Here is a 71720-nt window from a genome sequence, read left to right on the forward strand (position 1 = left end):
AAATTGACAAAAGCTTCCGAAAGCCGAAAAGTGAACCGGTGAAACACAGTGAGGAGAAAAAAACTACCATGCACAAAAGAAGAGGGATGGTGTATCGACGAGTTGAGGCGTTGCAACACCTTCAGCTAGAAGCGCTTTCTAGGCGAACAGTCAAAGAGCGGAGGGGAAGCAGCCTGGTCTCCAAGCATCACGACGAAGCATGGGCCCAGAGTCCATTGGAGAGGAGGCAAAGGTTGGTGGTGGGAAAGAGGGACGCCAGTGAGGGTGGGGAGGCAAAGGCGGCAGAGAAGGGAGCGCCAGCGAGGGAGCGGGCAGGGGAGGGAGAGCAAGAGCAAGCCATTCCTGTAGGTTGGTTTTGTTGTAGCCAAAAACTTGCTGCCTTAAAGCACAAGATGAATGGCAATTTATCGTGAGAAGTTTGACATGATTATATAAAAAATAACTAGCTGTTGTTTCTTGATTTCTATTGTGGTACAGCCATACAGGGCGTATAATCAAAAAGACTGAAATCTAAGTCTAACATGCCAAGATGTTCACTCTCTGAAACTGACCTAGAAAAAAGAACACATCAACCTTCCAAATACCCAAGTGATTTGCAATTCACTGAAACAATTTTATCAGGCTGTTGAATCAACCAAGCAGTGAACAGGAAATGCGCAAGAAATAAAGCAAAGAATAGGAGATAACTACCAGATTTAGTTAACTACAGAAAAGAAAGAAGTTGCGAAAACGTAACAGCCTCTTCTTTTTGGAAAGGCTTTTTTCAGCGAAAAATAAGCTTGCACGAGTTATGATAACTGAGAATATATAAAACAATTGAAGATTCCAAACTTTAAGTCACTGCTCGGCCCTAACATCCTTTTTTTTCTGATGGCAACCTTTTTACATTGCTTCGTACACCGATATTTAGAAAAGTCAATGATTGGAGTACCTCAACACAAGGTACAAAGCCTATATGGATAGTAAATCACTGGAACAAAATTCCAAGCTCAATGCGTAGTGCATAAGATGTCATAGACACTAAAACCATGAAAAATGAATAACCTAAATGAAGGGTTCCCTGTTCTTTGATCAGTTGAAACCTGAGTTCACGCGTTGCTCAGTCGATGGCTTGTACACCTGCACAGTATTTTTCAGACAAATCCACAAAGATTATATATTAAAGGAAGTGAAGTTTCCGAGAAACAGTAATGTTAAGGGAAAATAACGCAAAGAGTATTATGTTCTCAGGTCTCAACTCGTCTCAACTTTCAGTTCGCAAGCGGAGTATATATTCTTTGGTTCCAACTAACTTTCCGTTCATAATCAACTATTTCACGATACTTCAGTATGAAATACTGCTTAATTAACCCGCTCTAATGCACAGGCACATTGCTGGTCAAGCATATTGATGAAAAGGTACATAAAATGATGCAATTAGCCAATTGTGCAACATAGGCCAAAACCAATTAAGTTTATCCAACACTAAAGTGCCACAAACCCACACTCTTTCTGTACATTTCAAGTTCGTACTATGGTAATGCCACTGCAATTAATGTACAGATATGCAACTAAAGCATTTACCAACCAGAAATAGACTAACTAAAAGCTTGGGATAACTACCATGCTGAAGATGCCCAGACAGCATGGCTTTAAGAGGATTAGGGCATTAGAGGGGGATGATAGGCTATAGACTGGGACGAGAGAACTTTAGACTGGGAAAGACATCAATTTTTTCTTGCTTGATTCATAATGGATACATGATGTCCCATTTATAGGGATTGGTTGACTTGCTCCTAAGAAACCATCTCTATGGAAACTTGTTTCTAATACATTGAATATATTTATAGAGCAGTAAACTCAACTAACAAGGAAACTGATCATTCTATCTCTAATTTCCAACTGAAACTACTTTGGCAGGCAGCACGAGAGCAGGCAAATCGTGCTACAGTACCAAACAATGCTGCCTGCATCAAGCTGTCCCAGTCATTTGAACTTGATCTGAAAAGCTTGTAAAGGTTTTCAGCTGGGCCGACGTTAGAGGATTAGATGTTGACGAGAGCAGTGGTGCAGTTGCTACTCAAGTCGACAATCCTGGTGCAACAGTCCCTGCAGTGGAAGTTATGATAGATCACAACGACACTAATGGCTTTATGGTACCTGAACTCTCTTCCATATGGCTTCTTCACATTTGAACTTTACTAATCTGTTAGCAATTCCCTGCACGAAATTTGAATAAGATTGGTGTTACTTAATTACCCATAGTAAACAATTGAAACATAGTACCACATGATGACACAATTAGAAGATGTTGACGTCATAGTAAAACTTACTGTTCTGGAATTCTTGAAGACAATTAGCACTGCATCATCATCAATGAGATGCTCCCAAACACCATCTGAAGCAAATACCAGCAATTGGTCATTTGGTTTCAGTGTCAAACATAAACTGATGTTTCAGCGGATCAGTGCTAGCCGCTAAGAGCTGGCCTCTTCAATGCAATAGGGGGGACAATAAGAAGTGTTCCGTGCAGCACTCCGGCTTCATGAAGTAAACATACCAATGGATCTCGAGACCTTATAATGGAAAAATAAAAAATTAGCCGTGTTTTACTTATCTTTGCTCAGCTACCTTCTAATTAAGAATCATAAGTTTTCCTAGGACAATGGAATACTGAAAGATATAGCATAAGCTAATTACACAACAATGTCCACTCCAAGTTCATTAGTTCTCCAGAGACATCAAGTAGCTGATAATCAGAAAATAAGCACAAATAGCTTGTGCATAGGTTTTGAGCCCAATATGCTATGCCAAGTTAGAACATGAGAATGGTTGCACTATATCACTGCAAATTATGAAATGAAAAGACTAAACGTTGTCATTTCAATATTCATTCTTGAATATTGAAAACATATTCTGCATTCCCACCCAGTTTAGCTCTTAATGACGGTGTGAACAGGCTTTCTATTCTGTTTTTAGTTTTATTTTCGGACACACTGGCATCATATTGGTTGTATGTATAACAATTTAACTAAATAAAGGGAGCTGAACAATCGAGAAAAGGGAGCAGTCTATCTGACTGGCTACTAAAAATCAATTAGAAAATATAATTTAGTTCTCAAGTCTAAACTGTAATACAGTTTCATTACAATGCTGCTTTGCCATATCTAAGCGTCCAAACGAACTTTCCAAAATTCTTATGCAAACACACCAACAAGAAACTAAAAGCTGCAAGATTTATGGGCAAGCGGAAGCTTTGCCCCATAAGTGCTAACTTAGATGCATGAAACCAAACTGAATGGGTTACTAATCACTCTCTTACCTGAATTATTCAGTGTTCTCCTAAACAGCCATGCAGTCCGACTAGTCGGCGTGTAGACGCTAGTCGATGGCCAGCCGCATACTTTAGGGCATAAACGGCTGGTTACACGGTCTGGCCATTTAAATAGTCAAAAATGGTCATACATGGCAATTTAAGCCCACATGTCAGCTTCGTCTGGTTTTACTTAGGGGGTTTTCCATAGCACTGGACGATGATATTTTTCTGGTTTTATTCTAGGCAGGGAAACTGAGGGAGGTCGGATGATAAAATTACCTCTTTATAATAGTAGTTAGTAGATAGAGAAATCAGCGGCTAGTCTTGCCTGACCAGTGGTCAATGCGCAAATACCAGTGTCGATGGGTCCTTCGATCACTGGGTCTGTTGTCTGCTATGCCAACACATGCTGGAGTGCCCTCTGCCTAGTGTAGCAAGGTCACCCACCAAACATCATGCCCAGCAGGGTATGCGTGCAACCTGACTTACAGATTTTATGAAGCCTGATTATTTTGTTGCATGATTACAAAATACTTAGTGATAATAAAACGGCTAATACTACTGCAGTTCCTTATGTATGTTGTAACCACAGGTGTGGGACTGCAGGTAGTGCAGGGCTGCAAGCAGCACACAAGCGGAATAGCAAATAACTAATTGACAGCAACCAGAACAAACAATTTGGATTATTAAAAGTCAGAGTGCAACCAATCGAACACAATATTTGCAGAAAAAAAAAGGCAACTGTATTTATTCCCAAGGTCATTACAAAAGGCAAGTTGAAATCTCATTTGGAGGAAGTGAAGTGCATAATTGAAGCTCTTGGACTGATTAAAAGTTCCATAGGTTAGATATAAAGCTAGGTCTCAGATGGTACGAAAGGAAAACAAGTAGTGAACGAATGAACATGTGCATGGCACAAGCAAGAGTTTAGATATCCTATGAGAATTTCATTTATTGACCTCTTGAGTTAAACTCAAAAGAAATGCTAGCATATGGTTCTTGTATGAATAGTGTCCTGGATCGGCCCTAATTATAGGTTCTTTACTGTGTTGATTCTAAAAGCGCATGCTTCATTTCAATTATTATAATATCAATAAGTCCATATATAACTTGCATATAACTGGGTGTCTTACATACTGATAGATAGATGGTATTACGATTCTGAAAAGTGAAAAATGTGGTCAAAGTCAATCATCTATATTGTGGGTCCTAGTGTGTTCAATTTGCACATGACAATTATCAATTAAACAATAATGCATCAAGCAAAACTTCTCAAACTTTTTAAAGAAAATAGCAGCACAAAGTTTGCATCAGTCAAGTAAAAGGGACTGTCATATAAGTATTGCCAATAGAAGTGTAACAGTTCTGCAAATGATATTAATCTAAACAGTACAGTTGAACTACTAACAAGGATCATATTGGTTGTATGTATAGACGAGACCACGGAATACCAATGTAGAATCAGTTCAAATGATAACAGAATAAAGTTAATGTTTTAATAACAGTCTTAACATTAGATGGGGGGGAATAATTCCCTTACCTTTTGGTCTGTGTTACCCGGACACCCGTGTCCAAATTTTTTCGCCGAGTCGGACACTTGCGTATCCGTGTCGGATTCCAAGTGGTATTTGGCGTGTCCCAAATTTTTTTGCCGAATCGGACGCCCCGACATAAGTCGGACTCCGACACCCGCACCCGTGTCCATGACCTTGTATTTTTATTTAATTATCATCTCAGCATAGATCATCAACTATACACTGGGCTCTCAAGTTGATTTAGTTGTTAACCATTGTTAACATTTTCTCAAGCTATAGTGCGCTACACCAACAAAACAACTACTTACCTAGAAAAAGATTCAGCCTATTTCAGTTACTCATTAGCATGAACACCAAACGTGACTGGAGTATAGAACAAAAAATTTGCTGTAGCCTTTGATAAAATCAAAACAAATCAATTAAGGGTTGATTTAGACAAGGAAATCTAAACAAATAAAAACTTAATAAGAGAAGAGAACACACTTTACCAGATATAAGGCCCAAGTGAACTCTGTGGCCGCCCCATGATGGCTCTCGAAGCAGGTTGATGACCATGTATACTTTACAACTTATAAACCTTCGGACTGCCTACTGCTACTGTTGGACTGTCCTCCATGGTAACAGGTTGATAACCATGAGCGGCATGTTTGCTAGATGCATAAGCCATACTGCCATACAACCAAAAGTGAGGTGAGCGTCCACATATTCTCCCTAGTTCCTCTTCATGCTTGGATGATACCTGTCACAAAAAGCAGTCGGTGCCCTGTGGCTCCTTGATTACACATCATTCAGCACTGGAAGCAGCTTCTTTCTGGCACCACGGTGTAGCTACTCCACTAACCAATGCATTGTACGAACAATCATCTTGTGGCAAAACTCTTGAGGACATTTGAGCAGGAATTTCTATAGCCTTATCCAACGAATCTATCTCACAACACCCTGAAATTAGCGTATTGTAGGAAACACTATCAGGAACAATGCCTGAGCTCACCATCTCATCAAAAAGCTTGGAGGCTTCTTTGCTGTTGCCAGATTTGCAATAGGCAAACATTAGAGTGGTGTAAGTAATCTTATTAGGAGCTATATCCCTGGAACACATTTCCTTAAAGTACATCACAGCTTCATCAATTTTTCCTATTTTGCAAAAACCATTAATCATGACTGTGTAGCCAATTACTCCTAACTCAATGTTCTTTTCCATACATTGTGCAAAAATGGTCTTGGCCTCTTCAACAAGACCAGCATGACACATCCAATGCATAAGACTGCAGTAAGTTACAGCAGTTGGTTGTATGCCATTAGAGTTCATAGTGTCAAGAACACCAATTGCATCGGAAATGTTACCATTCCTACCATGACCACCAATAAGAGCATTATAGATGACAACATTTGGTTTTAACCCATTTTTTGTCAACTCAACAAAATATTCATCTGCCTTCTGAATATCCTTTGCTTTACAATAACCATCTATTATGGTACCATATGTCACAATATCTGGCTTAAGGCCCTCACTTTTCATCTGATCCAACAGATGAAGGACCTCTTCCATTTTACCCAGATTGCAATAAGCATGTAGGAAAGTATTAAATGTGAAATGATCAGGCTTAAACCCGCTTTTGATCATGTCATCACGTAGTTGAATCGCTTCCTCCACTTTACTTTCTTTGCAGCAACCTTGAATCATTATGTTATATGTGATGCTATCCAATTTAACCCCTTTATTCACCATGGCCCTTAGAACCTTAGTAGCTTCTTTCATATTGTTTCCTTCGCAAAGCCCATGAATCAATGCATTGGATGTTGCAATATTGACAGCTAAACCTTTGCCCAACACTTTGAACAAAATTCCAGCCGCTTCTTGGTGTTTCCCTCTTTTACAAAGCTCCTGGGTGCAAGCTGTCATCAGAGCATCATTTGGTTTCATACCTCTTGCAACCATTTCTGTTATAAGCCTTACCACCGAGTCCAGTCTTCCAGTTCTTTGAAGAAGCCATGAAACCACTGTATTAAACAAGCCACAATGAGCTGTCATCCCAGCTGACAACATCTCATCCAATATCTGCTCAGCACGCTCCATATCCCCTTCCTTGCATAGAGCATTCACAATCAAGTGGTAAGTCACGGCTGTCGGCTTCATCACCTTTGAGACCATTTCATCAAACAGCCTAAGTGCCTCTGAGCAATGCCCCTTCCTACAATGCCAACCAATCATCTCATTGTAAATAATCTCATTGGCAGTGATCCCAAAACCTTCCATCTCCTGCAATACTGAACCGACCTTCCCAAACTGATCGCTCCTGGCAAGACCATTGATCAAGATGCCAAAAGTGACCACGCTTGGTCTCACCCTGCCTTCGACCATCCTCCCCTTCAACTGGAAGGCCTCTTCCACCCTCCCACTCTTGCACAGTGCATCCATCAACACATTGTAAGTCACTACTGTCGGGTGCAGCTCAGCTCGCCGTAATGCTGCAAACATCTCAAAAGCAGCATCCACCTTGCCAGCCCTGCAGAGTGCCTTAATCAACGACGTGTATGTGTACTCGTCTGGGGCGACGTTCTTGCCATTGTGCATTTCGTCAAACACCTTGCGGGCAGCGTCCAGTTGGCCAGCGCGGCCCAGGGCCTCGACAAGGATATTGCAGGTTTTGATGGACGGGGAGGCGCCACGTGAGGAGAGCACGCGGAAGGCGTCGGTGGCACGCGACAGGGATCCAGGTGCGGTGGAGTTGAGGCAGGCGTGGACGAGGAGGTCCGATGCGGGCTTGGATGCGGTGTCCGCGACAGCCGCCACGGCGACGGGGAGAGGGTGTGCGCGGAGGAGCCGCGAGAGGAGGCGGCGCGCAGAGGGGAGCGCGGAGCGATCGGCGACGAGCGAGGCGAGGAGGAGCGCGGAGACGCGCAGGGAGAGGAGGTCGTCGTCATCGCCGTGGCCGCGGCAGGAGGTGGAGGCGGCGGGGCCGTTATAGGAGAGTACATGATGGAGGAGGCGGAGGGCGGAGGCGGCAGGGAGTGGGGCCGGGAGGGACGAGAGGGCGGATGCGAGACCGTGCCTGCCGAGGCGGCGGAGAAGGGCGGCGAGATCGCGCGTTGCATCGGGGGAGGGCGCCGCGGCAAGCGCGCCGTCGATCTCCACGGCAGCTGCGACGGCATCGGTGCCGGAGGAAAGGTGTCGGTGGCGGTGGCGGTGGCGGTGGCGGTGGCGGCGGAGGAGGAGGAGGTGGAGGAGGCGTGGTGGTGGTGGTTTCATGGCGGATGTGTGATGCGGACGGTGGGGGCGAGGGCCTTGAGAAATTAAGGTAGTGTTTGTTTGGAGAGCGAGGTGGGATGGGATGATTCCATTCATATATTTAGGGATGGAATGGGATGGTCCGGAATCAGATGTTTGTTTGGTGGGTGGGATGTAACGAGTCCATTTTAGATTTCGGGTCCAATGTCAGTGACCCGTCCCAAGTGGGATGGCTGCGTTCAGCTTTTTTTTCGGAACGGATCCGTCCTGAATCTTTGAAAAATATTCTCTGATTCAGAACCATCCCATCCCACTGAACTCCAACCAAACAGCTCAAAAACGGGATGGAACCGCTCCGTCCCACCCCGTCCCACGAACCAAACACTGCCTAAGGGGAGGTCGAATGGAGGGTGGCGATTGGCCACGCGGGATGATGGACGGCGCAGATTGGGTCGGCGGGTGGGAGGCTGGGAGGAGGGACGCGTCGGAGGCTAGTAAGATCATCACAACTATATTTCTTTCCTGATTCCTAATCCTATTTCTATTAATTTTACTTTTACTTTATTATTAATAATTTCTCATTGAGCGGATTCGTAAAAGAAAAAAAAAACCTCATGATGAAATGAATGGAAATGGGATTCTTTCGTGACGAAAATCGCGAATGAAAACCATTAGAACGCTAAAAGAAATAGGAATCCCTCAAAAAAAAAATCGCAGAGATTCAATTAGAGATGACCTAAGGGCATGGTGGCTTCGGAATCGGTGGTGACTCGAGATGAATCCGAATTAGGTTTAGGCTTGCTCATCAAGAATTCAAGAGGGTTAATTGGCCAGTTTATACTACTACCTCTATTTTTTTTATTTATCTAGCACATTGATCACAGTCTTTAATACATATGTTCTAATATTAATTTTATAATTATTTACTAGTGAAATTTGTTAAAATATAACAACATGAAATTATTTTTCATGTCAATCCACTCATATCATTTGCTTATGTCGAATCCTAACAAATTTGTATGTATTAATAGTCAAAGTTTTTGAAATTCGATTACACATATTCTAAAATAATATCTATTTTAGAACGGATGTAGTAAGTAGTTTAAATAATGTGCCAAAACCTAAAAGCCAAATACCTTGATCGAACGTCCAATGTTGGAATGATGTTGGGAAGAAAAACCAAAGGTAGAGAAGAAGTCAAGCTCTTTGACTATAAACAGCTTAAGTTATGTGTTCGCAGACATCGAAGCATAATTGACTTATCTAAAAGGGAAGCGAGAGGATAAGGAATATGAGGGTGTGTCGTCGAAACGTTGAGTATTTGTATCTTTTATGGTTATATTTAATTTTACATTTATCTTTGTAGATCAAATCCTTGTTGCACGAAACACTAGCTACATTGCACCCATACCCTTACCCTTCTTTTTATAAATTGCTAAAATCCTACTTTTCATTCTTACTACTGTTATTTTATTTCTACATTTATTTTATTTTCTCTATTCAATCAATACAATATTTCACTTGTACGATGATACGGTTTAGGAGATTTTTTTAGGTTAGGATCCGCACGATATTTTGGTACAAACCTTTATGTACTTATGAGATCGATAATTTAAACCTAAGGTTACTCTAGAGAAAATCATTGCCACTTCTTTTAATGACATTGGAGAAGGATTCCTACCGGACATCAGCGCCACCAACCTATGGCAGCTATAAATACAGAAGGTTTTGACCCCTAGAGCATTCGATCTCGAGTTCAGAGCCACCTTTCGTCAAAAACTCGGCACACTGCCTTCAAGAAGTTATCTAGTTTTCTAGATGTTGTAATCCCGGCGAGCTCCTATCGTCGGCGATCGCTTCCACTCACGCAAGAACACAACACGAACACAGAGTTTTGGTGCTGCAAGAACTGGCAGCTTTTCTCCATGTATTAGCTGAACATATAAAGGAATACTGAAGCAAATCGTGGCATCTAACTGCCCTACATGCGCGGCATGTCGCTCCATCGGTCGTGCCATCCCACGTCCAGCATCCACACCGCGCAGCTCCTGATGACGCGCTCCGCATGCTATCCATGCGTTGAGCCCTGAAGACTCGCTCAGCCATTGACACATCAGCTGGCTTATTCAAACACAAGCTAAGACACTTAAACGTGCAGGATTATAAGCAACATTCTCCTCCTAATCCTGACGTAGAGACTTGAGGTTGACGATGCCAATACGATCACGCAGCTCTTGGAACAAGACGTGACCCAATGACTTCGTCAGAATGTCCGCAAGCTGATCCCTGGTAGAAATCTGCTCGAGGATGATCTTCCCGCCATCCACGCACTCCCTGATGTAGTGAAATTTTGTATCTATATGCTTGCTTCTGTCGTGATGGACGAGGTTCTTGCTGAGATCAATGGCGGACTTATTGTCCACCCTGAGCAATGGTGCTCCAGGCTCCGAGCCGATGAGGTCCCTCAGTAACCGAGCCAACCATACTCCTTGACACGCACCTGCTGCCGCGGCAATGTACTCCGCCTCGCACGAGGAGAGCGCCACCACCCTCTGCTTGCTCGATTGCCAGGTGATGGGGCTCTGACCGAGGCAGTACAGCACACCGCTGGTGCTCCTCCGATCATCTACGTCACCGGCATGATCGCTGTCGCTGTAGCCGATCAGCCGATGGTCTCCTTTCTTCCTCCTACTGTAGAACACGCCATGATCAAGTGTACCAGCCACGTACCGGAGGAGATGCTTCACCGCCGCAAGGTGATCCTTGTGTGGCTTCTCCAGAAAATGGCTCACATATCCCACCGTGTATGCGATGTCTGGTCGCGTGTTCACCAGGTACCGGAGTCCTCCCACGATGCTATGATACTCCGTCGCGTCCACCAGGGGGCTCTCGCTCGTCTTGCTCAGCTTCAACCGGGACTCCATGGGCACGGTACAGACATTGCAGCCTGCCATGCCGCTCCGCTCAACTAGCTTTGCAGCATAGGCGGCCTTCCCAATGCTGATCCCGTCCTTCATCTGCCGCACCTCAAGGCCAAGGTAGTAAGACAGCAATCCTAGATCGCTCATCTTGAACAGCTTCATCATTTCAGCCTTGAACTTGCTGATGCTGTTGCGTCCCGTGATGATCAGATCGTCGACGTACACCCCGACGACGAGCCGCGCCTCTCCCTTGCCGCGAACGTACACACCATGCTCCACCGTGCTCTTCTGGAAACCAAGCGACAGAAGACTACCGTCGAGCTTGGCATTCCAGGCCCTGGGCGCTTGACGTAGACCGTAGAGGGCTTTCCAGAGCCGCAGCACCTTGTGCTCGGCGCCGTCGACGATGAAGCCAGCGGGTTGGGAGACATACACCTCCTCCTGCAAGTCCCCGTTCAGGAACGCGCTCTTCACGTCCATGTGATGGACCTCCCATCCTTCATGCGCCGCCACGGCCAGTAGCAGTCGAACAGACTCCAGGCGCGCCACCGGAGCAAAGACTTCCTCGAAGTCGATCCCTGGGAGCTGGATGTACCCCTTCGCCACCAAGCGCGCCTTGTGCTTCACAATCACGCCGTGCTCATCCCGCTTGACCTTGAACACCCACTTCAAGCCTATGGGCTTGTGGCCCGTGGGGAGGTCAACGAGGCTCCATGTCTTGTTCTCTTCGATCGACCTCATCTCGTCCTCCATCGCGCGCCGCCAGCACTGATGTTGTTCAGACTCCTTGAACGACGTCGGCTCCTCCGCCGTGGTGAACAACAGCTCTCCGCCGTCGAGCACCCGCGTTGCGAGCCCAGGCGGGGTGCCTGGTCCCAGCACGTTGTCGAGCGTGCGAAAACGCACCGGAGCGTCGTTGTCGTGATCCGCGTCCAGTGCGTCATGTGCGTCGGTCGGCGGTGACGCGTACTCGATGGGCTCAGGTGACGCGTGCGTCGTGACAGGTACGGGCGTCGCGGGTGTCGTGGGCGCGATGACCATTGATGACGTCGTGGCCGTGGGCGGGGAGTTCACGCCTGTGGGGCTCCCCCCCCACCGGCTCACCCCCCATGACCATGTCTTCGATGTACGCCGGGAACTCGACGGTGAACGTGTCGGCGACGCCGTCATCCTCTCCTCCAAAGCCAGCACCCCAGTCCCACTGGGTCACCTCGTCGAACACGGCGTCGCGCGTCACATGCACGCGACCATCCACTGGGTTGAACACCTGGTAGGCCTTCGATCCCGCTTCGTAGCCGATGAAGATCATCGGCGTGCTCCGATCCTCCAACTTCTTCAGATGTGGCTTCATGTTCCGCACATGTGCAATGCAACCAAATGTGCGCAAGAAGCTTACCGCCGGCCGCTCTCCATGCCAAGCCTCGTAAGGCGTCTTCCCGTCGAGGCTGTGCGTGGGCGATCTGTTGAGGATGAACACCGCCGTCGTGACAGCCTCGCCCCAGAACGTTCCTGGGAGGCCCTTCGCCTTCATCATGCTTCTTGCCATGCCAACGATGGTCTGATTGCGCCGCTCGACGACCCCGTTCTGCTGCGGCGAGTAGGGGGCCGTGAGCTGCCGCTGAACGCCTTCTTCTATGCAGTACGCCCCAAACTCCACTGAGGTGAACTCCCCACCTCGATCTGTGCGCAGCACCTTGAGCCTGCGCTCGGACTCCACTTCTGCCGCCGCCTTGAACCGCCGGATCGCCGCCGGTGCCTGGTCCTTGCTCGCGAGAAGATAGAGCCACATGAAGCGGCTCAGGTCATCTACCAGCAGCAAGAAATAGCGGTTGCCATTTGGTGTCGTCGGCGCGATGGGCCCGCAGATGTCGCCGTGCACCAGGTCGAGGACACCCGCCGCCCTGCGCCGCGCTTGCGCCGGGAACGCGTTCCGCCGCTGCTTCCCGGCCAGACAGTTATCGCACACCTGATCAACGTGGTCAATGTGCGGCAGGGCGTGTACCATGTTGCCGTTCGAGAGCTTGCGCAGTGCCTGGAAGCTGATGTGCCCGAAGCGCTGGTGCCACCTCCACGCCTCGTCGACACACCGCGTCGTCAAGCACACAGGACGCGCGATGTGGAGGCGGATGGTGTACAGGCGGTTGGAGGAGCGCCGCACCCGAGCAAGAAAACGCCTCTGCTCGTCACGGATCCGCATCACCCCGTGCTCGATGTGGATGTCGTAGCCGTTCTCGTCCAGCTGGCCGATGCTGATGAGATTGGTGTCGAGGCGCGGGATGTAGTAGACGTCGGTGAGTTGCCGGTGCTCGCCGGTCTTGCAGGCGAAGAGCACCGTTCCACGCCCTTCGATGTTGACCAGTGACCCATCGCCGAACCTCACCGTGCCATAGATGCTGTCGTCGATCTCGGAGAAGACGGCGCGCGAGCTAGTCATGTGGTTGGTCGCCCCCGTGTCGAGGTACCAGAGGGCGTCATTGACAGCCCCCTCCTCGTTCAGTTGTGCGAACGCCCGTGCCTCCACGAGGTGGACCAGGGTTCCCTCCTGCGACGTCGAGATCGCCGACAGCGGAGCGTTGAATTCGTCGACCGACGACCTGGGTTGGTTCTGGATCGAGCTCACCCTCGCCATCAACAGAGTGGGCTCGTCCTCTTCAGCTTGGGCAGTGTGTGCCACCCCGTTCTTGGGCTTCGAGTGGCAATCACGTGCCCAGTGTCCCGTCTTCCCGCATCGGCGACACTCGTCCTTGCCGACATCTCGGCCTACTCCAGAGCTCGACCCGTCGCCGCTGGGTGCACCGTGACGCAGCCGCCTCCGGCGATTGCCGGACTTGGCCCCGGCAGAGGATCCCTCACCCTTCTAGCGTTCCCGCGAAAGCGCAAGCCACTGCTCCTCCGTGAGGTACAGTTTGCCGTCCGCTCGCACCGGTGGAGGCTCGTCGTCCTCTGCCTCGCGCTCGTCTGCCGCGCGGAGTCTCCCACCGACGTCCTCCAGCGTGATCTTTGACAGGTCGGCGGTGACCTCGATGGCGACGGCGACCGTGGAGAGGCGCTTGGGGACGATGTGGAGCAGCTTCTCGACGACCTTGCTCTCCTCGATGATCTCGTCGACGGTACTCAGCGCAGCGACGAGGTTGGAGAGACGGATGACGAAGTCGTCGACGGACTCGCCCTGCTTGAAGCGGATCCCCTCGAACTCCCGTCGTAGGCGCTGCGCCTTCAACTTCCGCACCGACTCGCTGCCGATGCGCATGGATTTCACCGCCTCCCACGCCTCCACCGCAGTGTTCTTCACAGCCAGAGACGCCACCATCTCTGGCGGAACCGCGCTGGTGATCGCGTCCAGCGCCAGGCGATCCTCCTGCAGGCAGACGGTGCCAGGCTCGATGGCATCCCACAGGTTCCTCGCCTGCATCTTGATCTTCATGACCAAGGCCCACTCGGTGTAATTCGTCTTCGTGAGGAGCGGCCAGTTGGCCGATCCGCCGATCTCCCGTACGACGCGCACCACCTCCCTCTTGCCGCTGCCACTAGCACCGTCCTTGCCATTCTTGGCGGACTTGCTGGGAGAGCCAGGAGGAGTCGTGTTGCCGGCACCCACCATGAGAGCAGCGTGGATCGCCGAGTCTCGATTCCAGCGACAGCGCCTTGCCGCGATCGCAACCAGGTCCTCTCCACCGGCTCTGAATACCAAATGTTGTAATCCCGGCGAGCTCCTGTCGCCGGCGATCGCTTCCACTCACGCAAGAACACAACACGAACATAGAGTTTTGGTGCCGCAAGAACTGGCAGCTTTTCTCCATGTATTAGCTGAACATATAAAGGAATACTGAAGCAAATCGTGGCATCTAACTGCCCTACATGCGCGGCATGTCGCTCCATCGGCCGTGCCATCCCACGTCCAGCATCCACACCGCGCAGCTCCTGATGACGCGCTCCGCATGCTATCCATGTGTTGAGCCTTGAAGACTCGCTCAGCCATTGACACATCGGCTGGCTTATTCAAACACAAGCTAAGACACTTAAACGTGCAGGATTATAAGCAACACTAGATTAGTTTATGCTAGTCTAGTTGGATAATTAGCCTAGTAATAAGTGCAGAATTAGATCCCTCTAATTAGAGTATGTTCTAAGCACGTTCTAGACTCAAGGTCTAATTACGCCAAGGTTCCAGAGCTCTTGCTTGACTGCTATGGAGGTGTGTAAACCATGGTTTTGTATCAATTACCCTTTATCTAGTTCAGGGTTAGATGATATGGCTAGTAGATGTAATCATGTTGATTAGATTTATTATGCCGAACTATTTTGATACTTAAGGTGTAATAAACTTAAAGTTGTGATTAGGTTTATTATATTTGCTGAAAGCTCAACGCCCATTATGTAACAGGCTGTGTGGGGAAAAGTTTAGACAAAATAGACGATAACAGAATAACTGAATGAAGGAATAGGTTTAAAAAAGCTATCTGACTACACTCATGTATTAGGATAAATGCTCACTTTGTTCCGCATGTTCACTTAACTCATCACGCACTCATTATTTGTTCTCTATATGCAATTAATTGCCATGTAGGTTTAATTTATTATGATTAATATAATTGGTGGATCCAAAGGGTAGTCCCTAGACTACCCTGAATTTTGGCCCAAAAAATCATAACTATGTAGCCAAGCCCATTACAAATGAGAAGAAAACAAACGAGAAGACCACGGCCGAGTCCAAGTCCAATTAAGCCTTCTCTAACCCTCATCCCTCTGGGCTCTAGCGGCGGCAGGTTGGCGTGTGCAGCGGGTGGTGACTAGCGTGGGCGGCAGCCCTGCTGCAAGACTGCAGGTAAGCATAAGCGGATCCAAACAATGGTGTATGATTGAGATTTGAGGTTTGTGTCATTGTACTTTTAGTAAATTTATACTTGTATATTAGATTAAAATTTTTTAAGTGTCCAACAGGCACACCCAATGATGAAATCCTGGCTCCGTCATTGATTACATAATGTTTTAGGATAATTCAACTGTTGTTCCTTGTGGAATCGATAAACCTTGGAATATTCAAGGTGAAAAGCTACAATTGTCTCGTGTGCTTCTTCAAGATGGTTGCTATGATGGAGGTGGTGGAACTGCAAGAGGGGAATGCTTCCTTCAATTCAAGGATAATAATACTGTCTAGACAGAGTAGGTGTTCATTTTTTACTTTAGGGCAACCCAAGCCCACAAGAGGAGGGAAGGTCTGAATTATGGTGGCTCATCCAAGTACACCCTAAATGATGTTTTAAAGCCTACATGTTTAAGTACCTTAGCAGACTAGTGCACTCTGTACGAGTCTGCGTCTTGACGGTCGACTCTCTTTCGCCATGTGAGAATATCCTTAAGATATATCGATTAGATGAGCATTTGTCATCCAGATAATCAAGATTCGATTCTCACCTCCCAAGCGTGGATGTTAAGGTGAATGTCTATGCCCTAGTCAAAGCTCTTTTATAATCTCTTCACCAGGTCACGCAACATAAGAGGTTGGGGTACCCGCATACATACTCGAGCGTGTGCACATCATTCCAGAAAGGAGATTTCTTACGAGTTGCTGTAGTGTTAGGATGATGCAAAATTGTACGGAGCTTTTACATGGGTAAACCATTCTAAATTTGTAATACTTTACGTGTAACACATACATTCCAGAAAGGAGATTTCTCACGATTTGCTGTAGTGTTAGGATGATGCACGATTGTACGTAGCTTTTACATGGGTAAACCATTCTAAATTTGTAATACTGACATTATATATTCATGCAGACACGCGTGAACCGGCATTTGACAAACTTAAACAAAAGAAACTAGTTTCCCTGGCAAAGGGACTGAAAAGGACATCTAAGCCTAAACAACCACAACTTACCTTCCAACCAAGCCCTTCGACCCCGCGCCCAACCCAAGGGGTAATCCAGATACAAATGAAAGAGTAAAGCACGTTATCTTCATTCCACTACCAATTATATGCCATAACCTAGACTACTGAAATTCGAATCCTCAAGAACTTTCCAATTTTGCTCGCCTCCTCGATGCAGTGGTTAGTATTGTATGGAAATGAGTGGAAAACGGAATCCTTAGCAGCATTTCATCTTCTCCACCAACTCAATGCAGCGGTACAGTACCAGTTGAACAGGATTTAACGAGCACATGATCTGACCTGCAATCTCACTACCATCCTTCTCGTTTTCTGACTGAATTCCTGCGACGATTGGTCTTAGTGGGATCAGCCACTCTGAGTGCACCTTCCGCAACGTTTCTTCCCGGAACAATTTTCCGAAATTCGATCCTGACCAAAATAGGAAGGAAAAAAAAGTGGATCAAACAAACAATTTAGACATGTTCCATGATTCATTCTGCCATATCCAAACTTTAATCCATTTATTAGGTGCCCCCAAACCCGGCATCCTTACGTTCTGTGGGTTTACAAGAATGGAAAAACTTGAAAGGATTTCTTATTGATTACACGCCCTATATGGGACTGGTACTGCATACATGTCCACGTAGTGGCTGGATTTTTAATGTCATTGCTCTTTTGGAAAGGTATCAATATGCATGAAGGACATGTATGTGTAAGAATGAAAAATAGGAACAAGAATTACAAACTTGCATGCATTAACAATTTTGCCAACAAAGTTCGTAGTGTTTGTCACAACTTAGAATGTATAATATGAAACCAGAATGCTTAATTAAGAATCACAGAATAAAATTTTACATTGAAGAAAGAAATATTCATGGACCTGGAAAATTTCAAGCATACAATAAATGGGAATTAAATAATTGCTACATGAGCAGTACTCAATGCAATATAGGCATAGCATGAATTTTGAAAGAACAAAAGTCATATCATGGTTGTCACAAATTATCAATATTCGAAGATAAATGGTAAACATTAAATTTTTGGACGTTACCTCTTGAATCTATTATCAGAATCAATCTGAGCAAGTTCAGAGCTGATAATACCTGCATTCGAATGGGGAGAGGTGAAATACAATAGCAGATTATTTTATAGGCGTAAACCATGCAATGCTGTAAAACGCAGTTAGTAGGTCATATAAGTACAAATGTATAATAACAGAGCATTTTAGATATGGAACAGTGAACCCAGTAATCAAAGATTGGTAAACATATAGCACTGGAACACTACCTTGTTTGACCACATGCAAGGAAACAGGATATCATGGCTACATACATGGTCTTACCAAGCAGGCATCATGGCTGTGACAAATACGTAAAGAATAAAACTGCTGTGACAAATACGTAAAGAATAAAACTGCAGAACCAGCAGTACAACAAGGCTCAATTCTGCAGATCACATGCATGCTTTCTTTTGTGCACTTCTCTATTTTTGGGACAAAATGCAACGGCAGTGTCGCATGCTTGCATTCTTGTCCACTATGGACTAGGTCAATTTGGTCCTTGCAGCCTTCAAATAGCATGTTTTAACTCAGTTGTGCACCTAGGGGTGTGCTACACAATGTCTTAATTCAAGATTAAAATAGCGTGGCATACATCCCAATGCACTATGAATGGTCTAGAATAAGGGATGCATATGCACTTCACATTTGCTTTGCTCCACATTTCACCAGCAGACAAAGTTTAGATAAAAGCTTCCTAAATATTTGAGTTTGCCCAATCATGACACTAAGCAAAGCTGTTGATTTGAACCCCCAACTACTCAACTATGAGCAATCAAGGCCCCCAACTAATTGTATCTGCAAAAGCTTCAGGGCTAGTTTGGATGAGTGGGATCAGGTCCCATCCCTTTAGATTGGGAGGGGAAATGACTTATTTCCCTATTGAAGGGATTTTTCTAACTCTTTTCTTTATAAAGAAGCAATCTGTCATGGGTCAGAATCTGGCCCATGGCCCAACTGGACCACAAGGTTACTTGCCCGTTAAGTAGAATAGGGAGTTTCCAGATTCCAGATTGTAAGGATTGGATCCAATCTACTAGGATCCAATCTATTAGTTACTTACGGGTCAAGTTATCATCTCTATATAAAGAGAGGCAGTCTATCAATAAAGGGCAAGCAGGAATTAAGGGGTAACACTCTAAAGCTCTCACGCCTCCTAGCTCTTGTCACCGGCCATCTCTCTCTCACCCCAATTCTCCCCCAAATCCCTCCAATGAATTAGTACCCATCAAACAATCACTATTTTAAGCAAAAATAAATCACCAAAAGCAAATGTACCTGTTCACTGTGATCAGGAAGGCAAGGAGGACCACCTTCTGGAGGCCTCATAATCAGCTCGACAAAGTCAAGAGCATGAGAAGCCCAAGGTGGCAACTCCCCATGATCTTGCAATCCATCAGATTCAGCACGATCCTTGTCATCTCGACGACTCTCTCTCAAAACTTCCTCCCTCACTAGATCTAAGAGAATTGCAGTCTGAGCAGTAAACACAAGTCATAATTTTATGGGGTTAAAAAGGAAGGTAAAACTTTTAACAGCAATGTTTCCACCATTCCAAGCACATTGTCCATCAGAACAGATTAATATCAAGGTAAATAAGGAATTGAGGTCCATAATATTGTCATAATTTTTTGGCCTACAATAGATTATGAGATTCTGAGTGTGTTTGGTTGAAGGCCCCCATGTGCCAAGCCAAAATTTGGCCTAGTGCAGCTATTTTGGCCTCCATTTGGTCCTACCCAGACAAATTTGGCAGTGCCCATCTACAGTAAACAGCGAAGCCGGGCCATTTCTAGGCGGCCGATTCGCACTCCCGCGATTTGGCTTGGCCGCATGGGCAGCCTTAGCTGACGTGTCAACTAGTGAATTGATGCACTAAATGCATTGCTTTTTGGATTATCAACTTTCTAATGACAATATTTGCTAAACTGTACATCCGATTACAAATCCGTTCAAACCATTGTACTCCTTGTAATTAAATCTACAAATCAAGACCCATGTTGGATATGTTTTGATGCTAAAAAAAAAAAAAGTTGTGATATATAGAGCCTACATGCCATGCTCACCGCTTAGACAGAAAATTGGCAAGACTACAATCCAAACACCATATAATACCTCAATTTTGGCACTATACTAACTTTGGCTTGGCCACAAACCAAACACAATGTTTTAAACCAAATTTTGGCACTACCCCAACTTTGGTCGTGGACAAAATTTGCTCAGGCTTTATGGGGTATGCAACCAAACACCCCCATAAAGAATCTATCACTTGAACTTAGTGTCAAAGGATATGAATTGTGCTCTCACCAAGGAAGGGGACATGCTATTATTTACGAGAGCTCGTAAGATATCAAATCTCTGAGATGATGGCACCATTGAAATAACCTGATATAATTAGAGTTACAGTTAAATGCAAATATTCAAAAAGAAGGAAATGAAGCAATGCCAGAGTACATAACATAAAATGTAGAGATACCATTCAAAATCAAGCTGTCATCATGTTTCCCATATGATTTTTCATGTCCATTAAATCACAACACTACATCTTGCATGTTGCAAAAATATGCACCGAAAGTGGAGAAAAATTTAAAAAAGAACAACAATGTCTTCTCTACGCACACAAAATTAGAATTCAAGGTACTTGCCATTTTCAAAGCAGCAAAAGCTTTTTTCCGCATCAATGCCTCTGGGGCAGCCATCATGACGCTTTCAACGGCCTATAAATGTCCTTAAAAATGTTAATACAGTAGATTTGAACAAATTTCCTACATTTCTAAGTAAAGATAGAACAATACCTTGAGTGTTGCAAAAATACGAGGAGCATATGACGTGAAATCTACATGATCATTGGTTTCTTCAATATGATTTCCATCAGCTAGAGTCAGCAACAAGTTTATACAGTGGGATTTGATTATCCATGGGTAACTAATTGGGGATAGGACATATTTAAGCATGTTAATTGCTTCCCATTTCTTCATATGGTTGTCCTGAACTTTCTTCAGTGCTAATTCCAACTCTGCTCCAGAATGCTCTGACATGTCATCATACATATATGTCCACACAGCTGTAAAACAGGTGAAGCATGTAATCAAGCAGCATCTAAACAATACACATGATCAAAAGAAATTGCTATCATCACACCTGAGAGCATTGCACCATCCATAGCAAAGATAAAAAGCTCCACAAAATCATCATCTTCATCTACATCACTTTGCAAACAAATGCATCAGTTAGAAATAAAGCAAACTGGATGCAATCCATTGAGCAAAAAAGAAAACTGGAGAATAATTGGATGAGTTAGACACCTTTGGAAAGCTTATCAATGGCCGCTGTGACACCATTACCAGTTAGAAGACCGAGATATGTGAATCCACAAAATTTAAGAAATCGGGAATGCTGTTGAACAACCGAACCACAAGCAGAGACAATATCATGCTGCTTGCTTCGCGATATAAGAGCCTGCAAAAAAGAGGGCACCACATTGAACCATTATAGAACATATTAGGAAAAAAAGAAAGAAATAATACCAGAGTGAATTGTAAAGCAAAGTAAATCCCAGAAGAACTTCAATTTCGGTACTCACTATATTCTGAAGTGAGTATAGGCCAAGAATAGCACAGAGATCTTCTTTGTTCTTGTCAAACTTGGGTAAACAAACAACAATGCAGAATCAATCAGAACAAGTAAGTCATGAACAAGGTGATTAAAGAACATTCAAGATTCAACAGCTAATAAAAGTTTTTTAAATCAACAAACCATTGCTTTGCACATTTCATGAATGGCATTTCCAATTCCAAGTGCTGCATTGAAGAGATCAACAGCAGCCTTTCCATGCTCCTCATCACATTCTGATACAGTAGCATGCACAACTTTAAGGACAGCAGGAAGCACCACCATTACTTGCTCGATATGTCGCCTCTGAATTAAAGTAAGCACTGGCCCAAAGAACAACTAGTTATGAAGAAATCAGATGCATATTTATGAACATGGATACTAATATTTTAGATAACAGGTGTGCAACATATCTCTAGAATGTATGTCTAATGTATACAGGCCATATTGTAGGATCAAATACTCAACTTTTTTTGTGGAATTTAGTGAGGTGGATATTAAACAAAAGTCTCAGGCAAGACCCTGTTATCCACAAGCACAACAATTACCAAATAATGAACACAGAAATGACCGTAGAAGCATTCGTAAAACAATAGTGTACATACCTTCAGCAAGCCCATTGAGTAGAAGAACAAAGTAGGCTGAGCCATTTAATAATTCCATTGGCGTATCTAATGCCTATTTCAACCCAAATACAATTGGTTAAGGAAAAGAGATCACTTAACTAAAAGCATATGAGTAACAAGCAAGTTGGGATAGACTAGAGATAAAACCCAACAAAAGCCACCGACAAAGAGGATTTAAAAGTAAAAAGATATTAGTAGTAATAAAAGTAAAAGGGGATCAAAACCTAGGTCATGGTTGTAAAGACAGAGAAAAAAAGGGACTAGAATATCGAAGTTATCGATGCTTATAAACTGCTTAAGAATGAATAGATGCTACATCACTGGCATTACGCAATTATGGACTAAAGGTTACATCAGTTGATAGTTAAATATTGTAAAACTAATCCAGATCTAGTTGATGAGAAGGAACCATATCAAGCATCTTGGAGCCCAAACGGGCATCAGTTACAAGCCTGTGGCAATCAGTGCACATACTGAAGTACATCTAGATGAGAAAAGAGCCATGTTTATATATATTGTCCTTGCCCTCCCACATTTGACATTATCAAGTTCAGAAGCTAAATCAAAATGTTACTCCCCTGCAAAAATCTAGTAAAAACAGTTCGTGCAGCAATCAGTGTTACCTAGACACGAACACGGGTGTCGAAATCCAACTCGGATTTGGGTGTTCTATTCGCCAAAGAAAATTTTGACACACGAAATACAACTCAGAATCCGACACAGGTGTCGAAATTAGACTTGGATTTGGGGTGTCCGATTCAAAAAAAAAAAAAAAAATTGGACACGGGTTTCCAGTAACACTGGCAGCAATGCTCCTGCTCACCGACTAATTATTTACCACCTAAGCCCTTCAACAGACATTTACTCATGAATAGAGTTGAAGATGCAGATTTCACAATTTAAAATCCTCCTTGCTAACACTGACTAGAGCTCTTCCAGTTCCAGAGGAGAAAGGACAACCAAAACATCCAAGTGCAGAGGAATTTACTATCAGCACTCCAAGACACACGTTTAACGACCAATTGCCAAAACGTATATAAATCAACACATAACCAACCTCACAGAGGATCGAGAGCATGTCCCTCGGGCTGCAATTCGTCACGAATAACTTGATGATAGTGGCGGCAACGTCCCAACAACTCCCCATCAGAGCCCCCAGCGTCGCTACAGGTTTCGGGAGCACGAGCGAAAGTGCGTCAATGGCCATCTGTTACACGAAAGCTACGATATCAAGAGACCAATCATGATCTCACTCACAAAATTACAGTACAACACACCATTGAAGACCAGATGAAATGCACAGGACGAACCTGGTTCGAGGAAGGGCACGAAAGGAACGCGTGCACCTCGCGGAGAAGCTCCTCCGAGGCCCTGGTCGCCGCATCCAATCGCAGCGCATCATCACCGTCGCCACCATCAGCGGCCTCGGCAGCGGAGGCGGCTACGGCATCGAGGACATCGGAAACGGCGGCGACAGCAGAGTCGGAGACCGCGGTGTCGCCGGAGTCGAACGCCTGGGGCGGAGGCGGAGAGAGAGGGTTTAGTTGGGTTTGGGGGAAGGGTTCGAGAGGTTGGTGGGTAGTGAGCTGGTCGATTACCTGAGAGAGGTCGGCGAGTGCTTCGCGGAGGCGGCTGGGAAAGGAGAAATCCGGGTGGACGTTCCCGGCGGCGACGGAGGGGTCGCCGGCGGCCATGGAGTTGCTGCGGTGTGGCCGTGTGAGGATGGATGGGAATTTTTATTTTTTATTTATTTTCTTTCTTTCTTTCTTTTTAGAGGTGGTTGGACGGGAGTAGCGTTGGGCCAGACCGCGGGATTCCCTTACAGGCCGTGCGATAGTTTCCGCCATATTTCACGGCGAAAAAAAAAGGTCCATTCTGACTCTTCAATTCTGGTCTCAATCCAATTTTGCTCCCTTAATTAGAAAACCGGTTACACAGACTCACTTAACAATTAAAACTATTTATTTTTCTCCTTAATAAATTTGAACAATAGTTTTGTCAGATGTGATCACATGTGGCAATAGGCTTCATATGTCATATGACATATTGTCCTCTTCTTCTTCCCTCATTTCGGGGTGTAGGGAGGCATTGTGGGGCTGTATAGGGGCTGCAGTTGACGCGTTTTGGTGTGCTAGAGAGGCGTGCATGGTTGATGACGTAGGCGGATACGCGAAGCAGCTCCTCCAGCGCCGCTAGCGGCAGGGGCCACATCGTTGCCATGGAACTTGCACAGCGGCGGCGCTGAACACGGATGGCCTAGCACTGCTCACACTCAAGTTCGGGGTGTTTGTGGATAGCCCAATCGAGACAAGCTCCAGCTCATCTCGATGAGGGGATTCACTCCCCGCATCGAGGCGATGCTCGAGCACCCTTAAGTTTGGTCAGGAATGCACCGTAGCGTTGTAGCCATATAACACCTTCTCTCTTCCCTCCGGCTGCCGTGGGCAGCTCCACCCGAGCCACTCCGCCATCGGCTAGCTTTAGAAACCAACTCCTCGTGTCGAAGCGATGCTCATGCGCCCACTACCGTGCTCAATTTCAGCGAAACCAGGCCTATCTTCTCCAGCGTCGACGCCCTACTTCGACCACTGCCCCTCTCCGACGCCCCACCGATTTGAGTGCATCTCCGGTCGATTCACCGCACATGCACGATCTCCAGGATGCCATGAATCTCCTCGATGTCCCTTATATGGTGGCGAACTGCTATGCGAAGCTGTAACCATGTGATGCGCGTTTGACCGATCTTCCAAAGGTAATATGATAAGTCGATTAATGAAGTTTCAACGTTGATGATCCAAAGGGTCCGATCAAAACAGATCAAGAACTCTCGCAACTACTACACCACTACTCTGTGGTTATCAACCGTGCCAAGACGCGGTTGACCTCGCCAAGAAGGCTTTTTCTGCAAGCGAATTGAGAACACAAGTAAGAACAGGTAGATGCAATCTGAATATTACTAATTACCAATGAAGCACTCGAGTTTGGGGTTCAACAAACCGATGAACGACGAAACTGTATTAAACAGAATAATCTAAGCTAAATCCAAGTCTAAATTATGACGGCTACTGTATATATATAGGGAGCGTGAGGAGGTCGACCTAGGGTTGTACAATCGTGGAGAGAGGCGTGCACAACCTGGACTCCGACTTCGACACGATTACAAACCCGGCAGGGTTCAAAACAGTGACGCAACACCTTATTCATTTGACTCTAACTAAACTATAAGGAATATATGGTCGAGCTCATATCCATTAGAAAGGGCTCGTCGTAAGCTTTCTAAAATGTCCAATATTGCCTAAAACGAACTTCGTATGAGAGAGTTATCCCCGTTTTACTGACATGCTGTCCTGCAACTCGACCTCGACCACGACCACGACCACGACCACGACCATGACCAAGACTAGAGTTTAGCCTTGAGTCCGAGTAAACTTGGCCTTCGAGGAGTGACGTCTGTGTAAGTTTATGGTGCTTCTCCCACATTCCTATGCAATAAAATATCACAAGAATTTAGTAGTAATCCATCCAAGGAAACACGAACAGCAAGGAACGAGTTCACCTGGTGGTTTAATTGTCATGTACGTGCTCTTGTAATCGGACCTTGTATGATTTGAGGATTATTAGTGGTATTGATCGTATTCGAAGGAGACATGCGCTCATCATCCTCCCCCTCTTGAATTGGAGTCGTCCTCGACTCAAGCTCATCTTCTTCTCCCAAATATAACTTCAAATCTGAAATGTTAAACGTGGGACTAACCCCAAAATCTGCAGGTAGGTCCAATTTGTATGCATTGTCATTGATTTTCTCAATTATCTTAAATAGTCTATCAGCTTTAGACATCAACTTTGATTTTCTTAGTTCTGTAAATCTATCCTTCCTCAAATGCAACCAAAATAAATTACCCAGTGTAAATTTTATTTCCTTCCTACATTTACTTCCAGTAATCTTATACTTTTCAGTCATGCTCTCTATATTCTTTTTAGTTGTGTCATGCAACTTAAGAATAAATTCAACACGTTTCTTAGCATCTAAATTAAGTCTTTCAAAAGTAGACAAATGTAGTAAATCAATAGGAGCGCGGGGATTAAATCCATACACTACCGGGAACGAACTTACCTTGGTGGTAGAGTGTACCGACCTATTGTAAGCAAATTCAATATGTGGTAAACATACTTCCCACATCCTCAAATTCTTCTTTATAACTGCCCGCAACATGGTCAATAATGTGCGGTTGATGACCTCTGTTTGACCATCAGTTTGGGGATGACACATAGTAGAAAATAGCAGTTTTGTCCCCAATTTATTCCAAAGTCATCTCTAAAAGTGACTCAAAAACTTTGTGTCATGATTCGAGATAAAAGTATTAGGCACTCCATATAGTCGAACGATTTTCCTGAGAAACAAATCAATTATGTTTGTAGCATCATCGCTCTTATGACAAGGTATAAAATGTGTCATTTTAGAGAATCGATCCACAACCATACAAATATGCTATCCCTCCCCCTCATTATCTTAGGCAATCCTAAAACAAAATCCATGAAAATATCCTCCCAAGGTACACTAGGAATAGGAAGAGACACGTAAAGGCCATGGGGATTTAAGCGAGACTTAACTTTATTACAAGTGGTGCAACGTGACATGTAGCGCTTGACATTACGTCTCATCTTTGGCCAAAAGAAATGAGCGGTCAGCACATCTTCAGTCTTCTTTGCTCCAAAATGTGCTATCAATCCTCCTCCATGCGCCTCCTGCAACAACAAAAGGCGAACAAAGCTAGCTGGAATGCATAGTTTGTTAGCACGATAGAGCAATACGTCATTTAGCACATATTTATTCCATGCTTTCCCTTCTGTACAATTTTTAAACACTTCTTTAAAGTCTAAATCAGTAGCATATAAGTTCTTAATGGTCTAAAAAAACTTATGATTAAGTTGAGATAACATGGTATGACGTCTAGAAAGCGCATCAGCAATCACATTGCCTTTTTCTTTCTTATGTTTTATGACATATGGAAATGTCTCAATAAATTCTATCCATTTAGCATGTCGTTTATTCAGTTTAGTTTGACTTTTAATATATTTCAGCGATTCATGATCAGAATGTATAACAAATTCTGTGGGCCATATATAATATTACCAAGTTTCAAGAACACGAATTAAAACATACAATTCTTTATCATAAGTGGAATAATTCAGACTTAGTCCATTTAATTTCTCGCTGAAATAAGTAATAGGTTTACCTTCTTGAATTAGCACATCTCCAATTCCAATCCCACCAGCATCACATTCTAGTTCAAAGGTGTTACCAAAATTAGGGAGTTGGAGCAATGCAGCATGGGTAAGTTTCTCTTTCAACAATTTGAATGCTTTTTCTTGTGCAGGTCCCCATTTAAAAATTACTCCTTTCTTTGTCAACTCGTTTAATAGAGCAGCAATGGTGCTGAAATCCCGCACAAATTGTCGATAGAAACCCGCAAGACCATAAAAGCTTCTTACTTGAGTAACAGTCTTAGGGGTCGACCAGCTCTTTATGGTTCAATTTTTGCTTCATCCACCTATATTCCCTGTGGAATAACAATATAGCTAAGAAAAAGAAACTCAATCTATGAAAAAAGTGCACTTTTCGAGGTTACCGAACAAACGTGCATCTCTCAAAGCATTAAAAACAGCATGTAAATGATCAAAGTGTTGTTCTTGTGACTTGCTGTAAATCAAAATATCATCAAAATAAACCACCACAAATCTTTCAATGAAAGTACGTAAAACTTCATTCATCAATCGCATGAAAGTACTAGATGCATTAGTTAACTCAAAAGGCATTACTAACCATTCATACAAACCAAACTTAGTTTTAAAAGCAGTCTTCCATTCATTTCTAAGTTTCATTCTAATCTGGTGGTATCCGCTTCGTAAGTCATTTTTAGTGAAAATTATAGAACCACTTAATTCATCAAGCATGTCATCTAACCTAGGGATATGGTGATAATATCTGATAGTAATATTATTGATGGCTCTACAATCAACACATATACGCCAACTACCATCTTTCTTAGGAACCAAAAGAACGAGAACATCACAACAGCTAAGAATTTCTCGTATATACTCGCGGTCCAAAAGGTCTTGTACTTGTCGCTGAATTTCCTTAGTTTCTTCTGGATTGGTCCTATATGCAGCATGATTTGGCAAAGTTGCTCCCGGAATCAAATCAATTTGATGCTCAATCCCTCTAATAGATGGTAATCCCGGGGGTACCTCAGCTGGAAATACACCCACAAACTCCTGCAAAAGGTTAGCAACAACAGGATGCAAAGAGGTAGATATATCCTCAAGTGAAACTAAAGCATCCTTGCTTATCAAAGCACAGCATGGTAGCTCATTATTACAAATTTTAGCAAGGTCAAATTTAGTGGCAAGCATAACACACACTTTCAGTTTAATTCCATCGGACTTAGAAGTTGTTATTGCTTTCTCCTTTTTGGGTGGAAAAGCTTTGTCCGCTACTTGCTGATTTTCATATACATTCTCAAGCTCTTTTACCTTATTTTCAACTATCTCTTGTTCACATTTCACAATTTCAGCAAGGGTTAAATGTAGAAAAGTTATTTTCTTTTCTCTATGCATAAGAGTGTACTTATTACTTTTACCAAAATGTGTTGCATCAGTATCAAACTCCCATGGTCGTCCTAGCAAAAGAGAGCATGCTTGCATGGGGACTACATCGAAATCAACACAATCATGGTATGAACCAATAGAAAAATACACCATAACTGTTTGCATTACCTTCACCTTACCGCTATTGTTGAATCACTGAATGCGGTATGGATAAGGATGTGTTCTTGTTGACAAGGAAAGTTTCTTAATCAAATCTAAACTTACTAAATTGTTGTAGCTTCCTCCATCAATAATGACTCGAACACGAAAGTCCTTGACTAGGAGGAACATATGAAATAGATTATAGCGTTGTAACTATTCCGCTTGCTCTATTTGAGTACTTAACACTCGCTACACAATGAGTGTTCTATAATTCTCTGTAGCAACTGCATTCAATTCTTCCTCATGGTTGATATCCTTCTCGAACTCGTCCTCTTTACCTACATGGTTAGCTGTAAGAACATATTCATCCTTAACATCACTAGCACTTACATATCCACTGTCCTCTGTTAAAATGTATGTTCGTTGACTTGGGCAATCCTTCATGACGTGGCTCATTCCCTTGCATCGGTGGCATACAATCCCGATCGATCGGCCTATAGAGGCAACCGAAGAAGAGCTCTTAGTTGGACTATACACACTTACAAATTTGCTTACCTTAGGAGCGTGTGACGGTGTTGAGGGTACTGCTGAACGCGGCCTACTCAAGAAGGGGTAGCAGACCTTGAAGCTTAATGTGGGGCTATTTTGTCTTGACCCGGCGTTGATTTTGAAGAAGTCGAGCTTCCAAAATTGTTCCTTGGCCTCTGTTGTCGTCCCTGTAATTCTTTTTCTGCCAAACACGCAAGTTAGAACAATTTAGGAACACTATCGTATTCTTTGTAATTAACTATGTCCTGAATTTCACGCCTTATACCCTCCATAAAAGCGTGCCATTGCAGCCTCTTTATCCTCAATAATACCACAATGCAACATACTAATCTGTAACTCCTGATAATATTCTTCTATGCATCTATCACTTTGGTTTAAGCACTGCAATTTCTTACGCAAATGACATTTAAAAGAGGGTGGAACAAATCTGTTACACATAACAACCTTTAAAGCATTCCATGTCGTAGACACTAATCCATCGATGCAAACTCTATTCCACCAGATGATTGCAAAATCTTTAAATTCACTAGTGGCTTGCCTAACTCTATGCACTTCAGGAACCAAATGAGCATTAAACTTTTGTTCGACCGTCATTTCTCAACCTAAATACTTTTCAGCATCATAAGCACCCGCAAAAGATGGTATAGTAAACTTAACCTTAGTAAATGGATCATCATTAACACATGGGTTATGTTGCTGAAAATCATTACCTCTCATACCTTGACGGTTGAAGTTCAATCGATTCCATTGTCGTGCATCAAAGGCGTCATGTTCTTGCCTCAAATTTTCTTCATCCGGGATGGACTCTGTAGGAGGGTGAACTCCTCAAGCGAGGATCCGAAGGGACCCCCTTTGAGATTCGACCGGGGGGATGATTCTGAGTCCGCCTCGTACGTGAAATAAATGAGAGTAAATGAGATGCAGGTGGAGTGGATGATCGGATGCAGGAGGAAATAAATGCTCAGGGGATTTTTAGACAGGTTCGGGCTGCACTGAGCGTAATACCCTACTCCTGTGTGTATGCTATAAATGCTCTGAGAATGTCTCTCTGAGGATCTGCTGTGTTACAAGAATGTTTGTCTAAGTCTAGAGCTTCGTGCTTCTTCCGTCGTCGGCGTCCGAAGCTCGTCGGATGTGCCTTGACCAATCTCTGTCCGATGTGTTCTTCAGGCTCTGTCTTCTTCTCCGGGGAGCCCGCCCCTCTTTTATACCCGGCGGGGCGGGTGGCACGCCAGAAAGGATTGGCGCAAGTTCCAAGATGCCATAAATGGAAAGCAACCATCATGGGCTGCAGCTTGAGGTGACGGGGAGAGTTGAAAATGCTCCCTCGTCCGGTCTTCGTCGTCATCATTCCGCTTTTCAGCGGATGCAGCGGGGAGGGCCCGCCGGGCAGCTACCGAGCAGCCCCGTGTGCCGCTCGGTCAGAGCGAGTCTGATACAGCAGAGCGGCAGGTGTCGCGCCTCGAGCCCTACGACGTTATCCCGAGGTGCGTCGGATGACGTGCGATGGGACCCACGCATTAAATGTCCCCACGCCTCTCTGCCAGACTGTGGCAGGGACTGACTGCAAGCGTGGGAGGAGTGGTTGGAAGTGACAAGCCACGCGCCCTCTTAGATGCAGCATCGGGCCTCTCAGCAGTTGACACCTCAACGCTGAGCCCCTGTGGGGACCATCGGCGAAGGACTTCTCAGGCCCTCGGGGAATTGTGAGTGCTCGGGGACTACTGTTCACAGCCCCAAGCACTCTCTCTCGGATATGTCCTCTCTTGGTCATCGGGGAACTCGGGTGCTTGGGGACCACCGTTCACAGCCCCGAGCACTCTCTCTCGGATATGTCCTCTCTTGGTCCTCGGGGAACTCGGGTGCTCGGGGACCACCGTTCACAGCCCCGAGCACTCTCTCCCGGAACTTTGACTACTCAGGTCCTCGGAGAACTTGGGTGCTCGGGGCCACTATTCACGGCCCCAAGCACTCTCTCCCGGAACTTGACTGCTCGGGTCCTCGGGGAACTTGGGTGCTCAGGGGCCACTGTTCACGGCCCCGAGCACTCTCTCCCGGAACTTGTCATCGGGGAACTCGGGTGCTCGGGGACCACTGTTCATGGCCCCGAGCACCCTCTCCCAGGACTTGGCCTTCTCGGACCTCAGGGAGATAACCCCTGAGGGAGGGCGCCACGTGGCACTCTGATGTCCTGGCCTCGGGACTCGGGGACCCCTGGTTCCCATGTCACTGATAGCAGCCCCGGGCCCATTGGTAGGCGATGGCTCAGAGACTGCGGATGGGGCCCTCGTTTTCCTCGAGGCCGATCCCAGCACCGATGCCACGTGGCCTGTTCTCGGGCACTGGTCTCTCTGGCCCAGGCTCTTGGTACGGCCCAGCGGAGAACCGAAGGGATGCGTGTCCTTCCGACTTCCGAGGAGCGTGATAACGGGGCGGGAGGCGCGCGTGGCAACTGCGCAGATCGAGGATAGTGCGCTTGGCAACCGCACGGATCGAGGGAGATTCGCCTGGCACCCGCGCCGATCGAGGGAAATGCGCTTCGCCGAATGCGCCACGGAAAGCGCTGTTTGAAATCCCCAGGACATAAAAAAGGAGAGGGAAGCGAATCGTTGCCCCTTACGCCATTCTTGTGATCATCGCCTCTGTCTTCTTCTTCTTTGCGCTCAGGAGCTCTCGCTCCCTTCAGCGCACAGCACACCCTCCTTCTCATTCCTTCCTGCACACTCCCCACCCCCAAAGATGCCGAAGGCATGAAGTAGCCGCCGGGACAAGTCGAGTTCCAACAGCGTGCTACCAGAGTCGCGCATCGTGAATGAGGAGGGGGCGGAGAAAGTCCGCAAGCTCATGGTGCCCGCCGGCCAGCGGGAGGCGTCGGTGGTGACACCGGCGAGCTTTCCGCCCTCCACGCGCCGGCCGAAGCGGATTGTCATCTTCGTGTCACACCCGGTTTTAACAGCCAAAACCAAGTGCAGCTTATGTGTGCCTAGTAAGTTTAACACACATAAGGACGTCATAGGTGAAGTAACAAAAGCAATACTTTATTTATTTAAACGTTCACCTCTTACAGAAAAAAGACTTTACCTAAGCAAATCTCAAAATGTAAACTAAACGACATCATCTAAACGACGGCAGCGGAACAAAAGCATTGGCGACCAAGACTCCACAGGCACCGACTGGAAGATACGTTCCTTAGAACACCAGGTCATCGTCTTGGAAATCATCAAAGTCTTCCACTGAGCAGCATATATTTTTGGTAGGAGAAAGCAAGGGTGAGCACATAATGTACTCAGCAAGTGTGGGAAAATAATGACATGCAGGCTTATATCAAGAGTAGGCTGACACAAGGTATTATTTGCGTAAATGCGAGTAATGAAAACACATTTGGACTCAAAAGCATTAGTCATATATTAAATGAATGTAACCCAACAATCCATCAACTAGCATACAAGGTTCCCCACCCTGCATACCACAACCGTCTAGTACTCCTCGTATTAAGACCAAACCACAACATCTAGTACTCCCTGTACCAGAATCAAAACCAAACCACCATCTAATCATGTGAGGATCCAAGTCTCTCATATCCGTGAGCACGACTGTTATAACAGTTTTATACTCTGCAGAGGTTGTCCAACTTTACCCACGAGTCAGTGAATTCTATGTTGCCGTGTTTGCAAGACACTTAACACACGCCAGTGGTGTGCCACCAAGAATCACTGTATGACACTTTCCACTAACCAGAGACTAATCCAGTGCATGTCTGCCCACTAGGTTTCACCTCCAGGCTTTACGCAAGCAAAGCTCTTACCCAGAAGCCCCCTTTTGTGCTGACCCAACGCACACTGGACATACTCTAATCAGTATGTCACACTTAACCCATATTAGCCTCGTGGTTGGTACGTTACTTCTTGGGTTGTCGCTCCACGAACCGGTCCTTACTTAGGTTACTTGAGCAACCACTAAACCAATGTCATAACCATGACAACCATCACCAACATCCCTATGCTCAAGACCTAAGGTTCCATGTTGCTAAAACATTATCATATTAACCATCATTACTGCATATGTTCATTAGTCAAAATTATGACACTTCCCTATATCCCAAAAGCAAGGCTAAGCAATCTAACCATAAAAGACTCCCAACCATAAACCATCTAGGTTACAAGGGATGATAAGGAAATATCTAGGGAAAAACCCTAACATAGGTGACTACCCATCATATTGACAGACATTGCATGTAGTTTTGTAAAACAAAACATTTAAAAACATAGGTTCAATATGATCAAGGACACTTGCCTTCTCCTTGCTGCTGCTTAGTGTATTCTTGCTCCTGGTCTTGATGTTCTTCAAATTGATCCGGAACGTTATCGGCTAATCGCACAATTACCGGCAAACAAAAAAACAAGATACACTAAGAACAAAGCACAAAACAAAAGAACAACGAGATAAAAACTTGCTAAAAAGAAAGAGCACTGAAAAACGAATCCATCGATGCAAGAATCGCTTAAATCGGAGTTACGATGGAAAAGTTAGGGCTATAAAAAGTCTAGGGTTAAATCTGGAAAAAGAAAAGGACTTAAATGGAATTATCAGAAAGTCCAGGGACCTTTTTGTAAAAATAGAGAGACCAAAATGTAATTATGAAAAAGTATAGGGACCTAACTATAAAAAGATAGGGCTCTTTTTGTTATTTCAGAAAAGTTTAGGGGCTAAATTACAAAATTACCAATTAAATGAATTAACAGATTTATTTTTTATACTGAAAAAGGTTTGAATTACTGACTGGGTAGCTCAGGCTGACGTGGCATGGTGACAAGGGTGACACATCAGCAGAAAGGCTGAGGTGGCGGCTGAGGTGGATGGGTGGCATGGCATGACTGCTGACTGTGTTAAGTGGACACACGTGGCAGGTACTGATTGGTTAACCGAAGGGGTACGATTAGATCTAATCTGGGCCGATGAGGTTAGATCCAACGGCTGAGCTCAAGGGGATGGTCGGCGGAGAGGTTCTCGGCGGAGCCGAGCTCGGGCACGACGGTGACTCACCGACGACAAGCGCAAACCTCGTCGCCGGTCTCGGATCACGACGACAAGTGGCGGAAAAGCATCAGGAGGGAACAACGATCTCATTTTGGGGCTTACCGAAGGCTGCGAGGCACGGGAAGGTGGTCGGCGACAGAAGGGGGCGGCGGTGGCTTCGGGAACTCGTCGGAGAAGACTCTCCGGCGGCGCAGAGATCAAATCGACGATGGGAAAAGCTTCTGTGGTGGCAGGCACTCGCGATGGTGGGCTCGGAAAGCGCTGCAAGGCTCTGGAATGGCGTGGCGGTGAGCTCGGTCGAAGCGGCGGCGAGGGCAGCGCGGCGAGCTCTGAACTCGGCGTCTAAGGCTCGGGTTTTGGCGAATTCTGGTTGAGATGCGTTCGGGGAGGGAGGCTCTACTTATATAGGAAGCTCGGGGTGTCCAGGGCGACGGTGCAACGCGTTTGACTCGGACACGGCGGCGGAGGACCAAATCCGAGTTCGGTTTCCCCGTTTGAACGCGGAATCCTTAGAGATATGGTAGGTTAGAGATAGAGGGGATCCCGGGGGTTTGATTTGGCATCTCTTTAGAAGCTCTAAGGCTCGGGACGGCTCGGATTCGGATCGGAAAGCGGCGGCCGGCGCGTGTTTGAGTTCGGATCAGAATCCGACCGAAGGAGGAAGAAAGGTCTGACGAGTGGGACCCGTCTGTCTGCGACTCGGTGTGGGCGGCTCGGCGCGTGGGCTGACGTGCGCGCGACTGGGCCGAGGCTGGCTTGAGGCCCAGGTGGGAGAGGAAAGCCGGGGCGGCTTTGCCGAGGCCGAGGAGTTGGGCCGAAAAGGAGAAAGGCAGCCCAGAAGAAGTTTTATTCTTTTTTTTTCATATGAATTCAAAATCCAAATTCAAATTCAAAAACCAGGCAAAAACTCTTCAAATAAATTCATCAAAAATTCAAATAAAATACTACTTGCCTAATTCAGCATGAATGCAAAATATTCACTTATATCCTATGTCATTTTCTTTTTCTTTCATATAAAGTAGGGTTTTCTCTCTTTTAAAATAAAATATTTAAATTCATTTGAACTTTAACAAATATTGAGAAAAATTTGGAATTAGAAAAATTAGGGTGTTACAAACCTACCCCCCTTGGAATGAATCTCGCCCTCGAGATTCACCTGGAACAGAGAAGAGATGAGGAAACTCCGCTTTCAGATCTTCTTCCCTTTCCCAAGTTGCTTCGTCTTCCGAGTGGTGACTCCATTGTACTTTGCACATTGGGATTACCTTGGTTCTGGTTACTCTTTCCGATCTTTCAAGAATCTTCTCAGGGTATTCTATATAGGAGAGATCTTCCTGAACGTCTAATTCTTCCATAGGCAATTGCTCTTCTGGTACTCGAAGACACTTCTTCAACTGGGAGACATGAAAAACATCATGCACATCTGACAGTTGAGGTGGTAATTCTAACCGATAAGCCACTTCTCCCCTTTTATCCAATATCTTGAAAGGTCCGATGAATCTTGGTGATAACTTTCCTTTAACCTTAAATCTACAGAGACCCCTCATTGGCGAGACCTTAAGATAAACGAAATCCCCAATTTCGAAAACCAATTCTCTTCGTCTATTATCTGCATAGCTTTTCTGTCTGGACTGTGCAATTCTTAGATTTTCCCGAATCACCTGAACTTGTTTTTCTGCATCTCGTAGAACTTCTGGTCCAAAAACCTGACTCTCTCCCGTCTCATTCCAAAACAGCGGTGTTCTACATTTTCTCCCATACAAGGCTTCAAAGGGAGACATTTGGAGGCTTGTCTGATAGTTGTTGTTATACGAGAACTCGGCATAAGGTAAACTTTTGTCCCAACTTTTTCCATACTTAAGAGCACATGCTCTCAGCATATCTTCCAATATTTGATTTACCCTTTCTGTTTGATCATCTGTTTGAGGGTGATAGGCAGAACTGAAATTCAACTTCGTGTCCATAGACTCATGTAGCTTCTGCCAAAACTTAGAGGGTAAACTGAGTTCCTCTATCCGAAACAATCTTCTTTGGTATTCCATGCAGACATACTATTCTCGACATATACATCTCTGCTAGTTTAGCTCCACTATACGTGGTTTTTACTGGGATGAAATGGGCGACCTTTGTCAAGCGATCAATTACCACCCAAATAGAGTCATATCCACTCTGGGTACGGGGCAATCCAACGATAAAATCCATTCCAATTTCTTCCCACTTCCACTCAGGTATCTTCAAGGGTTGCAGTAAACCTGCTGGTCTCTGATGCTCTGCTTTGACCTTTTGACAAGTATCACATAGAGCTACATATTCTGCAACTTCTCTTTTCATTCCATACCACCAATAACGATCCTTAAGATCATGATACATCTTGGTACTCCCAGGGTGAATGGAATAAGCTGATTCGTGAGCTTCTCTCAGAATTGTCTTTTTAATATCTTCTCGGTTAGGTACGCAAATTCTCTTTTTGAACCATATTGTACCTTGACTATCTTCCGTGAAACCTGGAGCTTTATCCTCCTTAATAAGCTGTCTAATTCCCTTGAGCTTCTCGTCCTCCAGTTGACCTTTCCTAATTTCTTGTTCAAGGGTACAATCTAACTCCATGGTGGCTGTTTCCATGTCTGCCACAAATCCAAGGTTGAGCTTTTCAAACTCTTTCCACAACCCAGGTTGGTTATCTTGAACCATCATTGAATTGCAGTAACCTTTCCGGCTCAAGGCGTCGGCCACAACATTTGCTTTTCCTAGGTGATAGTGTATTCCCACACCGTAATCTTTAATTAACTCCAACCATCTGCGCTGACGAAGGTTTAGATCCGGTTGAGTGAAAATATACTTCAAGCTGTTATGATCCGTGTATATTTCACATCGTTTTCCAATAAGGTAATGTCTCCAAATCTTCAGGGCATGAACCACAACTGCTAGTTCTAAATCATGTGTGGGGTAGTGTTCTTCATGCTTCCTTAATTGTCTTGACGCATAGGCCACGACTCGACCTTCTTGCATGAGAACACATCCAAGTCCTTGTCGCGAAGCATCACAGTAGATGTCAAAGTTCTTGCTAATATCAGGTAGTACTAGTACTGGGGCCGTAGTCAATCTCTTCTTCAACTCCTCAAAACTTGCCTAACAAGCAGGACTCCATTTAAACACCACATTCTTCTGAAGCAAAGAGGTAAGAGGTCGGGCTATCCTAGAGAACCCTTCTATGAAACGGCGATAGTACCCTGCTAATCCAAGAAAGCTTCTGATTTCTGACACGTTGGTTGGTGGTAACCAATTTAGTACATCCTTCACTTTACTAGGGTCTACCGCTACACTTCCGACGGTTAAGATATGGCCAAGGAACGCGACTTGGTCTAACCAAAAATCACACTTGCTAAGCTTGGCATACATCTGATGTTCTCTGAGTGTCTATAGCACAATTCTCAAATGGCCGCATCGCCTGGATGTACACGGGTCCGAACGACATCACGAGGACCCACATCGGTGCGGACGGGGACCTGGAGGAGGGAGCGCTGGCGACCTTGCTAAGGGTGGTGACCGGCGTCGAGGACCTCACCCGAGCGGTCTTGCCCCAAGAGGAGCTGGCGCTCTGCGCGGACCCAGGCCGGGTGGAACTGCAAGCGACCCTGCCGGAGTTCGACGCCCAGGGCCTGGTGGAGCGTCCGGGGCGCCGGAACCCCGGGACTATACAAATCCCCGGGGTGGATGAAGAGGTAGGCAGTGGGCAGCAAACCGGCGGCAGGGATGCTGCGGGCGGTAGGCCACAGGCCGGCCGCAGGGACGCCGCAGGCAGCAGCCAGCAGGCCAGCGGCAAGGACGCCGCCAGCCCAAGGGGACAAGGGGAAGTGTCCCCGGTCATACGTGCCCCAGCCATCATCCTCGTTGTCGCCGTCACCTCCACAACAATGGCCGGCGGCGGGTGGCGCGATGGAGGGTGGCCAGGGCAGCCAATCATCGGGCACGGAGTCTGAAACGGAGTTCAGGTCTAGGGCATGGGAGCCCAAGGACCAGGGCCCGGCCGGCAGCGCAACAGCTGGCGCTCGAACCGACCCGACGCCAGAGGCAGGCTCCAAAGCGGCCCCTCAACGGCCCGAGGGCCAGAGCGCTCCACCGAAGAGGAGGAAGGCGGAGCCCGAACCGAAGCCGCAGGGCCCCAGCTTCAAAATCCCCCAGTCCTGGTGTCAGTACCGCAGGCCGCCGCAGGCTCCCTCTCTGTCTCGAGCATGTCTACCTAGATGTTGGTTTAGGCACTAACCTTTTTTATTTTCAGGCCGCTCAAGGACCCAGCAGGAGGCCAGAGGCAGCCAGAGGAGCCGAGGCTAGTTCCCGCTCCTGGGTCGAGCGCGCTAGCAGGCCCGGAGCCGAGGTCGCCATCCTGCCCTGAGCCAAGGGCAGCGACCGCTCCCGAGCAGCCAGCGCCGCCCGAGCCCGCCCCGAGCATTCCGAGGGCGGAACGAGTGGCCGCGGTGGAGGTGGTTGTGGCGAGGGTGGCGCCGGCGCGGCAGCCGTCGGGTACCCCGAGCGCCTCTACGGAGAGGGCTCGTAGGGGACCCAGCCCCCGGCCACCATCAAGCCAAGCCCCGAAACCCCTCTCGGATGTGCTCGGAAGCGCCCAGGAGGTTATCGAGTGGCTTGAAGTGGCCGTGACGGCGGAGCAAGCCGAGCTCAACAAGGAGCGTGCCGCCCTCGTTGAAGAGAGGGGGCGGCTAGAAGATGTCGGCAAGCTTTTGGAGGCCCGTATCGCCTCAGCCTGCGCAACCCACGAGAAGTCAATGCGTGCGGTGGCCGAGGAGCGGGAGGCGTTGGAGGAGACGCGCAACGAGGTTGTCGCCGCGCAGGAGAAAGCCAGCCGCATGGAGCGGCAGGAGACCGAGCGCGACTAGGCATCCCGGAGTCTGGCCGTGGAGCTGCTTGCTCGGGAGCGGTTGCTTCTGGCTCGGGAAGAGGCGGTCGGCAAGTACGAGAAGGCCGTGCAGTTTGCCCAGGTGGACTTAGCCCGCCGGAACGACGAGTTCGAGCGTGGCCGTGCCGAAGTCCTTCATCAGGAGGAGGAGGTCGCGGTCCGCGAGACCGACGTCGAGATAACGACGACGGCTCGGGATGCCCGGGAGGAGCAGATTGCACGACGCGAGGCGAAGGCCGCCTTGGCATCGTCGGCCGTTACTGCCCGGGAGGAGCTGGCCGCTCGAGAGCAGGCCGTCGCTGCCTGGGCCGAGCAGTTGAAGCGGGCGCAAGCCGAGGCCCCGGCCACCAGAGGCATCCCCGCCAGCGCAGCCGACGATGTCAGCCTCGAGGACCGGCTGCAGATCGCGAAGGATGAGCTCGAGACCGTCATTGCCGAGCGGACCAACGTGAAGCTGATGATGCGAGACATGCTTCATCAGGCGCGGAAGTCCGTGAAGGCAGCCAGGCTCGGGCACGTAAACGTGGGCGAGCAGGGGCTGGACAAAGAGACGATGGGCCACATCGCCCTCAGTTTCGAGGACATTGCCCGGCGCCTCAAGGCTCTTCCGGAGGCTGTGCAGGAGCTGGCATCCCGGGAGGGGCGTGCTCTGGCCCAGGCAATGGCCGAGCACGTTCTTGCCTGCTACCGCAGCTGAGACCCTGCCTTCTCACTGGAGCCGGTCCGACAGGGAGTGGTCGAGGCCGAGGAAACGGCCGCCCGAGAAGCCGTTCAGGACATTGCCGCTGAGGTGGCGGCGTGCTTTATGCGGGAGCCGACGCTAGAACCGAGCAGCAGCGGAAGTAGCGATGCATCCTCGCCCCCGTCGAAGCCTGCAGATTAGCTTAGATTTTTTGTTTTTTCAATGTTGTAAATATGGGAGTGATCCCCTCCAGAATGGTTATTTTTGAAATATAATAGAAGCCTTTCTTTGGGATCGAAACTCCACTGTGCTTGTCTTGATATTGTTTTCTTTTCGCTTGATATCCCGAGAAGTACTTAGCCGGACCGAGCTCGGCCTTCCTCCCCCGAGAGCGAAGTTGCCCCGATCACTCTTCGTACGAGTAGTGGGACCACCCGAGCGTCCAGCCCCCGAGCCCTCGTGAGTCCGTAGCTGCTAAGTCAAGGGACACAGACACGAACTTCCTTGCTCGGGAGATAAGTCCATCCAGCACGGAGCACGCCATGACCAGTGAACACTTTTCCACTCTACGACCTCTCAAACAAGCAGACTGGAGACACGTGTGGGCGGAAATGCGACCAAGAGTCCCCACGGTTTGGTGGTGTTCGGTGTAGGACTAACCAGACCGAGCACCGACAACCCGCCCCTGGGGTCTAGACGGTCCCGATCACTCTTTGCTCAAGCAGTAGGATTACCCGAGAACCCCAAGGACTCGGTAGTGCTCGGGGTACTTCCAAGCTTGCTGAACACCACGGCCACCATAAAAGACCTCGGTCAGCCATCGCCGTCTGTACGGTACACCTGACTACTGTCTGTTTCTGTCGTTCCGGAAAAAGCGAGCACGTGGGCAGGGTTTTGTGCACGAGGAGACCATCTCGCCGAACAGATTAGAATGTGAGGGTCCCGAGGATAACTCGGGAACAATAGTTTATTGCGTATTGTATGAAAGGAGAATCATATAACTTTAGTTACTCACCAGACAGCTGTCAGCCTTTCGGCCAACTGATCCGGGAGGGGGTAGATGCCTCGAGCTCGGGGCGCCCGGGAACGTTGGTTCCCTCGTAAGGAGTGCCCGAGCACTAGAAAGTAGGTGAGAGAACCAGGGGCTAGGCGGTCCTGACCACTCATGCCTGAATGGTAGGATTACCCGAGGACCCCGTAGGTTCGAGCAGTGTCCTGGGCACTGAGGCCTTGCGGTCGGGCTGCTTTGTAAGCTTAAGAAAATAGGAAAAGACTCTTTGTTTGGTGCGCTCTGTTAGTGCGGTACTTATCATAGACTGCTCTCATTTTTGACCCGAGATCTCTCGAATACCCGGACCAGTGAAGTGTACAGACCGAGGCATAACCAAGAGGTCCAATGGTTCGGTGGTGCCCAGGGTAGGACTGGCCAGACCGAGCACCAACAGCCCGCCCCTGGGGTCTAGGTGGTCCCGACCACTCTTTGCTCAAGCGGTAGGATTACCCGAGAACCGCAAAGGCTCGGTGGTGCTCGAGGCACTGCCATGCAGCCGGATACCATAGCCTATCACAACAGACTTAAGTCAACAGCTACTGCCTGCGCGTATACCGACCGAGATTCATTTTTATCAACGGGAAAAATGAGAGAGCGTGTTTTCTCGCACAATCGAGCATCTCACCAAACAGATTAAACATATGGATTCCAGAGAGAAAAAACTCAAAATAAGAGTGTATATTGACAATTTTGTACAGAAGTGGTAACTTACATGGTTGGTGGCAGCCCCCGGCCAACCTGGGCGGGGGGGGGGGGGGACCCCTGGCCTGGTTGGCCCGAGCACAAACATGTCTGCCTAGGGATAGAATTTGTGCAGATGCTCGATGTTCCACGCGTTTGGGAGCGGCTGCCCATCCTCCGCAGCCAGCCAAAACGAGCCTTGTCGCGGGACACCGATCACGGTGAAGGGGCCTTCCCACATAGGGGACAGTTTATTCCTTCCTTCACGCGATTGAGCGCGTCGGAGAACTAGATCCCTAACCTCAAGTGACCGGGCCCGGATGTGATGCTGATGATAACGCCACAGGCTCTGCTTGTATCTGGCTGCTTGGATGGCGGCGCGTCGCCGACGCTCCTCCAAGTGGTCGACGTTGTCGCGTCTTTGCTGTTCCTATTCGCCTTGTGAGTAGGCATTCACCCGATGGGAGCCGAGAGTGAGCTCGGAGGGGAGGACCGCCTCGGCGCCGTACACGAGGAAGAATGGAGTCTCCCCTGTGGCGCGGCTTGGCATGGTCCGGTTGACCTGTAACATAGCAGGCAGCTCATCGATCCACCCTTTCCCGTGCTTTGCGAGCACGTTGTAGGTCCGGGTTTTGAGCCCCTTCAGTATCTCAGCATTTGCACGCTCGACCTGCCCATTGCTTCGAGGATGAGCGACAGAGGCGAAGCAGAGCTTGATGACGAGGTCCGTGCAGTAGTCCCCGAACAGGGCACTTGTGAACTGGGTGCCATTATCGGTGATGATTCTGTTCGGGACGCCGAAGCGACTTGTGATACCGCGGATAAATTGAAGCGCCGTGTTCTTGGTAACCTTGATAACTGGGGTCGCCTCCGGCCACTTGGTGAACTTGTCGATGGCGACGTAAAGGTACTCATAGCCCCCAATCGCTCGGGGGAATGGACCCAGGATATCCAGCCCCCAGACCGTGAAGGGCCATGACAAGGGGATGGTATGGAGAGCCTGAGCTAGCTGGTGAATCTGCTATGCGTGGAACTGGCACGTCCTGCAGCGCCGAACCAACTCGGAAGCATCCTGGAGAGCTGTAGGCCAGTAGAAACCTTGCCGAAAGGCCTTCCCGAACAACGTGCGGAACGATGCATGGCCACCGCACTCGCCCTCGTGGATCTTAGTGAGAAGCTCACTGCCTTCTGCCCGGGTGATGCATTTTAGGAGGATGCCGTCCGTGCCGTGCCGATAGATATCCCCATCTACTATGGCATAGCGTTTGGACTGTCGTGCAATCCTCTCGGCAGAGGCATCATCCCCGGGAAGGATATTTTCTTTCAAGTACCCTCGGATCTCGTCGATTCACGAGGCATCTTCAGAACCACTAGCAAGCATAACGCACTCACTGGACGGCGGCACCCTGACAGGTCTTCCCACTAAGGGCGCCGCCTGGGTTCCCTCAACTCGGCTCGAGGGTTCCCCTTCGTCCTGGTCGGCAGGCAGGACGGATGGCCATGTGAGCCTTTCTTCAAAGGCTCCAGTTGGGATGAGCGCCCGGGCAGAGGCCAGGCGGGAGATGTCATCTCCTAGAGAGTTGTCGTGGCGAGATATGTACCGCAGCTCCAGGCCGTCGAAGTGCCTCTCCAGCCTCCTGACTTCCGCCACGTACGCTGCCATCTGAGGATCGATGCACTGATATTCCTTGGATACTTGGTTGACCACTAGTTGGGAGTCTCCCATGACCAGCAGGTGCCGAATCCCGAGGCCCACTGCTGCTCGAAGGCCAACGATGAGGCCCTCATACTCCACCATGTTGTTGGTTGCTCGAAAATGCAGCTGCACGACGTACCAGATTACTTCACCTGTTGGGGAGATGAGAACCACTCCAGTCCCCGCGCCTTTCTGCGTGAGGGAGTCGTCCAAGTGCATGACCCAGTACCCGGGCCCATCTTGCCTGGGATATGCGGAAATTTCTTCACGATCGATCTCGGGGACCGGCGTCTACTCTACCACGAAGTCAGATAGGGCTTGGCTTTTGATTGCCTGGCGGCTGACGAAGTGCAGATCGAACTCCGCTAGCTCCACAGCCCACTTGACAATATGCCCAGTGCCTTCTCGGTTCCGGAGGATCGGCCCCAATGGGTATGTAGTTACCACCGAGACCTTATGCGCCTGGAAGTAGTGGCGCAGCTTCCTCGAAGCGACGAGCACGACATAGAGCATCTTCTAGGCCTGGGGATACCTTGTCCTGGCGTCTCGGAGGACTTCATTGACGAAGTACACCGGTCGCTGTACACGGCGGGCTCGGACTGTGGCCTCTCTCGAGGGCTTGTCACAGCCCCCGGGCTCAGCGCAGTGGTCGGGGCTGGCCGGGCTCTCGGGCTCAACTCCCTTGTCGGGAGGAGCCGTGGTCTCAGGCTCAACTCCCTGGTCGGGGGGAGCCGTGGTCTCGGGCTTGACTCCCTGCTCAGGAGGAGCCTCGAGAACTGAAGGCTGCTCGGGGATGGTCGGGAGCTGGGACCCAGCACCTTGCCCCGAGCACTCGTCAGCTCTTCCACCAGCACCATGCTCACGACCTGAGGAGTGGCCGAGACGTAGAGCAATAAAGGCTCACCCTCGGAGGAGGCCACCAGTACGGGCGGTGAAGTGAGATACTTCTTCAAATCTTGGAAGTCCCGCTCAGCCTCCGGTGTCCAGTCAAAGTGATCGATTTTCTTCAGAAGCTTGAAGAGAGGGAGCTCTCGCTCCCCGAGCTTGGAGATAAAGCGCCCCAGGGCCGCCATGCAACCGGCGAGATGCTGGACTTCCTTGAGTTGAGCCGGGGGTCGCATCTGTTCGATGGACCAGATCTTCTCCGGATTGGCCTCGATTCCTCGGCTAGAGACCAAGAAACCGAGGAGCTTGCCCGTGGGTACCTCGAAGACGCACTTCTCGGGGTTAAGCTGCAGGCGGGTAGTGCGGAGACTGTTGAAAGTCTCGGCTAAGTCCTCCAGCAGGGTGACGCGGTCTCGGGATTTGACCACGAGATCATCGATGTAAGCTTCGATGTTGTGACCAACCTGCGAATCAAGGGTACTGCGCACGGCCCGCTAGAATGACAACCCAGCGTTGCACAAACCAAAAGGCATTGAGACATAACAATAGGTCCCCACCAGGGTAGTAAAAGAAGTTTTTTCCACGTCCTGTTTGGCCATACAGATTTGGTGATAACCCGAATTTGCATCTAGAAAACATAAAAGATCGCACCCCGCAGTGTCATCTACAATTTGATCTATGTGGGGTAAAGGAAAAGGATCTTTCGGACAAGCCTTGTTTAAGTCGGTGTATTCGACACACATGCGAAGCTTGCCGTTGGCCTTTGGGACGATGACTGGGTTTGCCAGCCACTCTGGGTGGAGGACCTCTCGGATGAAGCCAACGTCAAGGAGCTTGCTGACTTGCTCCCGGATGAATTCCTGGCACTCGGGCGCCAGCCGCCGGACCTTCTGCCTCACCGGCCGTGCGTCGGGGCGCACAACAAGGTGGTGCTCGATCACCTCCCTAGGGATCCTAGGCATATCAGACGGCTGCCATGCAAACACGTTAATGTTAGCCTAGAGGAAGGCGACGAGCGCGCTTTCCTATTTGCCGCCCAGGTCACCGCCGATCCGGATGGCCTGGGAGGAGTCTTCGACCACCACGACCTCCTTCGTAGGGATGGAGGCGTCGGTGGCGAATCGGGGTTTGGATGAAGAGGGTCCCGGGCCCCCTGGGTGACCTTCGACCTCAGCCCGAGCAGAGACCAAGGCCGAGTAGAGCTGCTTGGCGCAGGAGACAGCGCTGCCGGTCTCGGCGGGCACGGAGATGGGGCCTACAGGGTCCGGCATCTTAATCGTGAGGTAGGCATAGTGCGTGACCACTATGAACAAAGCGAGCACCGGGCGCTGAGTATGACGTTGTAGGGGAGAGGGACTTCCGCGACATCGAAGATGACGTTCTTCGTCCGGAAATTGTCCCAGCTCCCGAATGTGACTGGCAGCTCGACCTGCCTGAGAGGCAGGGTGTGCCCCGGTGTCACCCTGTAGAAGGGGAGCGATGGCTTTAGGCGCCGGGAAGGCACCTGCAGCTTCTTGAAGGCCTCCTGGAATAGGAGGTTTACGCCTGCACCCCCGTCGATCAACACTCTGCTGACCTTTATATTGCAGATAGTGGGGGACACTACCAGGGGTAGTCGCCTCACGCCTGCAGTACTCGTGGGGTGGTCCGCCATACTAAAGGTGATAGGGGTGTCCGACCACTTTAGGGGCCTCGTGACCTTAGTGCTCGGGGTCGCTGAGCACACCTCACGCCGCATGGTTTTGACGCAGCGGTGGGAGGAGGGCATGTACACGCCTCCGTCAATGAAGGCGACGGTGTGCTCAGGCTCCTGGAACCCGAGTTCTTGGTTCTCGGGAGCGGCTCTGTCGTCGCCGCCCCTGCGGTGCTCTTCGCGCTCCTTCTGGCACTGCTCGACAAGGCCTTTGACCGACCGGCACTCTGTGAGGTCGTGCCACTCAGTCTGGTGGATCTCGCACCACTTTCCTGGCTCGGGCTTCGCGGGAGCGGGAGCCCTCGAGGCAGCAGGAGCCCTCGCGGGAGCCGGAGCTCTCATGGGAGCGGGCCTTCTGTCGGCGGCCGCCCGGCGCATCGGCCTATGGTCAGGGCTCTCTGCCAGCTTACGGGCTGGGCCCTCGGCCTGTACGACAGGGGCAGCATCGCGCTTTCTTCTCTTTTTCTTCTGCCGCCTATCAAAGCGGGAAGAACCTGGTTGGTTGACAGCGGGTTGCTCAGGGCACGGGACATGCCACACCCGAGCTTCCACCGCCTTAGCGCACTTGTCGGCCAACGCGAAGAGCTCCGCGGTGGTCTCGACCTCGTGCGTACCTAGCTTTTCGAGCATCCGCTCGTCGCGGACGCCCTACCGGAATGCGACGATAATGGCATGGGGGGTTATCTGCGGGATGGTGTTGCGGACCTGGCTAAAGCGTTATATGAAGCGCCACAACGTCTCCCCCTCCTGCTGCTTCACGGCATGGAGGTCGCACTCCAAGCCGGGGCGCGTGAAGGTGCCCTGAAAGTTGGCCATGAATTGGTGGCAGAGATCATCCCAGGAACTAATAGATCCCGGGGGTAAGTTCATAAGACATGAACGGGCAAAGCCGCTCAAGGCTACATGGAAGTAATTGGCCATCACCTTTTCATTGTCGCCCGCCGCTTGGACTGCGGTGGTGTAGATCTGGAGGAACTCGACTGGGTCGATGGACCCGTCGTACTTCTCCGGTAGCTCTGGCCTGAACTTCGTGGGCCAGTTGACCCGACGGAGCTCGTTGGTGAACGCGCGACAGCCTGTGCCGTATCCCGCAGCACGGGCAGCGCCCTTAGGGGGCGAACGCCGGCGTGCCGGGGAACCTCGACGGTCATGGGCCGGCATAGAGGAAGCCTGGTCCTTTGCCTCGGCCTCATGCCGGGACTCCCGTTGGCTCTCGAGGGTGATGCGCGCATCTTCGATGGCCCTCCGCTCATTGAGGTGTAAGTGGAGGTCCTGAGCTCCGGTTGTGGCCAGGGGGGTGGCACTCCGTATGGAGACCCCCCGGCCGGTTCTGCCGCCACTTGAGGATGGATCGGACTTGGTTGCGCCGCGGTGGGAGGTGGCACGAGAGCTTTCGGCCAGCACCTGCCGGTGAGCTGTGCCCACCAGGGCGGCCACCTCCTGAAGCCAACGGCCTTCTGGGGTTTCCCCCGCTGCCTGGACATTCGGGTGCTTGAGGAGTGCTTGCGCCGCAAGCAACACACTCCCAAGACTAGCGTCGCCGAAGGTGAGCCTGCGCCGTAACGGCGCCCGGCGCTGACCGAATGTAGATCTCACGGCAGGAGTGTCTACCGCTTGCTGAGGGTTAGGCGACCCCCCTGCGACTGTGGCGGCGGCCCTGCTGGGCCCAGCGCCATTGTCCCCATGGGAGGGGAGCGCCGTACGTGCAGACCATGGCTGATGCTGCTGAGGAGCAGCAGAGACTGGGGCCTCCTGAGCGATAGGCTCCACTTCTTCACTGGAGCTGGAGCCGGTGCGTTGGAGACGATGTCCACCTGCCATCTTTTCTGCAGGAAACGAAGCGGATTCAGGGATGCAACCCCCTACTTGGTGCACCAGCTGTCGGAGGGTGAACTCCTTAAGCGGGGATCCGGAGGGACCCCCTTTGAGATTCGGCCGGGGGGATGATTCCGAGTCTGCCTCATACGTGAAATAAATGGGAGTAAATGAGATGCAGGTGGAGTGGATGATCGGATGCAGGAGGAAGTAAATGCTCAGGGGATTTTTAGACAGGTTCGAGCTGAACTGAGCGTAATATCCTACTCCTGTGTGTATGCTATAAATGCTCTGACAATGTCTCTTTGAGGATCTGTTGTGTTACAAGAATGTTTGTCTAAGTCTAGAGTTTCGCGCTTCTTCCGTCGTCGTCGTCCGGAGCTCGTCGGATGTGCCCTAACCAATCTCCATCCGATGTGTTCTTCAGGCTCTGTCTTCTTCTCCGGGGAGCCCGCCCCTCTTTTATACCCGGCGGGGCGGGTGGCGCACCCAGAAAGGATTGGCTCAAGTTCCAAGGCGCCATAAATGGAAAGCAACCATCATGGGCTGCAGCTTGAGGTGATGGGGAGAGTTGAAAACGTGCCCCCGTCCGGTCTTCGTCGTCATCATTCCGCTTTTCAGCAGATGCAGCGGGGAGGGCCCGCTGGGCAGCCACCGAGCAGCCCCATGTGGCCGCCCAGTCAGAGCGAGTCTGACACAGCAGAGCGGTACGCGTCGCGCCTCAAGCCCTGCGACGTTATCCCGAGGCACGCCGAATGACATGTGATGGGACCCACACATTAAATGTCCCCACCCCTCCCTGCCAGACCGTGGCAGGGACTGACTGCAAGCGTGAGAGGAGTGGTTGGAAGTGACAAGCCACGCGCCCTCTTAGATGTAGTATCGGGCCTCTCAGCAGTTGACACCTCACCGCTGAGCCCTTGCGGGGACCACCGGCGAAGGACTTCTCAGGCCCTCGGGGAACTGTGAGTGCTTGGGGACTATTGTTCACATCCCCTAGCACTCTCTCCCAGATATGCCCTCTTGGTCCTCAGGGAACTCGGGTGCTCGGGGACCACCATTCACGGCCCTGAGCACTCTCTCCCAGAACTTGACTGCTCGGGTCCTCGGGGAACTTGGGTGCTCGGGGGCCACTGTTCACGGCCCCGAGCACTCTCTTTCGGAAACTTGACTGCTCGGGTCCTCAGGGAACTTGGGTGCTCGGGGGCCACTGTTCACGGCCCGGAGCACTCTCTCCCAGGACTTGGCCTTCTCGGACCTCGGGGAGATAACCCCCGAGAGAGGGTGCCACGTGGCACTCTGCTGTCCTGGCCTCGGGACTCGGGGACCCCTGGTTCCCATGTCACCGACAGACTCCTCTTGTTCATGAGATGCAACATGAGGAGCCAGTCAACCATTGTTCGGTGGTAGATTAACCAATCGATCAAAGCGTGTATTGAGTATTGCAATGCTTTCATTGAGTTGTTGCAATGCGGTATTGGTTCCTGCAAGTTTCTTGTTAATATCATTACTAATAGTTTGCTGATTAGATAGTCACGAAGCTGACCATGCCCTAGTTGCTGCCGCGACGCACCGTGGAATCCTGCCCACGACGATCTCCCCTGCTTTGGTCGTTTGGGCCATTGTTGCCCTACCGTCTCGACGCCGCTCAATCCGATTTGCTGGCTCCACGAGCTCTGCGGTCATCCATTGATGCCATAGCCATCGGCCCTTTCACCTACACCAGTCCCAAGAGAGTTGCCGCCATGAGTCCCTTGCTGTTGCTTGATCTAGATGCTATATCAATTTCTATCTAATTATGCTCTAGGTTTATTTAGTGAGTCTACTCTACCAATCAAAAGAACTTGCAACATATCTAGGAAGGTAAATTGTAAGGAAGTAAATGTGAAAACGTAAATAAGATAGAGAGAGAAAACTCAGCAAAAGAGATTTTTATCTCATGGTATCGTTGACATAAATATCACCCCTAGTCCACATTGGATCTCCACCAAGGTTATGCTCCCGGTCGGTACCCAGTTATGGCTATTGAACCACCAAGTCACAAAGACAAGGTCTCAACCCAGATGAACCACCAAGCCACCAATGCAAGGCCTCACGACAAGTCTCTCTTCCGGTCCCTTGCATTGGTGAGAGAATAAATATGATTAAATGCGTCAATACATATAGATTATAAAAGGATACTCTTTGGTAATGCATCTAATTGCCTCTCCTTGTTGGTGATGCGTTGCCTGATCTCTTCCCCAATGACTCTTCAAACATCTAATCCTCGGGTTTGCAAATAACAAGACATTAGAATTTTCCAATAAGGAAAGTTTATGCCATCAAAAAGTAGAGCACTATAGGAATCCATTCCAATCCCAAACGTCACAACTCACTATGCGGTGAAGCCTAACCGATCACAATGAGACTAAGGCTCAAATGTCACTTGAATTGGCGAAATCTCGTGAAAGGTGTGAAACTCTAACACAAATTGAAGAGTTAGATGTGAACCCTAACTCTGATACCAATTGAAGGGATTGGTGACGTCCTATGAGAGGGTGAATTAGGACACTTAGAATCTATTCAGCTCCAAAAGCTACACAAGATAAACCTATATCAATTTATATCTAAATGTGTTCTAGGTTTATCTAGTGAGTCTACTCTACCAATCAAAAGAACTTGTAACCTACCTAGGAAGGTAAATTGCAAGAAAGTAAATGCGAAAACGTAAATAAGGTAGAGAGAGCAAACACGGCACAAGAGATTTTTATCGCGTGGTATCAATGACATAAATGCCATCCCTAGTTAACGTTAGAGCTCCACCAAGGATATGCTCCCAGTCGGCTGGTCATAGCTATTGAGCCACCAAGTCACAAAGACAAGGTCTTAACACGGATGAGCCACCAAGGCACCAAGCAAGGCTTCACCACAAGCCGCTCTTCCGATCTCTTGCCGCCGTGATCACTTCGGAGCTTGAGCTACCAAGACAAGAGTTTCTGCATCTCTGTACATGCGTCTTGCCGCCGCTTCACACCAAGTCGAAGGGTCAACAAGTTTACCGCATCTCTGTACCAAGAGGTACAAGTTTGGATCACTTCTTGATCCACTCTTTAGACAGTAATCACTTAGCAACACACTCTCTAGGCCTATAAGCACCAATCACTCTCTAATGATGTGCTTAATCACCTTGGATGATCACTTTAAGTATTTTGGTGGCTTGGATGTCTTCTCAGGTGTACATGAATTTCTCAGGACTCCAGCAACCTTAAATGACTGAGTGGAGGGGTTTTTATAGCCTCAAACCCGCGTACTAGATGTTAACCCAACGACTCAGAAAAGTTGTTAACACCAGATGATCTGGTGAGAATAATAGTACTAACATTGGATTATCCAGTGAGTACACTCACAAACTAGCCGTTGGAACCCCACTTAAGCCTTTGTGAATGCCGGACACTACTGTGTATACTTCATCTCCATCACCTGACTATCTGATGAGTATATACTTAGCATCCGAGCTAACTGCATCCTTTCTATGTAAATTGCTCTAGTGTCAGCATCCAGTGCACATCACTTCATCATCGGACTATCCGATGCCTTAAATTTTGTTCTGCCTCTTTGCACTGTTCATTGTCCAGTGTAGCCTTGCTTCATCACCAGACCTTCCGACATGTTGATCTTCGATCTTCCACATCTACAACCTTCTCTAGTGGAAATGCGCCGGTGTGCATCTTTCTCTAATCATCGGACTATCCGGTGAGTTGTTCCATTCTGCCATCTGGACAGAAATACTCTGATGTTGTCATGCTTTGATCATCGGACTATTCGGTGAGGCTTAGTCTTCATTCTTTAGTATGACACCCTTTTGTGGAAGAATTGCTCCGGTGAACACACTTGCTAATCACCGGATCTTCCGGTGAGGTCTTCAGGCCTCTCTCCCCCATTATCAAATATGCTTCGGTGAGCTCAACATTCACAACACCGGACCATCTAGTGAGGCAAATCTTGTCGGGACTTCTCCAATTCAGTCCAACTTTATCCTGGCTGCGGTGACTTCTTCATGTATTGCATCCATGAGACTTACTAACATATATTCTTGACAAACATGTTAGTCCCATTGACTATATTGTCATTAATCATCAAAATCACAATCATGGCATAATAGTGCTATTTTCGCTATAGTGCCACCTATCTGCAGCGAGCTCCTAGATTGCCTCCATCAACTATTGCAACAAGCTTCATGCTCGCGCCTCACATGGAGGGAGTTGATGGTTGATGCGATGACACACTGAGGAGGTTAACGATGACATGCAGATCAACGATGAGTTTGGTGGGAATTGCGACATGACCGATGAGATCGGCTTGGATTCGGTGACTTCGTGTCCGTGTTCTTGATGCTGCGGTGGCCTTCGACATCATCAAAACCATTTAACTCTTTGGTTGAGTCAGCAGGCTGAGTTGTCGCCACGTAGAACAAAACTACCATCAAAACCAGTTAAAGAGGTATATTACACTGGTTTGAATAATTTGAGGAGGTAGGTGTAGGGATCGATGGCGTCCTAATAGGGGGGTGAATTAGGACACTTAAAACTATTTCGGCTCCAAAAATAACACAAGATAAACCTATATCAATTTCTATCTAAATGTGCTCTAGGTTTATCTAGTGTGTCTACTCTACCGATCAAAGTGCTTGCAATCTATCTAAGAAGGTAAATTGCAAGTAAGTAAATACGAAAACGTAAATAAGGTAGAGAGAGCAAACTCGGCACAAGGATTTTTTTTCCCGTGGTATCAACGGCATGAATGTCACCCCTAGTATATGTTGGAGTTCCATAAAGGATAGGCTCCCGGTCGGCACCCGGTCATTGCCTTTGAGCCACCAAGTCACAAAGACAAAGCCTCCATCCGGATGAGCCACCAAGCCACCAAGGCAAGGTCTCACCACTAGCTTCTCTTCCGGTTCCTTGCCACCGTGATCACTTCGAAGCTTGAGCCACAAAGGTAAGGGTTTCCGTGTCCCCGCACAATCACCTTACTGCTGCTCTACACAAAGTCGGAGAGTCAACAAGCTTATCGACGAGTCACCAAGACTCTAAGGTACCGGCGTACCAAGAGGTATACTGTTGGATCACTACTTGATCCACTCTCTAGGCAGCAATTACCTAACAACACACTCTCTAGGCCTATAAGCACTAATCACTCACTAATCTTGTGCTTAATCACCTTGGATGATCATTTTAAGTACTTTGGTGGCTTGGATGTCTTCTCAGGTGTATATGAACTTCTCAGGAATGCAGCACGCTCAAATGACTGAGTGAAGGTGTGTTTATAGCCTAAAACCGGCCAACTAGCCGTTAACCTAACGGCTCTGAAAAGTTGTTAACACCAAATGATTCAGTGAGAACAATAGTACTAACACCGGATCATCCGGTGAGTACACTCTCACAAACTAGCCGTTGGAACCCCACTCAAGTCTCTGTGAACATCGGATACTCCGGTGTATACTACATCTTCATCACCATACTTTCCGGTGAGTATACCTTAGCCATCCGAGCCAACATTTTCTTTGCGTAAATTGCTCCGGTGCACATCACTTCACCACCAGACCATTCGGTGAGGTTATTGCATTTTCTCCTTTATCAACAATGCTCCGGTACTTTCCTCCAATATATTCAAATCAATCACCGGACTATCCGGTAGGGTCTTCTGTTTTTTTTTCATCTTTGCACTGTTCATTGTCCAGTGTATTATCCGGTGTTGCCTTGCTTTGTCAACGGACTATCCGGTGAGGCTTTCATGCCTCTTTCCCCCTTTGACAGAGATGCTCCGGTGAGTGCAAATACTCGGAGCACCAGACCATCCGGTGTAGTCATTTCTCTTGTGACTTTTTCCAATTCAACCAAATTTTGTTCCGGATTCGGTGGCTTATTCATGTATTGCATCCATGAAACCTACTAACATATATTCTTGACAAACATGTTATTCCCAATGACTATGTTGTTATTAATCACCAAAATCATAATCATGGCCTAATAGGGCCATTTTTGCTATAGTATGATATTTGGTTTTGCGGTTGGAGGAGGACAAATAGACTCTAGCAATAGTTGAGGGAGGCAATATGAACCTTTTACTTTCACGGCTCACAGGCACGTTTGGAAAACTCGATCCTCATCGGGATACCCGTCAGTTACCTGGTGGAAACCCGCGTGACATTTTCCCTGTGGTACATGATCGCACCATTTAGGAGCCCTCTTGACACGGAATTCGCGCTCGTTCCCTGTCATTTCCATAGGGGAAAAATCATTGTCCGTCAACATCGGGAACTCTCCTTGTCTCTCTCGCTCACAACGCTAGTCACAACCTTCGCCTAACCTCTTCCTCCCTTGCAACCTCAGGCTTCCCCGGTTCCGCATCAGATGCGAGCTCCACTCCCGTGCACTCCTCAATCGCAAGCCCGCTACCCCATGGTCTCCTTCTCAAAGAGTGCAACCTCCCTAGTTGTCACACCCGGTTTTAACGGCCAAAACCAGATGCGCTTATGTGTGCCCAGGATGTTCAACACACATAAGGATGTCACAGGTGAAGTAACAAAAGCAATACTTCTATTAAATAAACGTTAAACTCTTACAGCAATTGACATATATTGTCTTCTATGAAGATATCTGCAGCGGAACAGAAGCACTGGTGCCCAACAACACCGCAGGCAACTGACCGGGAGACACGCGCCTAGAACGTCACAACCTCGTCTTGATAGTCTTCAACATCTTCACTCACTGAGCAGCAGCATACATATCGCATGGTATAGGGAAAATAGCAAGTGTGAGTACATAGAGTACTCAGCAAGTGGGGGAAAGTAATGATATGCAGGCTTATATCAAGAATAGGCTAACACATGGTATTTTTGCGTAAATGCGAGTAATGAAAACATATTTGGACTCAAAAGCTTTAAGCAATTATTAAGTGAATATAACCCATACGGTGCAACTCCCAGCATACAAGGCACCCCACCTTGCACACTATAACCTTCTAGTACTCCCTGTACTATAACCAAAACCACAACCATCTAGTACTCCCTGTACCAGAACCATAACCACAACCATCTAGTACTTCCTGTACTAGAACCATTACCACAACCAACTAGTACTCCCTGTACCAGAATCATAACCACAACCAAACTCACAGCCACAACCCACTAATCATGTGAGGATCCAAGTCTCTCATATCCGTGAGCACGGCTTTTATAACAGTTTTACACTCTGCAGAGGTTGTCCAGCTTTCCCCAGGAGTCAGTGAATTCCATGTTGCCGTGTTCGTGAAACACTTAACACACGCTAGTGGTGTGCCGCCAAGAATCACTGCATGACATTTGCCACTAACCAGAGACTAATCCAGTATGTGTCTGCCCACTAGGTTTCACTGCTAGGCTTTACGCAAGCAAAGCTCCTACCCAGAAGCCCCCTTTTGTGCTGACCCAACACACACTGGACAGACTCTAATCAGTATGTCACACCTTACCCATATCAGCCTCGTGGTTGGTACGTTACTTCTTGGGTTGTCGCTCCACGAACAGGCCCTTACTTAGGTTACTTGAGCAAACACTAAACCAACATCATAACCATGACAACCATCAAAACCATTTTGCTCAAGGCCTAAGGTTCCATGTTGCTAGACCATTAAAACATTAACGACTATTGTCGCATATGTTCATTAGTTATGATTATGACACTTCCTAGTATCCTAAAAGCATGGCTAAGCAATCTACCCATAAAAGACACCTAACCATAAACCATCTAGGTTCCAAGGGATGATAAGGGAAAATCTAGGGAAAACCCTAACATAGGTGACTACCCATCATATTGACACTGCATGCAATTTTGTAAAACAAAACATTTAAAAACATAGGTTCAAAATGATCAAGGACACTTGCCTTTTTCCCAATGCTGCTCAGTGTTGTCGAAATCTTGGTCTTGAAGTCCCTCGAACTGCTCCGAAACGTTATCGACTAATCGCGAGAACTACCGACAAACAACACAAAGGAAAATACTAAGAACAACATACCAAACATCATTAAAATACTTTAAAAAAACACTATAGTTGGATAGGATGATTTTAGAAACATTTAGACACAAGAATCGTCTAAATCGGAGTTAAGATGAAAAGAGAATAGCTTTCGAGAGATGGATTAGACTGAGAAGGAAATGCTGATTTTCTGGAATTATCTTCATATGGGAAAGGCTTTATTGCACAATCACTGTGTTAGGCTTGACAACATCATTGCGCAAGATTCAAGAAGTGTAGGGCAGACTAGACTTCACTGACTAGACTAAGGAGAATGATGTGGCGCTGACTTAGTATGCTATGCAAATACCATCTTGGATTAAAGAAGAGATATGCTAAGGTATAGTATCTACCACCTATGATGGATCAAAAAGACCGGAGGTTGAGCTTCTAGGTTAAGGATACTACTAGTCACCCTATGTAGCGGTGGTGGTTCGGGTTTCGTCGAAGATGGCGATCGGGCATGTGGTCACAGACATTGATGTCGGCTTCAGTGGCGTTTCAGTGAAACGAGGGAAGCATGGTGTAGAACGCGGAAAGACTAACTCAACGGTATGGTTGGTTTTGGAAGGGGTCATCCGAGGTAGCGGCAAAACAACGATGACTGCTTCTAGGTTTGGTGGTGACCGCGAACAAATGCAGGAACGAAGACACTCGCGTTCCCAGAGATTAGCTATGAAATTTGGGGAACCGTTTGAACAAAGATATTCATATAACCCGGGATCACAATGCTATGGCATGGGTTTTGGTATATCATCCACTGAGAGGAAGAACAATCAGCATAGATGAGATGGGTGATGGCTGCGACATGCTGTGGTTGGCAATGGCGTCCTGGTCGTGTCGCTGCACAAACGGGGATGGGCTCCTAGGGTAACGTAGAAGACTCCATGGGACACATCGTGACGCGGTTGGTGCATCCATACGGCTTTCGGATTGACGGGGGACGCGAATGCAAATCCAGTGCGCGTGCTGAACACGTCCAGAAACCGGACAGCGGGTATGTCAACCTTGATTTCGATAGTTTGGCTAATCTACTGGCCGACCTGGTTGGTGAGGGCGTGGGGAACATCATGGGACATGCACCGGTGAAAGGGATTGGTGATTTGACCTCTGGTCGGTAGGGAACATCGATGCCAATCAGCTACAGCGCGGCTGTCTCGCGGCTGTCCGCGACGGTGACGACCATAGCGGCATAGATCGGGCTTTGGTCGGGGCTAGGACTTGGTTAGGGACTTAGTATGATGCTAAAAAAGTAGTAAGTGAGGAGAAAAAGAGATCCTCACCTTGCTTTGATGGTTGAGGAAGGAGGATTCACGAAGAAGACGACGTAGCGCATCACGGGCGGCGGCGGCGGCGACTCCGGCGAACGGCGGCGCTCCGGCGACGCACGGACAGGGCAGAAGCGACTTCTAGGGCTTGAGGACGTGAAATAGAGGTAGGAGAGGGCGTGCAACTCATATATATATGGCTAAGGACGGCTGGATGAGGTAGAGTCCAAACCGAACACGAGTTGGATTCGAGTTCGAGTCGGTTACGGTTTCCTTTTTCACAGCTCTGTATTGCGAGGATTATATATCCATCGTCCGGACTCCAAATTGGACGTTTCTTGATTCTAAATTGTAGTAATAGAAAAGATCTAGAACTTTGGTAGTCATTGTAACTTCTGAAAACGTCATCTTGATTTCGAAAAATGCGCCACAAGATAAACTGTTTCAACTCGGACTTCTCTGCGTAGCACTGATTTCGGGGGCCATAACTCCTTGCTCCATTATCCAAAAGAGGACTTCCATAGGTTCAAATCGAAGCTCTCGACGAGACCTACGACTTTGGTATTGTGGTATTGTCAAGATTTGCATTTGAGGCCTTTTTGAACTCCTAAACATCATGAGAAGATGAGGCTGTCCAGGACCTCGCGAAAATTTGCAGATTTCGTGGATTCTTTGTTGGGCCATCTAGAAGACTTGGCTAAGGGTTTGGATTTGAGCAAGATTGAGCTCAAAGACACTTTAGGTATATCTAGGGTTTATAAAAGAAACTTTTGCAAAGAAATTTGAATAGGATTTGAATTTGAATTGAGTTTGGAGTGAATTTGAGAGAAACGAAAAATTGAGGTTGAACAAGAATGGGAGTAGATAAGGAATTTGAATTTTGATTTGGGTAGAATTTGAGAAAGAGGAGAGATTGGCTTTAAACAAGGATTTGGATAAGATTTGAATTGAACTAGAGAAGGATTAGGTATGATCAAAGATTGAATAGATGATGAATTCAAAGATTTTGAATTCCAACCATTAAGATCCTTAACTTATTCACTACTAAGTTTTGTAAAAACCTTTTCAAAATATTTTTCACTCAAAACACCAAACAAAAAGAAAAGAAAAAGAACTCTAATGCATTTACCTGGCTCCTAATAAAACTCAGCATGCAATGCACACAAAATAATAACCTATATTGATTGATTGATTAAGAAAATAGGTTTTAAACCTATACTACTAGTGAAGCTATTCAATACTCTTGAAAATTTTTAGAAATTTGAGAAATCTGAAAATCAGGGTGTTACAAACCTACCCCCCTTAAAGGAATCTCGCCCTCGAGATTCGGGCAGATCAGAAAAGAGACAAGAGAACTTGGTCTTAAAAATTTTCTTCTTGCTTTCCAAATTGTTTTTTTTTCTTCTGGGTGGTGACCTCATTGCCCTGACTTCCTTTCATCACTTTGCCTTTGATGGCTTCTCATCTTCACCGGTTGTAGTTGTCTCTGGGGCACTTCTTCGACTCTCTGACATGTATCATATAGGGTTGCACACTTTCCTATATCTCTCTTCTTTCCATACTACTGATAATTTTGCTGTAGCTTGTTCTAGTGTTTGCTTAATGTGTTTGTTTTGTTTAGTGCTTGTGCTTTGTGTTGCATGTTTTGCCCGTGTGTAGAGGAGTTCGTCCCGGAGGTGTTTGAGAACGTCCAAGACCAAGACTTCTGCGATTTCGAGCAATCAATGGAGAAGGCAAGTATCCTTGAACATCTTGCGTCTACTTTTATAAAAATTTTGTTTACAATTTGCATGTTGGTCAAATATGATATTCCATGATTAGAATTTACTAGTTTTCCCCTATTTTCGTTGTAGCCATAGTTATCATGTTTTAGGTAGAATATGTTTAGTGATGCTTACTTATGGGTAGAATAGATAAATGATGTTTTGTTTCATAATGTGAATCAAGATGTTAACTTTGGTAAATGTTTAGACTTGGAAAGTACGGTCTGAGAAAGTTTGACATGATGGTTAGCTTGTGGATGTGTTTCAAGCAAGAATGTTGGCTTGATCGGATATTGGTTGTCTCCCTATATTTGTTGATAGCAGTCTTGCCTAGACCATATTAAGGATCGGTTTATGGAGCAACCACATATGAAACAGTACAACCACAAGTCTGGTATGGGATGGGCTTAACCGAGTAATTCACTATTCTAATAGTATGGTGAAGATCATTTGGTGGTACGGGATAGAATAGTGTACTTTCTGGAACCGCAAGATGCAAGAGGGGGCTTCTGGAGTGGGGGGTGTACTCCACGACAATGGAACCTTAGCGGGTTAACATGTGTTAGAAGAAGCATTGTAAAGGTTTTGTAGTGGACTCCTAGTGCACACCTCGAAAGTATGTAAGAGTCACCCATCGGCCAACGGGTACTCGACAAAATAGGAAAACACGTCTTGTGGGTAAAATGCATGACCTCTGCAGAGTGAAAACTGATATATCAGTCGTGCTCACGGTCATAAGCGGCATAGACACCTCATATGATTAGTCGGGTGTTTCCGGGTTGGATATAGTGGATCACAATGGTGGGACCGTGATTCGCGTTGGCTTTGTTTAGATGTGTTTGTAACCTCAGTTGTGGAACAAAATGTTTAAAATCTTGGCTCACGTTTGAAGAACATTTTTCACCTAGTAAACATGTTGCCTTTTTAACTATTTTATTACTAAAATGATATTTATGCAAATAAACCCCTTAGTTAAGCCTATCTTGATGTTTAGACCTCATGTTATTTTTTTTCATACTTGCTGAGTATTCTATATATTCACACTTGCTCTCTCTCCTATAACCTTATTGCTGCTCAAAAGATGAAGGCTACGAGGATTTTCTAGAAGATGAAGTTGAGTTATAGACAGATGACTTTTTGGTTGATTGCTTGTGGAGCTGGGTGTTGCACTGAGTTTATTTTCTCTATTTTGAAATTTTCTTTTAGATCCTTGGGTCGTTGATGTAATAAAGTAATATTGTAATAATGGATATTATATCTGCTACTCACTTATGATGTCACTATATGTATGTAACTTGATCTTGATATACATGTAGTTTATATTCAGTTTGGTCTTAAACCGGTTGTGACATTAGGGGGAATGATAGGCATGGGGAATAGAGGTCGTAGGTGAAGACAGAACCCACATACACCACGAGGAGGCAGCGCGAGATTGAGAGAGCGAGTGAGGATTTTTTTAGGTGCCGGCTGAGCAGAGAAGGAACTCAAAATCTCAGGAAGTAGTCGGGACGTTGCGACGCAACCTGAGCATATTGGATAGCCGTGAGCTTCTGATGGAGTAATGGGACAGTTCGCAAACAAAGCCGACACAAACATCACTCGAAGTGGCAAACGCAATGGCGTTTAGATTGATAAGATAGGCTGTGACGGAGCGAGTGGGGGATTTTCCCTAGCGTTGGCCGAGCGGAGAAGGAACTTTAAGCCTCAGGAAGCAATCGGGTAGGTGTGACATGACCTGAGCATATCGGATGGCCGTGAGCTTATGATAGAGTAATTGGACTGTTTGCAAATAAAGACCAATGTGGACATCGCGAGAAGTGGCGAACACGATGGCGTTTAGATTGGTAAGATTAGAAGGTGAGTTACTTTCTTTTTGAGAATCATGATTACTAGATAAACATTATAAATTTGTTTTAGTTTTTCAGACTTTCAGGAACTTTAGTATTCGTCCCTTGAATATTTTAAATACACATTACGATGTTGAAGAAATTCACAGATGATTAATATATCATTGCACATTAATGTTTTACTCATGTAAATCCTTGTGTTCTTACTTTTCCCTGTTATTAATTGCATAGTTCTAATTACTTCTTCCCATTTTGTATGTCGTCGCTCTTTCAGTGTGATTTTGGGGAGGAGAATTTGGTATGCCGTATTACCAACTATTATTCCTCCAGCAGTACTGCAATTACTTGATCTTTCGACTGACAATGCTAGTGCTAACGTTGTTTCCATGCGAACCGCATATGCCATAGCTCTTCAGATAGTACACCATTTCATCAATTCCTGCCACTGTTCGTCCCTACAGTATGCCTTATCATCGATAAGCATAACACTGGAGAGTGTATCCTCCCCATCCTGGCTCCGTACTTCTCTTTGCTTATCCTTGTCATTCAAGGGAAAGCTAGCGATTAGGGTGAGATATCAGCACTGAAGGAAACATGCAAAGCTTAAATGAGATGTACGATCATTGGCTACAAAATTCTAAGAGAGATCTGACTTTTGGCAATTTAGTGCTGTTATATTTACTTTGACAGTTATCTTTTCCATGTCTACTGAATAATTATTCTTTCAACAATCACGACTACGGGTAACTACAAAGCAGTTTATATGTAAGTTTTTTTTGATGAAATCACCACTCCATGGCGCCAAAACTCACATTCCCGCCTACTACGCATGCATGCCCTAACACACACTAGTAAGCATGGACATATAATTAATAATATTGTGATGAGAGTATACATATGAAATCAGTAACATTGTAATAATAGTCAAAATTTTAACCAAATTATGTATAGAAGTTTACGGTCACATATATATTATTTAAGCAAACTACGGTATAGAAGTTTACGATCACATATTACAATTATAGATAACTAAAGTCAAATAACCGATATAATTATGTATTTTTGTAAGCTAACATATGCTTAGATGGTTTAAAAATATGTAAAGGAGAAAATAAACAGTAGAATAATCATGAGTAAAAATAATAGCTTAATTAATCTCTCATTCTGAACCATACACTACCTGATACGTTTAACAAATTCTCATATAACTTAAGGAATATTGTTTTTAAATTCATTCCCATTGTATTTCAGAGGTCAACCAAGAACTTCTTTCTTAATTCATAGCCATCTTGTAAGTGCATTATATATCATTGTAATTATCAAAAATACATAACCAGATAGCTAAATGCTTAATGTAAACCACAATACCATTGAGAACACTCAGTACAAATCGGTGGCTATAGTTATTGACCGTTCCACACATATATAAAGTTAATAACCAAAAACCCCTATGCGAACTTGCAGAAGAACAAATTGTTATATCTACATAGATAATCTAATTGATTAAACGGATGTTCTAAGAAATTTACCAATCTTTTATCTTTGAAACGCAAATTGGTACTATACAACGCCAATCATATATATCATCAATCCAGGGGGTTTGCTACTTACAAAGCTAGATTAAGTTTATTGAAAAATTTGAGAGTTTACAACAAATAGTGCACTATAGGTTTATTTCCTTTAAACCAATCCGGTATAGGCAATGGGTCCAATACCAATACACTTGTAGCCACCATATCAAATACAAATAGCATAAAATGCCCAAGGGAACATATCGGCAATAGAATCTGCAAACAATAGTCTCTATCATCAGAAAAAACTAAATCACGACACAAACGAACAACGAAACAAAACATATCAACTTGCACTGTGAAATGTCGTATTCCATCACAGACCATGTATCAAACATTTTTACCAACAACTGAACATCAACTACGATAATAAGAGAGCTCGTAAGATTATGTGTAAATATAGAGATTACGAAATATATTATATCGTATCTAAAATTGAAGATCTATGTAATGATATTGGATGTCCCTTAACAGGTTGAGGTCGTCGCATGCGTACATCCGCATGCCTAAGTTGAAACAATCCTTATCCATAGGATTTTGCATATCCTGTGTTTCCTAGACTTTTTTTAGGCTTAAGCTAATCGGGTGAGACTTAGAACTCCGAGTCTATTCTTTTATAAAAAATAATGTATTGCATTAGGTGTAACCAAAAAAATAAGAATAATCTATATAAACAATACATATTATATGGAATTAGACAGATGTACGTCAAAATCTCAGCATGGTCTATGGACATTATAAATTTGTAAAGCTCGCCTACTAACTCAGATGCATTTATTGTCATAATGGCAGTAGGAAGAACACACAATAACGATTGATCTTCAATTTGATGTGATGACTTTGACAATTTGCCACATTTTGCAGGACTATCTACAATCACAACATCATCTGTACTTTTTCTTCTTCGCCGTTATGTTTGGAATCTGAATATTTCTTCCTTGTGTTTAGTTTTGAGTCCAACAAAATTGCTGCTAATTTTTGTCTGAAATTTGTCTTATCATGCTACAAAAATTGTAATAAAAATTAATCTTTTATCCGAATATAATGTAATTATTTAAACATACCGTGAACATATATGATCATGCTTAAAATACTTGAGTCACGCTATTAGATAGTGTATCTCCTGCCCAATACTATATGTAGTTTAGTATGAATAGACCACAAGAGACATTATAGTATTGAAAAACTTCATATAATTATTTATTTAATTTAATCAATCAATGAAAGATAGTTATGTCAGCAAGCAATGATGTTTCAGTGTACCTATCAGTCTGCATTGCCTCTGAGAATTTCTCTACAACAGGCCATGTTCCAACCCTGAGGTCCAGTCACTTGTGGTCTTTAAGCTATTTTAACTATAATACAATATTTATTTGTTTGTCCAATCTACTTAGCTATTAAATGAAACAGTAGCATCAGAGCACCTGCTGAGATGTGTTAACTACACAAACATCATGGGTCAGAACCTAGAACCAGAACAAACATCTTTGCCAAGAGTCATACCCATCAGCGACCTGCAACTGAAAGTGATACATTGTATAAGTAAATGTGAAACCTGTGATCTTGACACAAGCTTCGTAAATCAAAGGTGTTTTGCCATTCATTAACTGACCAGCAACTAAATATGTGACCTTTTGCCAAGAGAAGTAACCATTAGCGACCTGAAGTCATGAATTGCATCACCAAATGTAGGAGATATGCTTTATGTGATCCTAACACAAACTTTGAAGATGCAAACGCAATTTGCTGAATCAAAATGGCACTCATTGGATACAGAACAGCAGGAATGACTCACAAATGCTACATGGATGGATACGATATGAAAATTATAGAATTTTAAAAATAGCCATTATCACCTTTCAAAAAATGACACCCCTAAAATAAGCACAATAAAGATCCGGCTTGTATTCCTTCTCCTAAACTGAAAGGCCAGACTCCTAACCACTACAACTAATATAACTATGAAAACTGAAAACTCCATGAATACATATGTTGAGTGAGCTATTTTGCCCACTTCCTTGTACAGCTGAATATTGCCCATGCAATCTGCTTAAGATGTTTCGAAGAAGAAGCTTTTAAGAAAAGTGGACTGCACATAATTTTTTTCTTGAAACTAATAATGCATTACCCAGGATATACAAATTAGAAGCCTCGGCTATGGAAATTTACAACAAAAGAAATTTCCGATAGCAATTCCCATAATTCTGTTTTCATACAAATTTATGGATAATCACTAATTGCAAACGCTGAAAATTATATAGCATTTATAAGACATCTCACAAATATGCAAATATTTGCATGCATCATGATTCATGCAGCTAAAAGCTGTCATGTATTTTCCCTTAGTCTTAATTAAATCAATCAAAAGTGCTTCAACTTGGACTAAACAATGATACAAAACCACTCAAAGTCGTAATTACACTGAAAAACATTTTGTCAAGGAAGGCATCTGACCCACCTCATAATTCAACACATGTCTATAACTAAAAAAATGCAGTATAATGTATAAGCAATGCATATTTCCTAGCCAGTTCTTCTAACACTCTTTATTAGTAGGAGAATAAACCAAACTAAGCATCCGTAGTTTGTACAATTCAAGAATAATATTCCAAAATTAGACCACATAAATTAGGTTATAAGGGGTCTTCTGCGCACATTTCAGAGGACCATGTGAGCTATATAAGCTCCTCATATTTCTAGTTGAAAAATCCACTCATATGAGAAAATCTCCATTATAACAAAAAATGGAAGTAGCGCCACCAAACTTTTAGTGCCAAACAATAATACATAACTATGCCCTGCAAAGTTATCATCGTTAGTTTGGTCTGTGATACAGAAAGAATGCTGGAAAGAGGTAGTGTATTGCTAAATCTGAATTATGTGTTATTGATTTATAATTTGTCTAACCTCTGCACACAATTTTGGCTGAGTTTTCTGAAAACAAATGCATCAATATTTTAATCAGAATCCAGTAGTTAAGCGAAGGACAAATTCCATAAATCAAATTGAAAATTCAGCATTTTGAATGTGGAAAGTTACATCACTATCTAAAATAAGGAGCACATCCATACCATAATCACGTCATACACTAAATAACCATATATGAACTTAACAGCAGCATGACCGTCCAATTATATGCATAGTCGCCGAGTGATATCCATGCTCAGGAAAGGAACAAAAAATCAATCAGTGCAGATTTTGAGAATAAAGTTGACCATATGCAAGGGAACATAAATAACTATGACTGGATTCATTTCTTCAAATGAAACAAAATACTGAGTGTCGAAGATTAGTTCCTGATAATATGTTCGTAAATTGACCGGGTACCTTCGAGTGCAGGGATTAATCATGAGACGGGACAATCGATGTATACAAGTTCGGGTTTTCGATTGGAGTAATACCCTATGTCCTGTGGGGGTGTTGCTGTCGTATATTGATGATCTCTAGTACAAACAATGAGGTTAAATCTATTACAGAGAGCATATCAGATCTGATCTAACCTAAAGCTAAGGTCATCGAGTACCTTCTCTGCTAGGGTCTTGATGCTTGCCTCGAGTTCTCTCTTCCTGTGTTTTCCTTGTCTCCCCTCCGTCCCCCCAGCCTTTTCATCTTATATAGGGGTGGGGTACCGACTCCTATCCAGTCGTGGTCGATAGGAAGTTGTCTTTCTTGACGCCTAAGTAGATAATTCTATTTTGAGTACTAATCGTATCGAGTTAGGTAACTAATTGAAACCTTCCTGATATATATTTTCTTGATTCCGGGTGTATCAGGTACCATTGATTCGGTTCCGTGATATCTAAATCTTCTTAATATATGTTATACATCTCCTGTTCGTATATGATATATTTCTTATGCGTATATACCACATAGTTAGATATTCGACAGTGGTCCTCTAACTCTACTCAGGAGGAAATGTTTCCATAAGTGCCTGCTCGAGTACCGCCAAGTTTAAGCTTGGTCGAGTAAAGTTGATCAGTTTTATGGTCGAAACAATTGAGCATAGGCGGGTCCTTCCTCGAGTATCGGGTGGAAGCTCAGTCGGGTCGAGCGCCCTGCGGCTAACCGCTCTCGAGACTTGAAGGAAAAAGACTAAAGAACTCAACCGATCAACACACAACTCTGAGTAGAGTTAAAAAAACCTTTCAAAATTTGAAACAACGGGTGTAGACGCATTTAATGCGGGCAGAAGGACGTGCAAAGTTTCCCACGTTGTCATCATACCGCTTTTCACGCCAGTCGAAGTATGGTAAAAACGGGTGTTGTTGTCGAAGAGATAGTAAATCTTTTTTTTCCGATGCGGACACGTCTTCCGTGTCATACCTTGAGGCAAGGCCTATTTATTTGAGTAGAAAGCTCTATAATCCTACTCTCGTGACATCCATTGCAACCTTGCCCTTCGATCTTATCCACCATTGTTCGCGTTCTACTTGGAGACCTTCATCTTTTCCGCCTTTGCCAAAACCTTGCCTTTAGATCTCCTCTCCAAAGTTTTTTGGCATCATCTAGTTTTGTTCAAGGATTTTCGTCTCCCTCCCTGAGTCTCATGGCCGAGAATCCCGATTGGGCTGCTCTGCCATTGGGAGTACTAGATATCATCTCCAACAAGCTGCTGCACCCGGAGGATTTCGCTTTCTTCCGCTGTGTCTGCACTTATTGGCGTGAAGTGCACAGGGTGGCAGTGTTTGCGCCATGTATCTTGAAAGGACCATTTGTGCACAATGATGGCTTGATCAGGGTGCATCGTCTGGGGAGCAAAGCAATTTTTGATCTTCATTTTCGAGGTTTAGTCGGTGACAGTTGGGAGATAGTCAGGGCCTCAAGCGGGCTCTTGATTGTCATCGAGCGAGGGCGCCCGATCAAGGGCAGAGTAATCAACCCAGTGATAGGATAGTTCTTTGACCTTCCGTCACTCTCTTATGATGCGTTTTGGGTAAGCCTGGAGGGATATGTGGTGCGAAAGGATGGGAAACCATTCGTCATTGTTTGCCCAAGGATGCCATGTTTTCATCTTCAGATGACAAAAGGTGTGCATGAGTTTCTTGTCGATGGTCCACTGCGTTGGTTCCAAATCTCCAGTAGCAAATTCTGGTGGTGCATTGCTGATTTCCTAGATAGGGTTGCTTCAGGGGATCCATCTGGAGTCATTGCAGCATTGGAATAGTTGATGCTAGAGTTCGAGCTCTGGCAGCCTGGTCTGGGGGGCACTCGACTTATCTTGGACGAGACTCGTGTGTTTTTCTTGAAATCTTGGGGCGACCAAATTGATGATCCTATTGAACACAATGCTCAGACGCCAGTTTCCATTCATGCTTTAATGATGACATTTGGGAGTCTCTCGACTCAAAAGTTATCCCTTGGATAAAGGACAAAATTTTGTTGGGGCTTGACTTCTGAGGTTGTCCCTCCAGTAGTAGGGATTACCAACCCTGGTCGAACTCTGGGCTTCCGTCAGACAAGTCCAGCTTACGACTGAGATGAATACTCAGTGCTCGAGATTTCGCACCCCGACGCTGTTTCCAGGACAGTCAAATCCCTTGAAGGGAATTTTAAGTGGCGTTCTTGTAGCTGGATATCTCCTAAGCTTTTCCCTTAAATATGTAATAGGCTTCTTCTTGTTTGATAATTGTACTGGAGGCGCTGCTAATATTTTGCCTGTCTAGTATGCTACCACTACTATTTCCTTGTCTATGAAATAGAGTTTAGCACGAATAGATGCAAAACTGATCAGAGCGTGCTATCATTATTCTCGAGATCTATCAATGGTATATCTTTGATACCTAAAATCATAGCTAGACAAGTCATTAGATACGCGACCCTCGAGTACTCGAGAAGATCGTAATAGTAAGGAAAAAGACTAATACATAGCTTAGAGCATATCGGATTTTCTATTAACTTTTATCAACTTGCGCGTTCAATCAGCACATAAACATGAACTCGATAGAGAGCACATGCGAGGCAGACTAGGACTTCAGAACTCTTTTGGCCGTTAGGCGTGAGATGCCTGATAATCTCTGTGCCGTTATGCCTCCTGAGGTATAATTATCCGTCATCGACCCAACATATGTCTCCGTTGGTTCTATTCAATGTGATCGACGCAGAGCTAGATAAAATTTTGCAAAAAACATGGTATTATGATGTAGCCCCTGACTCTGTGGTCGAGGAAGAAATTACTCGATTGGAGAGTAAAAAAGGACACACCTGTACCGTTGGTCGATAATGTAGTCAAACAAAGAGTAAATTTCCAGCATCAAAAGTATGCGATGTAGCCCCTGACTCTCTATTTGATGTGGCAATCAAGACAGAGAGTAGAGCATATGCATCAACACACCATCCTCGACAGTATACTCGAGAGTGCAAGCCCCCGAGCATTATTGTTTTAACTGCGATGTGAATATCGAGTGAGCTCGAACCGTCGGGCATGTGGGCATTAAAAATCCACTCCTGTTTGTGCTCGTTTTCACCGCAATCTTGATTTGACGCATCATAATGACCGCCCATCCCTCTTTTGCAGAGATGAGACAAGCCATAATGAAGTCTTGACTTCGCCGAATGTGCTATGCGCTTGAGGCGACGCCATCATTTTGGATCCTGATGACTACGTTTGTACCGTAAGACCCGTTCCCCCCGCTAGAGGAGACTCGAAGCCATCTGTCTTTCATATTGCCCCCCTTTGTTTCCTTTGCCCATTGACTTCTAGGATTTGTGGAGCTTGAAGCCATGGCCTCCACTCCATCTCCACCTCGTGAACTAATCCCAGAAGTCCTTTCCCCTAGGCCTCTCGCCATGGTCCCTCCTGAAATCATCATCGTTTCTTCTGACGACAAGGACTCGAGTGGTAGGCCTAAGAAAGAGAGGGAAGAAGCGCCCATCACGGATAATCGCCATCCCCTCATTCAGCGCATTCGCCATCACATCAAGACATATGCTTCAAGCCACACGATGCAGCGCTCCGCACGGGGGAGGATTGAGGATGGTGGTGATCTCGACCGGATCATCGACCAAGCAGCCATCGAGGTCTTCGGTGGTGGAGCCTTCATGTAATCACCGGCTAGGGAGGCATTGTCGTCTTCTCCGCCGACAACTGCCAGATTGCCCTCGCACCGCGCAGAAGATCACTCAGCATCACCAGCGTCGGCCAACAGCTCTAGCAGTGTCTTCGCCTCGGCCACATTCCCTGGTCCCGCTGGTCGGTGGCCGGTCCCTAGAATGATCAGCTGCCACCCGAGGGAGGAGTATAAAAGGTTCCTCGACTCGTTCAAGGGCGAATAAGGTTTTCTAAAAGATCTAAGCTGATCCCTTCTGTAACCTATCTTTTCTATGAATAAAACTTTCGGAGTTGATCGATGTTCCACGAGTGCTCGAATATCTCACCGTTTGGAGTAGATAGCCGTACCGACCCAGGTCGAGTGACCTCGACTACTATGCAATGTCATTTCCACTTAGACGATAACTTGTGGCACTGGGCTTGTTTTTGCACCTTCCGTAGGATGAGGTCTCCAGCAGCGAGTTGCCTGGGTTGAATTTTCTAGCTTTGATATCTATGCAATGCCTGCTGATACTTAGTTGCTCGAATAGACGCTCAATCTCGGTACTCCTCAAGTAAATTTATGTTATCCGCTCGTAAGTGCTCCTACCCTTCTTCGGAATAGCTTTTCACTCGAGGTGATCTGAACTGCAACTCAGTCGGAAGCACCACTTTCGCTCTGTAAACCAAGAAGAAAGGAGTTTCAACGGTGGCCTTATTAGTTGACATACAAATGACCTATAGTACCGAGGGAAGCTCTTTTACCCAACGTTTCGAGTAGGCTTTCAGCCTGTCGAAGACCTGAGTTTTGATACCCTGTAAAACTATACCATTAGCACGCTCAACTTGACCATTACTCTGTGGGTGAGCTACAAAGGCGAAACAAGTCTTAATGCCGAATTCTTCGCAGAACGCAATAAAGGTTCCGCTTTTGAACTGGCTACCGTTATCCGTAATTATCCGATGCGGAATGCCAAATCGAGTAATTATGCTCCTCATGAACTTCTTGGCCGCTTCTGCGGTTATGTTTTCTACGGGTTCGGCCTCTATCTACTTGGTGAACATGTCGATAGCCACCAATGGGACCTTGTAACCACCTTGGACCCTTGGAACGGTCTCAGGATATCCAAGCCCCAGATGGAGAAAGATCAAGAAAGAGGGATTGTTTGCAGAGCTTGGGCTGGTCGAATGGTCTGTGTTACAAAAAATTGGCAGCTTTTGCACTTTTTGACCAGCTCGGAAGCATCCTGGAGGGCAATCGGCCAATAGAACCCCTGGTAGAAATTTTTTTCGACCAAGGTACGAGAAGGCGCATGATTACCACACGTGCCTCAATGGATATCGGGCAATATTTTATTGCCTTCTTCCTGAGTGATGCACTTCATCAAGATTCTGTTACTCCCCTTTCGGTAGAGTTTGCCATCTACCAAAACTTAGAGCTTGAATTTACGAGCAATTTTCTCTGCAGACGCATTATCATCCGGGATTTTTTCGATCCTCAAGATAGGCTTGGTACGGAGTCATCCAAGTCGGGTTGCGTTCGAGTAGTGCAGTATTCGTGTCTGCGGGTTCTGCCTCGCTGACCTGACCAGACTGCTGGTCGGGTTGGGCAGCATCCGTTCACCGAACTGTCAGGACAGATGGCTTAAGGAGTTTCTCAACAAAGACCCCTATGGGTACCGGTGCTCGAGAAGAAGCGAGTCTAACAAGTTCATCCGCAATAGAGTTATCACTCCTTCTGATATGCGTCACTTCTAGCCCTTCGAACTTTTACTCGAGCTTTTGCACCTCGAGTATGTAAGCTACCATGTTGTCGTCCAAGCACTGGTACTTCTTTTGAACTTGGTTTATGACTAGCTGTGAGTCTCCTTTCACAAGAAGTCATTTAATCCCAAGCGATGCAGCTGTGCGGAGCCCGTTTACTAGTCCCTCATATTCTGCAACATTATTAGAGACTTTAAAGTCTAACTAAACAACGTACCTGAGTTCATCGCCCGTTGGAGATTTGAGCACAGTGCCAGCCCCCGAGCCCTGGAGCGTGAGCGATCCATCGAAAAAGAGCGTCCAGTGATCTTCGACCTTATTTGGCCTTTTTTCCTCAACGCTTGTCCATTCGGCGATGAAATATGCTAACATTGTGGATTTCACACTCGTGCATGGTGCATAGCTTACGTCGAACTCATTTAGTTCTACCGCCCATTGCGCAATTCGTCCAGTAGCTTCCCGATTGTGTATTACATCCTTCAATAGATACGTCGTTATGACCGTGATCCTATGCGCTTGAAAGTAGTGCTGTAATTTCTGGGAAGACATCAA

General features: G+C 46.5%; 3 protein-coding genes across 14 annotated transcripts; 1 reads left to right on the plus strand and 2 right to left on the minus strand.

Annotated features, from left to right (window-relative positions):
* Positions 1 to 844: 844 nt before the first annotated feature.
* Positions 845 to 8086, minus strand: LOC133898752 (pentatricopeptide repeat-containing protein At4g19440, chloroplastic-like). Of its 11 annotated transcripts, XM_062339445.1 has the most exons (6): positions 5319 to 8086; positions 4836 to 5003; positions 3575 to 3775; positions 3302 to 3412; positions 2313 to 2555; positions 1696 to 2199 (listed from the first exon to the last, which is right to left on the minus strand). In XM_062339445.1, the coding sequence occupies exon 1, from the start codon at positions 8078 to 8080 to the stop codon at positions 5615 to 5617; it is 2466 nt and encodes an 821-aa protein (XP_062195429.1). In that variant the 5' UTR covers positions 8081 to 8086; the 3' UTR covers positions 1696 to 2199; positions 2313 to 2555; positions 3302 to 3412; positions 3575 to 3775; positions 4836 to 5003; positions 5319 to 5614. The 11 variants fall into 11 exon arrangements, with proteins under 11 accessions (XP_062195431.1, XP_062195429.1, XP_062195426.1 ...); XM_062339447.1 differs by lacking the exons at positions 3302 to 3412; positions 3575 to 3775 and adding an exon at positions 845 to 1119 and having other exon boundaries at positions 2140 to 2199; XM_062339442.1 differs by lacking the exon at positions 3302 to 3412.
* Positions 8087 to 16638: 8552 nt separating this feature from the next.
* Positions 16639 to 23928, minus strand: LOC133898983 (aberrant root formation protein 4). 2 transcript variants are annotated; one of them, XM_062339829.1, is made up of 14 exons: positions 23742 to 23928; positions 23454 to 23657; positions 23201 to 23350; positions 22123 to 22195; positions 21662 to 21840; positions 21489 to 21548; positions 21211 to 21364; positions 21047 to 21106; positions 20701 to 20969; positions 20551 to 20622; positions 20213 to 20290; positions 19184 to 19381; positions 17900 to 17951; positions 16639 to 17277 (listed from the first exon to the last, which is right to left on the minus strand). In XM_062339829.1, exons 1-14 carry the CDS (start codon positions 23835 to 23837, stop codon positions 17066 to 17068), a joined length of 1857 nt encoding a protein of 618 aa, XP_062195813.1. In that variant the 5' UTR covers positions 23838 to 23928; the 3' UTR covers positions 16639 to 17065. The 2 variants fall into 2 exon arrangements, with proteins under 2 accessions (XP_062195813.1, XP_062195814.1); XM_062339830.1 differs by lacking the exon at positions 23742 to 23928 and having other exon boundaries at positions 23201 to 23364; positions 23454 to 23584.
* Positions 23929 to 38415: 14487 nt separating this feature from the next.
* Positions 38416 to 40274, plus strand: LOC133898535 (uncharacterized). The gene is made up of 4 exons (XM_062339250.1): positions 38416 to 38666; positions 38759 to 39339; positions 39433 to 40019; positions 40122 to 40274. Exons 1-4 carry the CDS (start codon positions 38416 to 38418, stop codon positions 40272 to 40274), a joined length of 1572 nt encoding a protein of 523 aa, XP_062195234.1.
* The last annotated feature ends 31446 nt before the right edge of the window (positions 40275 to 71720 follow it).

Source organism: Phragmites australis, chromosome 18, assembly GCF_958298935.1.
Source record: "Phragmites australis chromosome 18, lpPhrAust1.1, whole genome shotgun sequence".
Taxonomy (NCBI): Eukaryota; Viridiplantae; Streptophyta; class Magnoliopsida; order Poales; family Poaceae; genus Phragmites; species Phragmites australis.

Coding starts and splice junctions, on each gene's coding strand:
- LOC133898752 (XM_062339447.1), bottom strand. CDS start 8,080: ATGAAACCACCACCACCACGCCTCCTCCACCTCCTCCTCCTCCGCCGC.
- LOC133898983 (XM_062339829.1), bottom strand. CDS start 23,837: ATGGCCGCCGGCGACCCCTCCGTCGCCGCCGGGAACGTCCACCCGGAT. Junction 21,107..21,210: donor CATTGATAAGCTTTCCAAAG/GTGTCTAACTCA, acceptor AAAGTGATGTAG/ATGAAGATGATGATTTTGTG. Junction 20,970..21,046: donor GGATGGTGCAATGCTCTCAG/GTGTGATGATAG, acceptor CCTGTTTTACAG/CTGTGTGGACATATATGTAT.
- LOC133898535 (XM_062339250.1), top strand. CDS start 38,416: ATGGAGGGTGGCCAGGGCAGCCAATCATCGGGCACGGAGTCTGAAACG. Junction 38,667..38,758: donor TTCAAAATCCCCCAGTCCTG/GTGTCAGTACCG, acceptor TTTTATTTTCAG/GCCGCTCAAGGACCCAGCAG. Junction 40,020..40,121: donor CGGAGGCTGTGCAGGAGCTG/GCATCCCGGGAG, acceptor CCGGTCCGACAG/GGAGTGGTCGAGGCCGAGGA.